Source organism: Pocillopora verrucosa, chromosome 11 (assembly GCF_036669915.1).
Source record: "Pocillopora verrucosa isolate sample1 chromosome 11, ASM3666991v2, whole genome shotgun sequence".
In the NCBI taxonomy this organism is placed as follows: Eukaryota; Metazoa; Cnidaria; class Anthozoa; order Scleractinia; family Pocilloporidae; genus Pocillopora; species Pocillopora verrucosa.
This window is the reverse complement of record NC_089322.1, coordinates 10256149-10327362: the sequence shown is the minus strand read 5'-3', so window position 1 is coordinate 10327362 and position 71214 is coordinate 10256149. Positions and strand designations below refer to the sequence as shown.

Sequence of the window (71214 nt, the reverse complement as noted above, 5' to 3'; positions counted from 1 at the left end):
AAGTTAATTTGCTATCTAACTAACTTCGCGATGAACAGATTAAACAGGCGACAAAAGAGATGCTACACGTTCTCTGAATTTTAACGCCTCGACTGTAAAGAAAAACAGTGCTGCAATATCTTTACATGGACGTGCCTTTCCTTTCAAAATACACCGAGACTACCGCAGCTAAATGGTAGCATCCTGCTATTGCATACCGTGGCGACGTCAGTATGCAACGAGCTTCCTTCTCACGTCTTCCCAGTTTTACGATGATAAATAGCACCATAATTAGTTCAATGTAAACGGCTCGTTTCGCTTTCTTCCCATTCGAAGCATTTCATGGAATGACAATCGTAAAATTACACGTTGTTCAGTTGAACATAAATCTCTAGTGACCCTCTCCTTTCAAGCACATATCATACAATAAATTGTTTATTTGGCGAAAAATATGTTTCATAATCTCGTCAAACGAGTTGAAGACAGACAAAATGCAACTCAAACGACCATTGGCCACAACGGCAAGACGTGAATATGAAAGCGATCTTCGCAGTTATGAACACTACTGAAGCAGTAGCGAAAAGAAGGCCTGAAAATAATTCAGGCCTGTACGGGATAAACCCATGACCTCTGCGATACCGATGCAGTGCTCTACCAAGTGAGCTAACAAGCCAACTGGGAGTTGGTCGCTGTGTTGGTTCCAAATAAACCCGTGAAGTGGTGAATAAACGGCTGTAAATATATGGAATTCGTATCCCGTACAGGCCTGAATTTTTTTTCAAGCCTTCTTTTCGTTACTGCTTAAGTAGCGTTCATAACTGCGAAGATCGCTTTCATATTCACGTCTTTATCCGCAGTTCAAATATATGAATTTCATATATTCGCAGCCGTTTACAGCGACAAGAGTTGAATTAAATGGAAGGAGTTGCCATATCAGCCTTGTAAACACAGTAAAAATGAGTAGACGATAGTTGAATAAGGAAAAAAAATGTTTACGTGACAGCTTACATTATTCTATGCTTTCTTTCAAAGCCCTTTATCAATCACGCAAAATGTTTGAGATTCGACTTACCGTCAGAGGAGTTCTCTGTATCTGTAGAGTTTATTGTAGTGTTCATCGTAATTCTCAAGAGTGTACTTCTTGATGTCAGCAACAAGAAAATATGCTTCCTTTCTCCCACACCTAGAACTGACGAAAAGTCGAATCTGCTGTTTAACACTTTACGCATTTGGAACACGATAGCACACATTGCTTAAATTGCTTACGTATTGGTAAAGTTAATCTAATTAGCGAGCCTTTTAATCAAATTAATATATCCAGAAGTTAGGATGATAAGGATATATTACGACAGAGCGGAAATATAGGTTTTCACAAGAAAGATATTCACTTGTGTATGATACCCGAAATATTAGCCACATACTGTGTATATGGAAGCCTACAACTCAGTTCGTAAATGATGCTGTAAGCTGATAGAACATACCAAAATTTCTAGGTATGCCTTGCGACGAGGGAATTGTCCGTAAAGAAGGCTCAATTATAAAATGTTAGGTATATTACGAGTAATAACACGGTTGCTTTCATATAGAGTGCAGAGCAAAACTCACCTTACGTCGACTGTTGAGTAGTTGTCGTCTCTTTTGACGAAATGGTGAAATATTGGCACCCTATGGGGTCTTCCACGGTTTGTTTACCCAAATTACAATGTACCGTGTTGAGAAAAAGTCGAAAGAACGGACTTATTGCATTCTTCATCAAAGAAAACAGCCGTCTTTTTCCAAACCACCAATGGTTTAAAACAGTTTTGACACGATATTTACTTTTAATAAACATCCAAGTCAAACTTTGTTTTGTTATGTTAATAATCAGCTGTAACTCATTAATACGAGAATTCTGTTTGGGCATCAATAACAATGAGTGACACCGTAATTTGCAATATTGGACCATACTGAGAAACACGGCATCTGGAAACACTCCTGCTTCTTTGATGGAATGTGATGTTTAGCTGTTGTATCGTTTGTAATATAAGAAATATAATATAAGAAATATAATAATAATATAATATAAGAAAATTCGAGAACGCAGGAAGAAAATTCGAGAACATAGAAAGAAAGTTTCAAATTTCCTGACCGCCACTTGACTTTCAATAACAAAAGATGCTTCCTGCTGATTACCAGAATTATCATTCAACTATCGCGCTGTTACTATTTTTTGTTTCTAATCTTCCTTACTCTGTTAAATTTCTTTATTAGCTTTTAGTGGATTAACAAGTCTTCAGCTTCCAATGAGTTTTAGTTATAAAAGCTACTAGAATATATTTCAAAAATAATCAGTGATTCTTTTTGGTTGAGTGCACATTTCACCTTAAATGTGGCCCATTAATCACCTTACTGAAATTATTCTTGAAGCTGATCAATTTTAAATATGAAAAAGGAACCAAAAGCCTTCGGTGTGATAATGAGTTTAAGCCTTTCTTTCCTGAAATTAACCATAACTATAAATATTTGCAGTAAATAAGCATAACATGCATCTCTTTTTTTTTTTTTCTTTTTCACTTTGAAGATAAAAACTTTCCAGAATGTAATGGATGGAAACTCCATTTAAAATACTTAATCTTACTCTGTTAGATATTGAGAGTTTTGCGAAGAAATGAAGAGAACTTTGCTCATACAGTTGCTGGTTATGTTAAATGAAGAAGTAAATAAGTAAGTGAAATAGGTCGGAAAGGAAGCGAGCGTGAGTGGGTAAATTGCAAGTTGTACGTATCGAAGAAAGTGTGGCAGATAAGTGACAGCAAATTTCCGAGTCTTATTAATTTATGAAGGCATCACATATTCTTGTTCCTAAAAGTATTTCAAGAACTTTTGGATACGGCCACAAGAATGAGCAAAGGATGATGAAATAAAATAAATTAGCCAATGAGCTTTAAATGTTCCTATGGCTCCCGTTTCTTATTAGATCGTAAACAATCGAAGCGATGCATAGTTTGAGAATTTTGACAAGCCTCGAGTTTTTCTTTAAAATTTCCGGGGTGCCCTTCATACAATGGGTTGTAAACGGTATAGAATGATTAAATTTACGTCATCAAGGTTAAAATTGATTGAAAGAACTCAAGTAATTACAATCCTGAAGATTTTTCTAATTTTCATCTTGTATTGCTCCGAAAGCTCCCTAAAACAGTAAACAATGAACATCCAAAACGGCCGTTTGGAATCGATTTTAATTTAAAAATGCGAATTAAAGTTAATCAGCCCCAACGAAAATAAACAAAAAAACCAACAAAATAAGAAACAAATAAATAAGTAAAAGTAGTAAATGGTCTTATAATGAATGTTTCAACTCAACTTGCTCTTCTAGTGTACGAATTGAAACATTACTGCCGATCATAGGAATGACGTCAACAATCTCAAAAACCACATTCAGGTGGTTCATTGAGATCCTTTCAACCAAGTTATGGTGGGCGTTAAGGTAATAGTTTCCATAATAGCTGTTGTTTTCTTTAGTAAAAGGCTTATTAAAAAAAAAAAAGAGAGAGAGAGAGAGAGAGAAAAAGACAAAAGAAAAGAAAAACTTATACAGAGTAACAAGAATGACTATGTGACACGCTAGTTTAAAGCTAACGTGACACATGCTGAACACAAAGGGGAAAACCAAATATATTACGACTCCAGGTTCCATCGAACTCTTATGATTGACAGCAGGACAAATCCCAATGTTATCATCCATAATTTGATCGAGCACAAGATATCAATTCATAATGGCCTCTTAGAATCGGATGAACACTATATACTTTTGAACTGTTCATCCGCATTGGGTCTTAAATCGAAGACAAGTCTGTTTAAAAACAAGAACTGAAATTATAAGTTCGAATCGCAGTTTAAACCGCACCCATCCAGGGATAAAGATGTTTATTAATCTAGGTTCTCTTTGTGTGTGACGCATAATTTGGCTCTAAAACATTAAGTCTGTTTTCATATCTAACCAGTTCATCGCTGCATGACTTAAAAAAAGGGGAAAAAAACAGCTTTGGCCATTGAAACTCAACTCACCTAAAAATTCCGAAGATAAACTCGCCCTGCCACCGAAACTTAAAGAGACCAACGAATAACCTCGTGGAATGACTGCTATCCTCAGAATCTATAAATGTTTCTTGTCCTAATGTGTGTGGTAGTGTCTCCGTAAATAAAGAATAAGCTTATTTAAACGATTTCAGAGACGGAAGCTTTTAAAAGGAGTTCTACGCCGGATTAGCGACCCAACGATTAATGGTCTAAAAGTGATGGCTGATTCATATATGAAATGGAAAATAAAATTTGATATATTTACATCAGTCTTATTGAGTAAATAAAAGTAATAACTAAAAAATGCTAATTTTGAATTTTTTTCAATTCATCATACTGGATGCTGCAAGCGTATTAACAAGCTCACTACCATATACACTGAAAGGAATCATGCCCTAAAGTTTCTTCTTTCACCCCATACGCAAGTGATTCTCTGGAGTTAGAGGTAAACATTTGTAGGTTGTTTGCTTATGACCTGTTTTCTGAAACTGAATCCTTAATTCGCACGCTGCTATCTTAAAAAAATTTTTAAAAAAATGACGTTGAAATTTTATTTTTTCATGGAAATTATAATGTGTATTATGATCGGTCAACCAGCTAAAAAAGTTGTCAAGGGCATTTTTCATTTTGTATTTACTTTTTTTATTATTTTACCACATTCTGTACCGTGTATTTTGACGGATGGTCGCGGGATAATTCATCAAGTCAATTCTCTGTCAATTTTTCGAAAAAAAAAAAAGAAGATATTTAGCCGTTTGCAAATATTACAACCCCCAGAAAGACAGCCTGTTTCCCGTATTTACCTTTTCGACCGCAAAATACCACCTGGTGAACCCGAACTTAAATATTAATGATCCAATTCCCAAGTCCCTGTTCCAGCTTCCTAGTGTATAGACCCCATATCACCAGGATCTCCGCATCTTTTGGCATGAGCTTATCAATAACATCTATATTTACACCATTTCCACCTCGCTTGAGTTGCCTCAGTGGCTATGCAAATAAGTATAAATTTCAGTTCGCAAGTCCGTCACGATAGGTCTTAGACGACGGATATAAACCGCTAAAGGAAACAATGAAAAACGCATCTTTCGATAAGTAGAAGCTTAAAAACTATACGCCTAAGAAATATAATCCCATGACGTGACATTTCCTATGGATCGCAATATTCATAAAACAACACCGTAACGGTTTTTCTTTATTCGACAATTACGCAGTTGAAATATCTCACTGAGTAAAAGTGAAACTTAAGCAAATGAATATAAAGTTCGACTATTCGCAAGCAAAGCAAAATGTAGAATTTTTAAACGATTCGTTCGACTACCTGCATTGATAAGCTGTCTTACAATAAAATAAAGCTAAGCTGCACAATACCCTGCCACTCATTTACATGTCATTGAATAAGAAAAAACTATATTGTGTTATGCCTCGATCTTCAAAGCCTCATGACACATGTAAATGAGGTGGACCAAAGTGGCAGGGTATTCTACAGTTGCTCCAAAATTAAACAGCTGTTCTAGTTCAATTTACACTCTGGTCACGGTGCGTTTTACCTTCGACAATTTGCCGCCATAGTTCTTAATTTAACAAACGTTAACATGGAAATTATGTAAAATATTCTCCATTCAACCCCGAAGTTCTTATCACTTTTATTTTTGTACTTGTCGTTGAATTTTTTTGGTGTCAGTGGGAGTGGGTAGAGGGGATGTTGATGACTAAACTAAGATTGAAGCATCTATCTTATCTCAGACAGACCAAAATGTTTAAAAATTACGCATACGCTCTAATCCAATTTAACGTACAGCGGCAGAAGAAGAAACACCCCCCTCCCTTCCAAGATCTTCACACCAGCATAAACATATTCATAGAAGTTGGCGGAGGCGTCAAAACTTATACGTTGAATCGTGCATAAATTTTAACTAATGGTTCAAAGCTGCGGGTACTGTAATTTATAAAGAAGGCCGTAACCAAGTAAGAAAACAGACCATTGACAATATTTTTGATGGACCCTGGGGTTTTGAACATCTGGGACTGAAATTCTCGGGCGCAGGTAAAAGATTACAAATGTTGATGTGAAAAATAAAATAACCAGAGGAAGATCCAAATTAACAAGGATCACCAAAAAAAGCAACAACAACAAAACAAAGCAATAACAAAAACAGACCACCGAAGAGAAATAAGGCGGCGCCTCCTATGAAAAGAGGTCATCATCTGGTCAAATTCGAAAGCGTCTCAGTAAACCGCCTCACCTCCGGTACCTGCGGACCTCAGAACTTGTTAACCCCACACTTTTTTTAAAAGGTAAATATATAAATAAAATTTTAGAAAAACCTTAACACTGTTAAAAATTTCGTTTTCGGGTATAAAGAAGGTTATGTTAATTGAGAAATATGTCTTTTTTTTTTTTGTCCATGGCCTCTCACTAGAATAGACTTTAATTGAGGCAACATTCACCGAATACATTCAAGGGTATGTAATGTCCTAAGAAACATTCAGCGGTCACTTGTTACACCGAATGTAACTAGTTTGAACCATAACTTGAAAGCTCTTACGGTTTGAGTACCGCAATATCTGTAGAGTGCCTCAACTCCAAGGGTCTCGGCAAATCTTTAGGCTGGAACTCGCGGCCTTTAATTCCATTTGATTTTACATGACCTTCGAATGAGGAACAGAGCGTAAGTTAACAATTTCGATGTTATATGGGCTTCTAGAACGAATTTACAGCATTTTTTTTCCAGTGGGTTCGTTAGTTTGGCGTTACTCGTAGACGTACCTTGGAAAGGATTATTTAGAGGGCAGAGCAGATGAACTAAAACCGAGCAAAAATAGCCCTAAATCAGCCTAAAAATTCACAATATGCAAATGAACCACCATTTATGTATCTTTCGGGGACAACTGAGTGAGGACGTGTTGATTTTGACTAGGAAAAAAAATTTTATCGAAGTTTGGAAAAAGTAACGAAGCGGAAACTGACCTCTGTCGATTCTTTAAATAAAGTTAGACGGTGAGTTCACCCACACCGCAATGGCGAAAATTTGTATGAACATAAGGAACTCTCAAAGAGGCGATATCAAATGTATGTTTAGTAATGTCAAGCGATTCCAAAAATTTATTTGGTTTTTTTTAGTGGACAAATTCTCCGAGCTTGTGCATTCTATAATATCGCTCGGTTGTCGACAACTTAGAAATTCTACATTTCTGATCACACTGCCCGGCCGGACTCGGTCTCAAGTGGACTAAATGCCCGGCAGTTAGAATTATTTACCAAAATGCCATTGAAAGTGTCCATCAAACTTCCCAAGAGTATCAGATGTTTGTTTAGAAATGTAAAGCGATTCCAAAAATTAATTTGCTTTTTTAGTGGATACATTATCCGAGCTTGTGCATAATGCAATATCGCTTGGTTGTCGACACTGAAATTCTATGCTTCTGATCAGACTGCCGGGCACGGTCTCTCAAATGGACTAAGTGCTCGGCAGTCAGAAATTTTCGCGCAATTTCCGCCGAAAGGTTCTTTCAACATATTTAAGATAATCAAATGTTTGTTAAGAAATGTCAAACGATACAAACATTTATTTGGTTTTTTAGCCGACAAATTCTCTGAGCTTGTGCATACTATAATATTGCTCGCTTGTCGACAACTTGGAAATTCTACGCTCCTAATAAGACTGCCGGGCACGGTCTCAAATGGACTAAATGCCCGGCAGTCATAAATTTTCATCAAAATGCCACTGAAAGGTTCTTCAAACTTCCCAAGAGTGTCAGGTGTTTGATTAGAAATGTCAAGCAATGTTAACATTGCGTTGGTTTTTCAGTGATCAAGCTTAAACCGCATGAACCTGCTCTAAAGCTTGGGAGGTCAGGCTGGTTTCGTAGAATATGTTGTCTTCGTGACAACTGTGGCGTGACAGCAAGGGTCAGTCACCTCAAATAAACTTGTTAATAATACAGTATTCGATGTTTGTTTAGGTTTCCCAAGTGATTCTAAAATTATTTGGTGGACAATTTTTCCAGCTGAGCGAATCACAAAATCGCTCGATTTGTCGACTCTTGAACAGAGTGCCGGGCACGATCGCAAATAGACTGAATACCCGGAATCGCTTGACATTTCTTAACAAACATCTGATAATACGAAGAAGTTTTGGTGGAAGTTGCGTGAAAATGTTTGACTGCCGGGCATTTAGTCTATTGGAGACCGTGCCCGGCTGCCAGGCATTTAGTCACAGGGTAATTATTTTAGTAAAAACGCAAACAGTTGATAACTCTACCATCTAAATTTTATTTGGTTTGACAACCACAGGAAGACTAGAGCAACTTCACTTCCAAAAAACTATGTACACTCTATCTTGAGTAGCCGAAATAAGGGCTGAGATTGTATGGGCTAGCGACGAAAGAATGGCTGCCAAGATCGCACTGAACAAAGCTGTTTTTTTTTTTTCTTTAGGTGTGCCGTCGAATTTTCTCGCATGCTTGCAAAAAAATTTAGGCAAATATCCAGCTCTTCAGTTGTCATTTCTTTAATGGGTAATCTGAATTTGTTACCACTAGGACTGTAGGCGTTGCCTCTTGTTGACAAATTTAATTAATGACAAGAATCGTGATTGACATTAATTCCATAGATTGATTTAAAGCCGTTAGATTATTATGTTTTAAGTCAGTTTTTCACCGGAATCGAAGTGAGAAAGAAGTTATTTTGTTATCAATTTTTCTGTTTCTAAATCCGCTTACCTGGAGAATCTGCTAACCAGTAAAGTGAGACTGTTGTAACGACCCGCCACAGAAGTAAGTTTACACTGAAGGTTTTTTAATTTAGTCAGTTTTCGCTTCGTTACTTTTTCCAAACTTCGATAAAAATTTTTTTTTTTAGCTTTAGACTTGATTTGCGTTTGTTCTGAGTGCGAATTATAAATGTGTTTCTTTTAGATCGAATAATTATTAAAGCTTGTCTTGATATTATAGGTCATTTGTATGGGCGGCCGTCACCACCAAATCGCCCCATGTAAGGAAATCCAGATTCCGGAATCAAGGAAATTTTGCTCGTGGAATCCGGAATACTAAGCTTTGGAATCCAGAATCCAGCTTTTGGAATCCAGGATTCTGCTAAAAAGGGAATCCAGAATCCATTTGCTGAAAATCCATTTCAAATCGTATTAGCGGCTTTCACCCGCATCCATGCAACCACTGTAGAGTGCAGTTCAAGTCGTTGCTGTGAGACATAACCGCAGAAGAGAGATTTCGCCATTCTGGCTGGCTATTCTCTTAAAAGACGTTCAATTAGAAGTAGATGGAGGCAATTTTTTACGAAAGAAGGTGCAATTTCAGTGGCTGAACTGGACAAGTGACCCTCTTACGTATACTCCCGGCGATGTCTGTGATCGGAACTCACCCAACTGCATTCTAACCCGAGTTTTGGGATTCACTGCCAAGGGTTCAAGCATCACTCTAACGTCTGAGGAGGACAACAGGCTCTCCAGGCTTGCTAATGGTGACCTTTACGACGAAGATGTTGGAGATGATGAGGATCAAAATCCGGCGGATGAGAAAGCAGCTGGGGAGAGTGAAAGGGAAGTGTCGCTTCCAAGATTAGGAGTGAGCTTATCAGGGCGATGGACCACACGTTTCCAATTATGATAAACTTTGAACAAGGTTATATATGGATATTTATGGAAGCCAGGAAAGGTCTATTTACAGGTCGAATGTTCGGCATTTAAACGTGAACCGTTTTCTTTGACATGTTTGATATTTGGCATTTGGAATAACAAACTTAAGATTTCATAAGGCATCATATCTCGGTGCGACTAAGATAAGATATCACCAGATTTTAAGGTCAAACAACATTTTCTAGAAAAGAAAATAGCGGCGGCCCACCTGAAACTTTATAGAATCATTGCTCTGAAGGATTCATCGCCGACGTAATGCGATATGACTTGGCTAACCTTTTAAAAAAAAAGGAAATTTAGAAAAGAGAATATTATTCTTCAAACATTACCGTGTAAATGAGGATCTTTCGCGATTTTTCAAAAGTTTAAGTATAGCTGAATTGGTGCGCATTCTCGTCGAACATCATCGCCAATTACATTTGGGAAAACAAGCTTTTCTGTCCGTGATTTACTCGGGGTGTTATTAAAATTATATTCCGGTTTAAATTTTTGGCTCAATACATGGTTTAAAAAGTAATTTGAGATGATAGGGAAATATTTTCGAGCTTTTTTCTTAGCAGTTCTAAGTCAGTTTTATATTTAAAAAATTGGCCAATTTTTAGTCCAACTGTTATTTACAAGTTAAAAATGCTAAGCAGTGATTTGAACTATTAGTTCTTTGTTACTGTTAAATCACTTGAAGAACCTCGAGGAACCTGTATGAAAGAAATGCGGCCTCGCCTCTTCAGAGTTGCTGAAAAGATGTGGAATGAATGGACATTGGATTTAAAAGACGGACAGTCTCAACAGGTATTCCTACAACAAAAATTTATCCCTTAATTTGCTATTATACATTTGTCATAAATATCAAATGTTGTTGAGGAAATATGAATAGACAAACATGCATTCACAAACATGTCCTTCAATAGCGAAATCCGCCATCGAAGTCATTCCTAGAAAACGAAATGCGAAAATTAGGGGCAAACCAGAAACTAAAATCTAGAATCTTTTGTGTTTTGGAATCCGGAATCTGCAGCGGTAGAATCTGGAATCCAGCATCTGGAATCCGGAATCCGCAGCGTGGAATCCAGAATCTAATACTGTCCTGGATTACCTTACATGAGGCGAACCAAAAATACAAGGATGTCAAAAAGATCAGCAAATACACAGCTGGTCTAAGGATCGGCTGCAGGACAGCAAAGCTAATAAAGAAATGGCATGGCCAAATTATAGACGGTTTAGTTTTCCTTCATGAAACAGAACACCCTAAACATGAATAGTTTAGCCAAATGATAAACGGTCTAGTAGCCCGTGTTGAGTTGGAACATGAAATTGTGAAAAGGACTAGCTCAATTGCGAATAGCCTAGCACTCATTTGCAATACAATACACAAACGGTGTAGCGTTACGTCAAATGGCTCAGGGTAATGTCGAGTGGCACAGCGTAGGCACAAACGGTGTAGCGTTGCGTGAAATGGCCCAGCGTAATGTCGAATGGTACAGCGTACATACAAGCAGTGTAGCGTTGCGTGAAATGGCTCGGCGTAATGCCGATTGGTACAGCGTACACACAAATGGTGTAGCGTTGCGTGAAACGGCATAGCGTAATGTAGAATGGTACAGCTTACACACGAATAGTGTAGCATTACGAATAGCTTTGCTGAACATCAGACGTTCTAACTGAACATTAAATTGCTTAGCATTATAAGAAATATTTCGATGGTGTGGCAAATTTTCGAGCTTGCTTGTGGCGTGATCTGAATGCTATCTCGCCGAAACCACCAAAAATACAAACCACAAATGGTTCAGCGATCTGCTGGGGGGCATGACGTCATCGAATGTGAAGACTGGCGCGAAACCATTACATAGTGTAGTCGCTGTGTGGAAGAGTCTTCACTTCGCCTTGCCGTAAAGCAGAGCCAACTTGGTAAGTTTCTCCTCTTTTTTTCCCTGCCGATATTGCATTTATTCGTTGTCGTTCGTGATAGCGTTAATTAAAATAGCAACGAGACTGGATTCTACCACGGTTTACCGGCCTCCCGGTTTACCACAGTTTGCACGTGTTGGTGAGCCTAAATGTTTATAGTATGCAAACTACATATCAGAAGAAAGCTTAATAACTGCAGATTACGATAAAAACATAATTTGAGCGACTTTCTTTCACGGAAGTGTCAAGAGCCGGTAAGGCGTTAAACGACCGAAGGTTCTTCTATTGAATTCATCGGGTATCAGATGCTGGATCATGAGCAAAATGGCTGCACAGTCTCATTCACGAGGCATCAATCAACAAAAGTGTGTCAGGCTTTTTCGATATTCTGATTAGTTGTGTCCATATCGGCATCCTTAGTTGGAGTAGCTAAAAATATGCGAGTCGTATTGCGTAAATGGACGCCACGGGACAAATTTTTCAAATATCAAAATTTCCCGACACAGCTTCGTTTGTCATCATTCCTAGGATGTTTTGGCGAAATTTGACGAAAATCGGTCAAATCTATATACCCTATAAATTCGCTCAAAATAGCGGTATTCCTCCTAAAGTCAAATGCCAGATTTCAGCTTATAAAGGTTTGCAAACAACTCGCGCCTCGCCAGAAGATTATCTGGCCCCAGGAAACCGCAAACCAATAGGACAACGGGACCTCCTGGCGTCAATGACTATGGATTAAGATTTCCCGATAAAAGTAACCCATTGCAGACTTTTTTTTTCTTTTTTTTATCTCGATTGCTCAGTGGAGCGTTGAAGAGGACAACACAATGATAAGCAAAGTGGTCAACGGCAAAGGAAAAACCCGCTGCAAAAATTTAAAAAACTGCAAAGCTGAGGAGCAAGACAAATAATCAACATACAGCTTTCAAAATTACGATTCGAGGCGATTTTTAATGTTTTTGTATCAAGACTAGTACTTGTATATAGAAAAGGAAACTTCGCTTTAAACATTATGTATGGTAAATTTTGGTTACATCGGACCTCTTTGTTCGAAATCTGGGCGCCAGCGTGAAGCTCCGTTAGTACTAATCGTTTTCACAAAAGAATTGTGTTCTTTGCTTGACAGAGTGCTACCCTTTCTTTTCTTTGGGCCTGCCTTTTTTTCCTTTTTTTTCTCCCAAGGACTTTCTTCCGCTGTTGATTTTTTCCATGCGCAAAGATTTTTCCATAAACAAAGAGCTTCCACGTGTGAATTTTGTAAAGTGTGCGATGTAAACAAAATATGGAAGTAACATGAAGATCGAGCCTCAACATGAGCGGTTGCCGCGAAAATTCCCCCAGGGAACTCACCCAGGTCCCAGATAATGACACCTTCCTGATTTAATAACTTTTATTTGAAAATACGTTTTTCTAAATAACTGTGCTTTTAAAGATATCAGATATTTTTTCCATGGAAACATTTGATTGAATGTTTGAATTCAGTTTTGTCAAATGAAATAAAAATCGATTTTTTAGGTCTCTGAAGGTAGGAAGTAACCTTAAACTCACGATTCACAGCAAATTAAACATTCATTTGTCGTTTCACGGATAGTAATTTTACAAAATCACGCTTCACGACCACTTTGAAAATCACAATTCACGACAAAAAAGTTAGCAGTTTCATATTTCACGGGGAGAACAAGAGCCGATCACGAGTCACGAAAATGCCCTTTACCGCATTCACAAAACCATTTGAAATACACATTCTTAAAACGATTGAAAAAGCGAGTAAGAGCTTGAATTGTAAAAGACACAAACTTTGCGGTAGCTTACGGGAGCAGCTTGTTTTCTAACCTCTCTGTCTTGAACAGGATCTGAACTTGTCCGGGTATGAATAGGTCAGGGTTTGAAACTCTTCGTTGCACCCCTATACCCCTCACCCTGGACACTTGTCTACATGGCTGTGTCCGACACCGCTGCATCAATAGGCTCTCGGCCAAGACCCCTAAAAATTGTGTTCATTTCAGCCCTTCCCTTAATGGAACGTAAAAATGTCTCTGCACGGATGAGATCTCTGGGGTTGAGTTGTTATGCTTTTTAGACCGTAGACCTTATTTACATTATTTTAAACAAAAATGAAAACTTGTACCATACTGGTAACTCTGTTTGGCGTGCATGAACATTAAATCAATCTTAAAGGCTTTCGAGTTTTCTCGTTCTCAGAGGAACCGTCCTGTCTGGCTTATCAATCAATTTTCCTGCGCTATTGCGTGTTTTTCTTTTTCTACACCTGTATGCAAAAGTGTCCTTTGCCCGTTAGCGGAGCGACTTTTCTCTTTCATTTGCGGAAGCTTTACCCGCGCCGATGCATTTCATTTTCACTTGATAGTATGAATTCCGTACGATCAACTTCTCATAAAATTCAGAAATGTACTCTGTTTTTTTCGGGTCCTGCAAGGAAGGCATTAACAGAGGCATTTTCTCTAATAATTTTTTTGCCACTTACAGAGGGTCCACCCTTACGCGAGCAGGCGGCAGAACCGCGTAAGCAGTTCCTCCCAGAGAGCACAGAGAGTCCCAGAAAATAGTAATATATTCTCACAAGGGCTACCCACAAACAAAGCCTCAAGGATGTTATAAGATATGGGAAAGGCCAGCCCGAGGCGGAAGTGAGTAGGTAGCTACCTGGAGCGTAGGCGCTATCATGGCTGCGGGAAGGAGGGAGGGGCGCACTTAGCTAAACCTCCTCAAACGCCGTGGAAAGGACTTTTGAGGTTATAAAGGACTGACCGCACCGGAATAAGATTATATAGCCAAAAAACGTGTAAAAGATTGCATAACCATTCTCATGCTAAAATCCCAGGGGTTTGGAGTCACGTAACATGCTGAAATTCACCATTGTTCGAAGGGATCCCTGGTGAGAATAGAGGTAACTGATGATTACACATTTTCTTCTACATACGGAGGCCCTTTTGCATGACCTGGATAGTTTGCAATTGACCCAATACCGAAAGAGATGTGTTGGCCATGGTTTGGAAAGATAAATTGAATCTCTCGTAAATTTCCACCAACGAGGCCAAGAAACTAAAAGTCTTGCGATTTATCACTTAGCTCTCTCAAAATAAGTAGTAGGCACGGATGCGTTTCTCAAAACCCGGAAGACATATCGGTTCCGAGAGCGATTATTTTAATTCATTTTCTTTCAAGTGGCGCTGTAGATTTTAGTCCTGTGTAAACAAGCCCATCTTCTCAATCAAGTAAGTATGGTACTTTTAAGTTTTCACAAACACCAAAAATTGACTACATGAGAAAAGAAATAGCTTTACGTAACTAGTAAGTTATCAGGACTTCTGGAACACTGGTCCCAGGGCCTACAAGCCAGGTATTCTGAGCTTGTTAACTTGAACTCTCCTTTCAGCCGGAAAAAGAACAAAGCAACAGCATCCTATGTTTAACATTTTGAGGAGGTTTTAAAAAGTCTTGAAGCAGTATTGATAAATATTCCTCACCCCTTTTTGTCATTTAGTAGGACTGACTTTGTGCATTCGATTGTTCACAGTATTTGTTGTCATCTCCAAGTTATCGGAATATCAACTTCCTCACGAGCTAATTCACGTAAACATTCACATCTTTCTACGGTGGCTGTAGTTTCATAGGTTAATTGGAGTACTGTTGAGAGAAAATAATGCATTTTTAATTCGGTGCACTACTGTCACTAGTCCTTCCACTAAGTGTAACCACAAACATTACAAATATCTTTAAAATCATACCTAAGTTCATTTGCATGCAGTATTGACCTTCTTTCTGTAGGAAAAATGACTACTCAACTCCATTAGGATGACTTTTTTGATCTGTTAGAGGATGAAAACAGGACATTAATTAAAAGCAATGTTTACAACTTAATGCAATTACAACTTATTAAAACAACACTACAATTTTTAACAGAAAAAACCATTACCAGAACTTTTTTTTGCCTCGCTGGGCGTGATAAGCTCACCCATCGCTAGAAATCAAGGACATTTCGAGCCCGCTAGCAATTATCAGCGGTAAATCGTATTACACTCCGGAACAATAGAATATCAAGAGAATTCAATATGGCGGCGATCACGGCTCGATCTGCAAAGAAGCGTGTTCTGTACCATGGCTTATACAATTTGAGCACCGCAGACCTTCTATTTGATGAAAAGAAAAGAAAAGAAGACCTGCAAATAAATCTTTGGGATTTTTCGAGGCAGAGCGATGACATGATGTCAGAATTTTGATTTGCTTTAATTAAATTTTCGCGCCAAGACTACTGAATTTGCATTCAACGCCTGGCATATTTTTATTCCGAAAAGGACCTGAGGACTAATTTACTTCCCTGCAAGAATATAAACAATTATGGCCGACGATTTGAAGATCAGCGTTGCTCGTGCTTAACTATTTCAGTCATAGTTTTCAACGTGGCGTCTCGTCACTTAACATGGAAAATATGGGATATTTTGGCGCGTTGGGAAGTTTTTTTGATGGGAGGAAATGGCAATTTTACAGGATATTTGGACGCTTCGAACTCTGTAGCAGTCAATTCGATCGAGAGCAGTTGACTTTATTGATGCTTTTTCCTGTAATAGGTGAGTGTTTGGGATGGAGAACGACGGATTTTGAAGAACTGTATGGCGACCTAGGTCAATGAACAATGACAAAAGAACTGGCTCGGGAAGTAAGTGGTTTTTATTTATCGAGTCCCTGTGAGGTTTGATGAATAGCAGAATCAGTACTAAATATGTCTATCCCACTGCGCGGGATGCGAGCCCATATGGAAACGTGTCGGGTTTGTGTTTTGCTGGTGACGTTTTTGCGACTATTTCTGGGTAAAATATTGAGCCTTCTGCGAATACTTAATTTTTTCCTTTGGAATAATTTGTTTGTAGGGTGAAACAAGGCCTGCAGAAACATCCGACGATGATCTGCCGCTAGCATTTGGAGAGAGGAGGTAAGTAGAAGTGGTCACCCCACTCGCATGGTGGTTATCGTTCCCACGCTTTTAGAAAGTACTAAAAGTTGTTTTCGGTATTTCACGTAGTTAGAAATTCCTTTTGTACGCACTGTTAGCTTTAATTACGTTTAAGATATCAGTGACTTTATACTTTATATTAATATCATATATGGGGCATTAACATGGGGCATTGTGCTAAGGCTGAAGGTGGCTTTTTACACCAGTATAATCAATATTTCAGAGAGGAAGAACGAGTTAACCCCAGCAGAACTGCCAGATCAGCCTCCTGGTGGCACTGAGCAGAATTCACTGGAACTGCCAGAACAGCCTCCTCTTGGTACTGAACAGGCTTCAATAAGTCTTGGCGAAGCAGCTGCCAATAAAGAGTGAGTTTCTTAGCCATGTTAAAATTACCCGTGGAGGTTGATTATTTAGGAGGCGCTGAAGAGTTTCTCAAGTGCGTCTAAGGGAATGAAACGCCAATCCTGTATCGTTTTCTATGGACTAACCGTGTGTACATCCATTATACACTGCTGCTGCCGTCATACACTAATTTACAGTTTATTGTAACATCATGAACATTGCATGAAAACTTCTACCATCCCGCTAAAAGCCCCCCTCAAATAGTTGTTCCTTGCTATCTGCCTAGGGAACCTGTCCCGTACGAGGAGCATATGAGAAATGCATCAGAGGAAACATTAAAAGCTATGTAAGTACAAATTGATAGAGTTATCCTTGGTACATTCTGCTTGATTGTCTTTTCCGTACCCTACAGTGTAGTTGGTGTTAGTGTGTATGAACGTTTGCTGTGATATCGTTTTAAGGGAAGGAACGTGGAAATTAGGCGTCCGTCCAATGATATAATGTGCTAAGCACAACCTTTTATGTGCAGAGATGCGTTAGTTGATTTTACTACTTTGACTTTGGCTCTCAACTATTCGTGTAAGAAGCTAAATACAATCGGGCCGACTGCTCGTTAGTTGACCGGTTTAACGCATGTGTCACCGCATACTTTTGGGAATTATTTAAATTTCACGGGCGTTACGCCTCTTTGATCATTTCAAATTTATTTCAGGGCTACTTGTGACGAGCCTGTTACACAACTCTTAGGGGAGTTCAGGCGAAGGTTACAGCGAGGGCGAATGCTTGACCTTCAAAACGACTCTGAACTGTGTGAGGGAAAGACCACGGAGATATTTGTCTCTCGTTACCGCCTCTTCGATGATGCAATGGAAAAGATATCGAGGGATGATCCGCCAGCGATTGATTTCAGTGTACCTTTAGAGGTGATCTTCACCGGCGAGGGCTCTCAAGATTATGGTGGAAATTTTTGGGCATGGTGATGCGCGAAATACGTGACAAGCTCTTCAAGGAAGAAGGAGAAGGCTACGTTTTTTTTTTGAGAAAAAAGAAGCATTGGACAGGAAACAGTATTATGGAGCTGGCCTCTTTTTTGGTAAATATGCAAAGCCTATTTAGACACCTACGTAATTTTCACTTGGGCACACAAGAATTTAAATTTACCTTTTTATTGCAGGTTTCAGTTTGTTGCAAGGTGGTCCTTTGCTTACTTTCCTTGCTGAAGACCAGCTTCAGCGAATCTTCACAAAAGATGATTTGACTAATCTGGGGGAAGCGGAAACCCAATTTCGGGTAGGACTCGAGAGATTCAGACTCGTTTAGGTAAGCTTTCAAGGTGACCGGTTGTAACTGACGGTCTTCACCCTTTACTTAGGCAAGAAAACCAAATTCAATTATGACTACAGTCTCTAACAATTTTACATAGATTCCATGAATCTTGCTTTTCTATTAATCTGTTAGCTCCTTCATGGGAAACCGAGTCTTTCATTCCTCTTCAGAAAGACAACAGTGCTGCCTATGACATACCCCCAAACTGGTGAAACTGCTGGACCCTATTTTTTCCGACGAAGCGACTAATCGAAGACAGCGGGAAGAAAAAACATACAGACTCTTCCTGAATTACTTGAAAGAGGTGTAAGGTAACTGTCGTTTCTTTTGTCTGGTCTAAGAAACATCATCGCTAGCTAGACAAATGTAACTTTGCTTTTCGCCAATCGAAATTTCCACAGAGCGCGTAAAAAAGAATCGGGATTTAGAGCTTTATGACAGCACTGCTATTATTGTGTTTTTCTCTTTTTAGCTGGAAGAAGGTTAGATGGCAATATATCTCTCCATTGTATTTTAAAGTTCGTCACTGGATACGAGAACGAGCCTGTTCTGAGTTTCCAAATGAAGCCCATTATTTGTTTTGATACGAATATGCCATCTTGCCTTCCTATGGGCAACACTTGTATTAGCAGGCTGACTTTGCCGATAGGTGAGAATGTATCAATGACCAAGGAAGAAGTGTTCTCTTTCTTTGACTACGCATTCGCAAATGATTACTTTGGCCGTCTCCAATTAAAACTACTGATTTCTGATTGACTCTCTTTGACAAGGTGTTTTTTTATTTATAAGTTGAATTTAGTTTACAGTAGCACTGTAGAGGCGAAAATTCTGAAATGGGCCTGAGATGAACGAAATGAAAATACATTGAAAAGAGCAAAGTTTATGTGTTAATGATGCCAAATACTCATCCAACTCGATACAAAAGAAAAGCGAGGGACGTTTATTGCGCAATTTTTAAAGCCGTTACGTTTTAACCTATTATACTGTTTAAAAGTCCCAATTGATACATTTCCCATGGATCTTCGCCTTGGACTTCTGACATGCTTGCCTCAAAAATCGTATACGAATCAGCATCTAACGGACACCGTGTTAGGGGGACAACAACCTCATTCTGTAGTGCATCATCTGTGCTGTCATGAAAGTAAGCCGTAGGATCCACACTGTATCCCTCCAAGTCCCTCTGAAATATAGTTGAAAGGAGATTTAAATACCGCAAAACACTGGTTATGACTGCCTTAAATTAACTTTGCAAGCAAGGAATCTTGGCATCGTTTCGATCATCATCTGTATTTAAATTGAAGGGGTGGTTAATTAAAACTCAATTTTTAGTGCAGGCCACTTGAGATTGTTCACCTGTGTGGCTTTAATGCCTGGGGAACTGTGTCTGTCATATGCATTATTGCGTTTACCTGAATAAGGCTTTGAAAGTAATCTGATGCCACAATACCACTTTCTTCTGCAATTTCTTGCATCCCTAGTATGAACAGTAGTAAAGGACTTTTGTTTCCTGCAGTACGTATTTTGCGATTATTCCAGGATAGCACAAATTTTGAAAGGACCTCGTTGATTATTGAGAGATAAGTGAAGTGAAGGCAAAATAGATGCTCTTCGTTGTCAAGATCGAGCTGACCGCATGCTTCGAGAGAAAGGAAAAGGTCGTAAAATGAGGACAGGACTAACTTGTACACATCACGCCAGAGTCTTTCTATACGCGAGTTGTGCTCACTTCGTCCGGTGATGTAACTCCCTCTTCTGGGCCCTCTCGCTATATGGCTCAACATGTAGTGTGCCACGTCTCTGTTTTCAACTCCCATGTCGCCCCTGACTCGTGATGGCAATCCCCATTCAGGACACCGCACCCTCAAAGAGACGCAAGACTGTGTCAGACGTGTCATTCGTATCGCACCTAAGGTAAACGACGGAGCGACTGTAACCGTCAATACAGTCGTGAACCACGAATCGCCATCTACGAAGAGAAGGAATAGAGTGGCAAACCGAAAGTATATGTTGATAACTTGTGAAGGGGAGAGGGGGGGGGAGGTTGCTCCTAAAACAAATGGTGCAAAGTTATTGACACCTGAATTATAACAACAAATATGTCATCAAAATAGTGAGATAGGTGACAGCTACCGTATCAGTTTGTGATTCCCGTCCATATGCCAGAGGGCCAGTGGGGAAAGTACGTTATACACGTGTCTACGGATGGCATTCATAGACCTTAGCCTCCTACCAATGTGATCGACTCTCTTTATGGCACTCCTTAGTCTCCACCTCTGCACACGTGCACCTTGGGAAACAAGGTAACCCTCGATTGTTTGCAACCTGTCAACAAAAATAAGAGTTTTAATTTCAAGCACCCTGTGACACAGTAGTGAAGCCAATGCCACTTGTCGGTGCTTTCTTGAATTCTCTGTTTAAAGGATACAAAGTGTGTTTCTGATATGCAAACGTTTGTGTTAACACTGCGGCGGGGCTTAAAAGCTCTTGCCTGTAAGTTGATTACGTTTTGAATGGAAGTTTTCTTTGCTTAGCCCTAAAGGCAAGAAGAGAAACGTCACAAGTCACGCAACTATAGTCAATGTATCTAGTTTGTACCGAACTCAGTCTGTAGCAATAATAATAATAATAATAATAATGATAATCGCAAAAATTAATAGTTGAGGTAAAGAATGTAAAAATAAATAAAAATATAAATAAATACGTCTACTGAAACAAACGACGAAACAGCCAGGTGTCCTGTCAATTGTCTGAATTATGCAATAGTTTTTATACAGCAAGTTGCGACCGTAACAGATCGAACGGTAAAACTCGACCTAGATTTGGACAATTACGTACAACTACGCGCATTACGGTGTCCGCATTAGCCTTCCTTAATACGTGATGACTACGAAATGGGAAAGAGCGCAGGGAAGATAGGTATGTATGCGCGCTAAACCAACTCAGTAAAAAATATTACTGTGGCAAACACTATTTTTAGAACGCGAAAAAAAACCTTTAACTGATTCCGATCCAGACATGTAATTTACCTTTGATCGACAAAATAAAAATAGATCTTACTTTTACTATCACTGCACTCAGGAAAAATTACTAAACAAAGCAATATAATGTACACTTCTTTAAAATAATAAATATAAACAGTCTTCTCTCAGCTTACTCTTATCGTCCGGCACACCAATTAAAGCATTCCGATATCACTTTGATTGAAAAATGTCAAAACAGATCAAGGATATCAGTTTTCGTACCATGGCGTCCAGGGCACACACAAAATTCAACTTCTCATGTACTCCTCCAGTGTTCAAAGAGCCGTTGAAGTTGAACCCTCGTTGAAAAGTAAGCGTGAGTCAGAGAAAGAAAAGAGAGCTCGACAGTCGACATTTAATGCACGTCATAACACTACTTAATACTATACACATATTCAGGCCCACCAACACGTGCAAACTGTGGTAAACCGGGAGGCTGGCAAACCGTGGTGGAATTCAGTCTTGTTGCTATTTTAATTGACGCTTTCATGAACGACAACGAATAAATACAATATCGGCGGGGAAAAAAGAGAAGAGACTTACCGAATTGGCTCTGCTTTACGGCAAAGCTAAGTGAAGACTATTCAATACAGCGACTACGCCATGTGATGGTTTCGCGGCAGTCTTCACATTCGATGACGTCATGCCCCCAGCAGATCGCTGTTCCGGTTTCTGTTTTTGGTGGTTTCGGCGAGATAGCCTTGGCGGCCGTCACCACCAAAAATACAAGGATGTCATATAGATCAGCAATTCAAAGATGGCTTAAGGATCAGCTGCAGGATAGCATAGCTAATAAGGGAATGGCATGGCCTTCACGTCACGCTACAAGCAAGCTCGACGATTCGCCACAACATCGAAAGATTTCAAGTAATACTAAGCAATTTAATGTTCAGATAGAGCGTCTCATGTTCTGCAAAGCTATTCGACCTAACGCTACACTATTTGTGTTTATGCTGTACCATTCTACATTACGCTAAGCCATTTCACGCAACGCTACATCATTTTTGTGTACACTGTACCATGCGACATTACGCTAAGCCACTTGACGCAACGCTACACTGTTTGCATGTACGCTGTACCATTCGACATTACGCTGAGCCAATTTCACGCAGCGCTGCACCACATGTGTGTACGCTGTACCATTCTACATTAAGCTGAGCCATTTCACGCAACGCTACACCGTTTGTGCGTGCGCTGTGCTACTCGACGTTAATCTGAGCCATTTGACGCAACGCTACACCGTTTGAGTACTGTATTGCACATGAGTGCTAAGCTATTCTTAATTGATTTACTCCATTTCACAATTATATGTTCCAACTCGACATGGGCAACTAGACCGTTTATCATTTGGCTAAATTATCCATTTTTACGGTGTTCTGTTTCACGAGGGAAGACTAAACCGTCTATAATTTGGCCATGCCATTCCTTTATTAGCTATTCTATCCTGCAGCTGATCCTTACACCGTTTTTGTATTTGCTGATCTATTTGACATCCTTGTATTTTTGGTGGTGACGGCCGCCCATAGTTTTCATTAGTTAGTGGTTGGATGATTTTAAATTTTATGTCAATGTTTGACAATAATATTAACAGAAAAATATTCAGTTTTTTGTTGTGGGCTTTCAACTGAAACAAAGGCATCATTTCACTTTTACGTTTTAGAATGTACTTATGAACTGTGACTGTATCTTGTCAAGGTCACATTTTGTTTCCCTTTGAACTGGAAAGCATACTACTTGTTTATACGGAATCTGCTTGCTCATAAAAGATGGAAGCTGGAACCTTAAGTGGAATCTTTTTAGGAGATCACAGTTAAATCTTATCCAAAAAATATGCTAATTGTATGAAATTATTGGATATTTACTTATTATTTAGCTGAACTTTAGAAATACAGTCGAACATTCTTATTACCACAATTTTCTTTAAAGCAATTAGGAATTTCTCCTGTGGAAAGATACCTACTATTTCTAATACGAAGATCCCTTTACTTTTTGATGTAGGGATCACTGTAAATGCCTGTGTGCGATATTTTTATAAGTACACATTCCTTGTTATTTGTGCAATAGCAATTGTTTGTTGCCCCTCCAGCTCAAGTTTAGTTGTAGCAAACCTGGAAAATACCCTCTGAATTGGCAAAAACGATGCTGTCCCCTCCTGGAAGGAATTTATTTTTGTAGATTTAATTGGGTTTGCAAAATAAGATTCCTTATGGGCTAAAAAACCATCTTAAACAAGAAAAGTAGTGCGTGACATGTTCCTCTCCTAGCTTGAATGAATGTGTAAAATAATACTGAACGATGCCTGGAGATAAAAAACGCGTCTTGAAGGACTTTTTCATTCTTTGCTGGCCAAAATGCTAGTATCCTCTTGTTTGTATTTTGGACCCATACGTAGGTAACCATATTTTAAACGAGCCAAATTTATATATAGTTTCTGTGAGTTAACTTGCTTCAATTCGCCCCTCAAAGTACAACACTCTGTAGACGGCGGTCAGTAATTTCAAATCAACGGTATCAAAAGAAACAAGCTTGTAACATGGCGAAACATTAATCTCCGATTTATTCAACAAGTTTATTCCACGTAGTGGCACATTTGTTGCAATATAAGAAAATTCATAGATCGTAAGCCAGTCGGAAGGTGAAACATCAGGTGAACGAAATTTAAAATCTCCTTTAAACTGGTTTTGTAGTTTCATGTCCTTTGGGAATCTTAGTATGAATTTTCTCATGATTTGGAGTTCGACAGATCTCTTGTTTGTTGTTATACTGCCTAGTATTCCACTAAATCGTTCAAAGCTAAAACACCAAAAGCTAGTAACTGGTCCGTGGTCGAGAATAACCTCTTTCAAATGGTTGTGCATGTGCATATTTGGGGTAATGGCATTTTTTCCATATAGAGTCTCCACTGACTTGCAAAATTGAAGAATCAATCCATCGACAATGTCAAGTTCTGTTTTTGTAGTAGCAGACTTGCAAAAAATATCTACATACAAACACAAATGTCTGCCCGCACCGGAAATGTTCCTCTGGTAGAATACTTTGAAGGCAGAAATTAGAATAAGTGAGTGTCCAGTTCTTCCACTGCTCTGCTGCATATGAACCACAATTCCTCGTTATCCTCATCGGTAATCGTCCAATGTCACTAGGAACCTCAAATGATTTTATTCTTTCCTCGATTTCGTTCAGTTGGCTGGGCGAAAAAAGTTTTGAGTATGTCCATAGTTTGAACATTCTTTTGACAGTTCCGAGAAAGAGTTTGTGCATAGGATCAACCGTGCAAAATCTAATAACATCAAGGTAATCGAGTCGCAGTAAAATGCTATATTAGGTGATTCCACTTTGTTGCCCCAGCAAATTTCGTCGCGCTTTTGTTTTGCACTGAGTAATGGCTATTCGACGATGTTCTTCATTTGTGCGAGGTTTCCATAAGCTTCTTTTGAATTCAGAGTAATCTCTTTTTCCCCAAAACCACCTAAAAACTTCAACGTGCCAAGTTGAGCTGAATGCCCCTTGAATCCACAGATCTTTCTCGTCGTAGGAACGTCAGTATATACACACAAAACGGCATCACGAAACATTAGAGCAAATCTACTAAGGCTAGCTTTGATCTTGACCCCTTTCCACAAGGCTTTCAACTCATCCACAGCTGGCTCAAGAAATTTATTTCAATCTTTGGGTTCTCTCCTCAATGAAGGAACAACGCCTACAAAAACGATATTCTCCCATTTGAACCGTTCAGACCTAGGTAGATTTAAAATTGCCAAGTAAAACACTCCGACGGAATAATCCTTACAGTGTTCATCGGCTGGAAAAAGTGAAAGGTCAATATAAACCCATAATTTCGTGGTTTACTCAAGAAAGGGGAATCACTGACGTTCTGGAATTCTTTCCATAGATTTCCATCAAAAAAAAAGCTAAGGTATTTGATTCCACTTTTCGTTTTCTCCACACTTCGCAATTTATGGGAAAGTCTTTTCTCAAGACCAACTTCTCCAGCTCGTCTATGATGCTGTTGCTGCAGTAGTACTTGGTGGGGTAGAAGCAAGTTTTTCCATTATGAAGAGTAACCTTTGTCACGAGTGGCATTACAAGTTAGTTTTCTTCCTCTGGAGTAATGAGTGTCGCCACATTTTTTTGCCACCTGTCGATTGTTTATCATCGAAATTCAGGAGTCGTACTTATACAGTTTTGTACACTTTGGACAAACCACAATCTTATTGAAATCATCTCTATCAACATTTAAGAATTGCCTCAAAAGGTAAAAGGATCCAGAAAGGCTCATCATTAATTTCTCAAAAGCCTCATCGGAAATTTCTAAGCCAAGAACCCCTGGCCACGAGACAAAGAAATTGAGCAACCAAGCGAGACCATTATCGCTCTAGGGCCCATTTGTTCGAAGGCCGACTAGCGCTAACTCAGGAGTAAATTGTAATCCAGGTTTCTTTATTCCTTTGTTCAAAAACCTTTTAGAGACAATTTTCCCTATTCTCGTTAGAACATCCAGTGATTAAATTGCAAGCAAAAAGATTTGAACTGCATTTTCTTTTAAAGCTTTCAGACCTGAAATCAAATTTCAGACTAACTCTGGGTTATCTATAACAACCCAGGCCAGGTGGCAAGTCGCCTACCAGATTAGCAGAAAATAAACGAACCAAAAAATTAATGAATTTTGGCGGCCTTGAGCTTCCGGAAGACAAAATTTGCTATTCCTGGCCTATGCAAGTGTTGGCTAATTTGTCATGCATTTCCTATTGACAGTTCAGATTACAATAAGACTATCTTTAGTGTGTCAATTAATGATGTCAAAACAGCGGGACTTATTTAATTCTCACCATAAAGTTAAATTAAATGTATATTGATTAAACACCCTCTTTTGTGCAAAAAAAAGAGACTACTCAAAGGATGCTGAAAAATTTGCATTATTAAAGTTCAACGTATGTTCAAGTAAAGATTCATGAAAGATAATTGTTAGCTTTTGGACTTTTCGGTTTACAACGAAAGACGCCTAAAGCTTAAGTCAACCTTTAAGGATGCTTTAGGTTTTGCCTAAAGGCACCGAATAAGAGCATTCATTTGTTGAAAGTAAATATCGTGTCAAAACTGTCTTAAAACACTAGTCAGGGCCGTAGCCAGACTTCAGAACAAGACGAGGTAAGTTTCGGGCGCCGAAGGCGCGAGTCACTAGGGGGGTCTGGGGTCATGCTCCCCCAGAAAATTTTGAAACCTAGAGGCTCAGAAATGCTCTTTCAAGCATTTCCCGTGGCATTTTTCTTCAGAAAAATCAATCTTGGAACCAAAATCAAGACGAGGCAATTGTATTGAGTATTATACAGAGTGAATATCTTTCTCATGTAAACTTATATATCCGCTCTGTTGTATATCCTTATCACCCAAACTTCGATATATATTTATTTCATTAAAAGGCTCGCTAATTAGATTAACTTTATGAATACGTAAGCAATTTAAGCAATTTTGTGCTGTCGTGTTCCAGATGCGCAATGTGTATGAAGATTCGACTTGTTTGTCAGTTCTAGGTCTGGGAGAAAGGAAACATATTTTCTTGTCGCTGATTCCAAGAAGTGCACTCTTGAACATCATTACAATGAACTCTACTGTTACAGTGAACTCCTCTGACGGTAAGTCGAATCTCAAATATTTTGCGGAATTGAAAAAGGGCTTTAAAAGAGAGCAGAAAATTATCTAGGTTGTTATGTGAACAGTTTTATTTTTCGTTATTCAGCTATCGTCTGCTCAGTTTTACTGTTTTTACAAGACTGACATAGCTGCTCTTTCCGTTTAGTTCAACTCTTGTCGTTCAAATCTTGTCTGTCTTTAACGTGTTTGACGAGATTATGAAGCATATTTTTGGCAAAATGAACAATTTATTGTATGGTTTATACTAGAAAGGAGGGGTTCATCGGAGACATTCAAGGGTATGTTATGTCCTAAGGAACACTGTTGGCATGCGGTCACCTGTTACTCCGAGTGTAACTAGTTTGAACCACAACTTGAAAGCTCTTACGGTTTGGGTACGGCAATAGCGCCTCAACTCCAAGGGTCTCGGCAAATCTTTAGGCTGGAACTCACGGCCTTTAATTCCATTTCATTTTAAAAGACCTTCGAATGAGGATCAGAGCGTAAATTAAAAATTTCGGGGATATACGGGCTTCTAAAGCGAATTTACAGCATATGAAATGATGAATAATCAACAGGCGCGTTGCGTTGTAGAATCATTGTTTGGCAGTGACAAAATGCCCGGCACGGTCTGAAATAGACTAAAAGAATAAATTTTCACGCAATCTCCGCAGAAAGGTTCTGTCAAAAATTTTTTAAGAATATCAAATGTTTGCAAAGGAATGTCAAGCGATTCCAGAAATTTATTTGGTTTTTTTAGTGATCAAATTCTCCGAGGTTGAGCAGACTTTAATATCGCTCGGTTGTCGACAACTTAGAAATTCTACGCTTCTGATCAGACTGCCGGGCACGGTCTCAAATGGACCAAATGCCCGGCAGCCAGAAATGCCTCTGAAAGGCGGGTTCCTTCAAACTTCTTGAGAGTATCAGATGTTTGTTAAGAAATGTAAAGCGATTTTTTTTTTAGTGGATAAATTATCCGAGTTTGTGCATACTACAATATCGCTCGATTGTCGCCACTTTGAAATTCTACGCTTCTGATCAGACGGCCGGGCACGGTCTCAAATGGACTAAATGCCCGGCAGTCAGAAATTTGAATCAAAATGCCACTGAAAGGTTTCTTCAAACCTCTAAAGAGTATCAGATGTTTACCTAGAAATGTCAAGCGATGCTAAAAATTGAGTTGATTTTTCAGTGATGAACATGTGATAAAACTTAGGAGGTCAGCCTAGTTTCGTAGAATACGTTGTCTTCGTGACAACTGTGGCGTGACAGCAAGGGTCAGTACGTTAGAACACCTTCAGGTTCCGTAAAAACTGGCGGGAAACAGTACAAAAAAACCTCAACTAAACCTATTGATAATACAGTATTCGATGTTTGTTTAGATTTCCCAAGTGATTCTAAAATTATTTAGTGGACAAACTTTTCGAGCTGATCGAACCACAAAATTGCTCGATTTGTCGACTCTTGAAGACTTGCCGGGGGTGTCCTAAAGGATATGGACCCCCCCTCCGCTAGCGGATTTGGACCCCACTCCGCGGATTTGGACCCCCCAACAAAACTGAGTGAAAGCATATATCCTTAACGTTCTTTAACAAATAGAGAAGCCTTGACTGTGCTCTGTTCTGTTGTAAAGCACGCAGGAAGCGGTTAAAGCACGAAAGAAGTGTAGGGAGAAACACTCGACTACGTCTGGTGTTTCTCCCCACTTCTTGAGTGTGGCTCTGCATTGTTTGCAGACCGCCAGGCTCTAAACATCTTTGTAAATGTTATGGGGTTATTTCGGATCCCTCGACAGTTAATAATCGTTAAAATTAGAAAAAAGATTGAGTTCAATGTAATAGTCTCCGCTTTTGTTAAGACGTAGACATAAATGTTGATTTGCATTGAAAATAAGCTGAGAGTTCCAATAGTTCAGAGTAGAAACATTTTTACCTATCATAGTTTACGAACGACTTGTAGTAAAAGTAGTTACTACGTTCTTGTTCAGAAGCTGTTTAGACTGACTTATTTTTGTGACTGGACGCAACAGTCTCCTCTATTGTTATGACGTTTCGTCTGATTCGCATCGGAAGAAGCAAAGATTTATTGTAACAGTCTCAATGGTTCTAATGCAGTAGTTTGCTCGCATCGAATTCTTGCGTATACTGTTTGACACGCTATAATGAATGCAGCAGAATTGGAACAAAATGGCTTTTCCTTTTTTACCTGTATTGAGGAATGCTGTGTTGTGATTGAAAAGAACATAGACAGAAAGCCTGCAAAAAGAGAATTAGTTACCAAATATGATAAAAACGATGCTTAAAAAGAGGTCCAAAATCTGCGAAGGGGGTCCATATCCGCTTGCGGAGTGGGAAGGGGGAGTGTCCAAATTCGCGGGGGTCCAAATCCGCTGTGACACCGGGTACGGTCCAAATGCACTAAATACCCAGAATCGCTTGACATTTCTTAACAAACATCTGATACTCTTTAAAAGTTTGATAGAATCTTTCGATGGAGGTTGCGTGAAAATTTTTGACGGCCGGGCATTTAGTCTATTCGAGACCGTGCCCAGCATTTAGTCACAGCGTAATTGTTTTACAGTTGATAACTTTACCAACTCTATTTTATTTGGTTTGAAAAACCACCGGCAGAAAAAAGCAACTTCACTTCCAAAAATAAAAATAGTAGGATTGGCGACTTCGCGAACACGCATTCCGGTAAATGAATCAAAGCTCTGCGTATTCTAGCCTCGATAAAAAAAGTCGACATTCTCAAAGTTTGCAAAGCTTTACACACTCTATCTGGAGTAGCCGAAATTAGGGCCGAAATTGTTTGGAATACCGACGAAAGAATGGCTGCCAAGATCGCATTGAACGAGGCTGTTTTTTTTTTTCTTTAGATTTGCCGTCGAAGTTTCTCGCATGCTTGCAAAAAGAAAAAATAAAGAGCAAAAATTCAGCTCTTCAGTCATCATTTCATCATTTCTTTAATGAGTGATTTGAATTTGTTTATACTGGGACTATTTAGCTACTCTGCAAGGTCAGAAAGATAATTAACTTTTGCTTACCGCAAATGTTATCATTAAATCAACACAAATCATGTAGCGCATTTAGCAAATAAAACTGCTAAATTTTCCGAAATAGATGGCTCTTTTTTTGAAAGTGGGAGTTTTGTTTTTTTTCAAGTGGAAACCAGAAACAAGGTCCCTCACTGGGGTATTGTTCGTCAACATGGCCTTTGCAGATATTTTAGTGACCTTAATTGTGATGCCCGATTCCATGTCATATGTCTTCACAGAGGGAAAATGGATTTCTGGAGACGTAGGCCTTGTCACATGTGCTGGTGTGAGGTACCTTAACTTCATCACACTGGCGGCGTCAATCGCTAGTCTATTGTTGATGTCAGTGGGTCGTTACTTAGGAGTTACTTTCCCTCTCGACCGTTTCCCAAATTTTCGCCAAGGGAAAATCCAGTCTGTGGGAATTTGGTTTAGTGCAACGATCACTTCGATCCCCGTCGCTCTAACATGGAAAAATTTTAAGTATTTTCCAAACGACACATATTACGTTTGCGCGCCCATATTTCAGGCACCCGGGAAAGAATACAAGAGGATCCTTTTTACATTACTTGTTCCTTCTTATGTACATGATTCCACTGCTTGTGATATCCACGCTATATACCTGGTTTGTCTTCGGCTGCGCCGCAGAGGTATTCCAGGACTAGTTACTCTAAAAACAAAACACCGAAACGAGGTAACCAAACGAAAGGTCGTACGCATGCTTGTAATAATCACCGCTGTATTTGCCATCTGTTGGCTTCCATCACAAGTCTATATTGTCCGTATGGCATACTTGGATCATTTCCTGATGTTCATAATGCTCAACTTCCATATTATGTGCAGTATTTGTCTAATTGGTTGGGACATGCCAACAGTGCCACAACAGTGCCATAAATCCATGGTTGTACCTGACCTTAAGCGAAACATTGCGCAAAGACTTTTGTGAGGCTGTGAAGAGAGATAAACATTCAAATTCTCGTTACTTTAGATTTACAAGATATCAGACGTCAACCAAACATGCTAAAGGCACTAATGTGTACAATGACGTACTACTGCAAGATGTGCGCATGGATCGCAAGGAAATAAATTGTGTGCTCAATGAGAAAGAAAAACAGATTTGCAGTGAGACAAACGTCTGAAAAAAGGTCAACACCACGGTGTACACTATTGTGTTGCGGATGCACACGAAATGTTGTTAAGAAGCGTAAGCGTCGCTTAAGGTGATAGCTGTGGTGTTAACCATATATTTTAAAAGATAACATCGATACATCGTAGCAAAAGAGTTCCGTTTTTTGAACCAAAAATGTTCGTATAGTCTAACATGACTGGACAAAACTGGAGCGAGAAAACTAGTCATTGCATTTGCTGTAAGCAAATACAATGACTAGTAATACTACATCACAAATCATTGTATTTGCTTACAGCAGCAGAGTAAACCCATGGGTAAATAGTAGACGGTGAATTAACCAACCAGGGGGCATGCTTTACGTTGGTTGTGTTGTAAAAGGTCACCTTTTATCGACACTTCGTTGCTTTCCTATTTTAATTTATAAAAGCTAAACTGAATTAGATTATACTGGTCATCTTCTACTTGCTCGGGACCACCCACCCTGTTTTGAATTGAATGTAGTCCTAAGATAGGAGATTGAACAAGAAGCATACCTAATCTTCTTCGTTCTCTTCTTGGGATGTCTATAAGTAGAAAGATAAGAAACGAGTAAAAGGGATTCAAAATCTTGTATTTTTGAAGTCCTGGCAAAACATTCTCGTTGCTCAGTTTTATCAAGGTCTTTAGAGATGATGCGCTGGAACTGAACAACGAGAGGAGGAAAACTTCCTTTAAGTCGCATAATTCTATCCAGCATTGCTCTCAGAGGAACATGATGTGGAGTAGCAGATGTTTTTTTTTTTTTAGTGCAAAAAGGGTATGTTTAATTTGCATATCGCCATGTGTTCTGTTGTTCGTTTTTACCTCAACCAACTCAGACTTGAATTGAACAGTTTTCAGGCCCTATTATAGTGCTAAATTTTACTTATCCATCCTTGATTTATCATTTATAATTTTGTGTCCTTTTTTTTCTTTTTCGTAAGACTTCTATGTCAATGCAAGATTTTCCGTTCATCAATTTTTGGGTTACTGAGGCTGACGTGAACAAAATGTGCGAAAGCAGTTTGATTTTTGATATTGACGTAGGAAAATAATAAATCATCTTAATGAGGAAAAAAGGTAAATAAAAACGCTTTCCAAGTTACCTTAGTAAACAATTTGTCTATGTTACAGCTGAGAACAAAATAGTTTGACTGAGACTGAAAATTTTCAAACTGAAAAGGAAACTGGTTCCTGATGACCAATTTTCAAAATTAAAACTGATTCTGTTTAAGGAAAGATCAATCTGCCATTTGCCTTGCGTTGATTTTTGGTGAGTAGTAAGGGTTTAGAGAGAGTCGATCTTAAAAACGACTTTCATACTAGCTAAAAATGACCAATTTTTGTATACTTTCTAGACTCTTCCTGGTGCAAAAGAATAATTCCTCTACCTCGTAGATGTCCTTTATTTTAGGTGCAAATTGTAGATCCATCTTTAATCTTCAATCGCGCGTTGATTTAAAAGCTAGCACTTGTAAAACTCAGAAAGTGAGTTTTATGAAGCCTAGTAGGCCAATTTTGGCTTCTCTTATTTAGGGTTCTATAAAAAAAAACCGAAGTTAAGTTCAAATTTGCCGCTTTATCGGTTATGAATAATAAATGTGTCCACGCACTCTGCCCGATGAAACATAGACAAAAAGTACAAGTCTTGGCAGTTTTTGGGGTTACCGTTGTGTGTTTTTTTCTTTCTTTCCTATTTATTCCTTGAGCAATCGCAATCTCTTTGATAAAATTATTCCTTCTTACAAAGAATTGTAAACAGATTTAAGGCTCGCAGGATTATCTGGATATTCTGGTGCTAGCCAATGTCATGTATTCCTCCTCTCTCCCTCCAGTCCTCTCACACTACCTTAACTACCCTTGTTCATGTTACACCAGTCAAAATAATATGATCACGCATTGTTGTCTTTAAAATCCAAGGATCTACTGTTAGTCTCCCTTCTTGCTTCCGAACATTTCGTTACAAAAAGTCAGAATTCGGTTTTTCTTCAAGAGAGCACCCTCTTGGTGATAAATATCCATCCTCTCCAATACTCAGTCGATAATATATCAATATTAGGAAGAAGAAGAAGAAAAGAGTAAGGAAATCAGGTTAAAAAAAGAAAAAAAGCAAAAACATATTCTGACAGTATCACATGCCGAATATTTCATAGCCACTGCGAGGGTAAACACTTGAAGGTATGTTCTATATCTAGTGAGCGGAACTGACCTCGAGCTAGACTGTCATCTTTCCAGAAGGTAATTATCTGCAACATCAAAGGTCAAGCTGAGACACACGTTAAGTGCAGAAGAAAACAGCCGTAGAGAAAAGAATAAAAAAAACTGAAATTCTAAATGCCAATACATACAAACATAGAAGGCAGTACTAAGGTGATTCGGCAGATTAACTCGATCGTAAAAATGAAGGATAAGTGTATCGAAAAAAAAATCTAAACAAGTACGATGTAGTTTTCTAAGACTCTAATTTCTAGAAGAAATTTCCTGTTACTACTTTTACATAGAGGCTTATAATTAACAAGATTATTCAATAATTCTTAAGAAAGATTTCCCTCTAAAGAGTGGTAATTACATTTTAGTGAAATATTGAAAGGAGCGTCCAGTCTGCCTTTCAGTGTCGTGACATTATTTTTGAGAAGCGGTATTTTCTGCATATTGGTTGATGCTAGTATAGTTAGCTCAAAAGAAGATTATTTTTCAACTTTTTAAGCCGAAGACAGCCCTAAAATTTGCATTGAAATTGCAAGGAATGCCAATTTTTCAGATTATTATAGGCAGATAGTAAGGATAATCAGAATTCCTCACAAAGCTGTCTCGGTAATGATACATTTTGGTTGATTCTGTGAATTGAAAAGGCAAATTCGTCATGTTATTGTAGTTTTATAGTGATCGTTTGAAGATATCCTGACCAATAGGGAACTCACCATTTTTGTGGCAGCAATGGCTTGCCATCATTCACGGGCATCGGGGAATCTATACAAAAGAGAAGAGAATACCCAACAAGTAAGAAATTATCTAGCCACGAGAACAATTAAGATGTTTTCCAACTTTTAAATTGTTTTATTCCGTTTTTATGGCTTGGGTGAAATATGAGGCGGTAACAAAATGGATGAAATACAAGGTGATATGATAGAGGGCCCGTTGTGAATTCAGCTAAATTTCAATTTCTAGAAAAACCAGAGACGGATACTAGCTTCAGATGTTTGCCTTTTTTCATTTGGCTGAAACAATTCACCAAACCGTTGGGCCAATCCAGTCCTATACAACTCTAAAAACTCCTTTTTAAAAGAGAAGTGCTCTGAAAATTTACAAAGAATCCATCCAATTGATCGCCTCTTTAGATGACGTCGTTATAATTCCGTTTCTGCGATGGATATGATGAAATTTGAAACAGGATATCAATGTCCACGCTTTATAAGAGCCCATGATCTCTTGAACTGCTTTTTAAGTGTTTGTTTCTTGATAGAAGTCTTAAAGATAAAAGTCGGTTCCATCGCCGGTGTATTAAATGCAAGATGTTAACTCAACAGTAGAATAAAAAACTGGTTTCAACGGTTCTCCGTTGATATTAGTAATGACTTACCCTATGCCATAACTACTTATGGTAATGAGTTATGACAAAGAAAGAGATCCTGACATCCAATTCCGCTGAAAGAAAGTGAGTAAACCTGATGAACATGTTGATTAATCAACGCTGGGAGGATATGACGGAAGGGGATGCAGGTGTCAGTTGCACTGCCTAAACTTCTCTGAGGGCGTGGGTCCATATATCCAGGGGATATTCCGCTTATCTTACTCGACGGTATGTAGGAGGGTATTCAATTAACACTTAACACATAGGAAAATGGCTATGCCTCTATACTATCTTTTTCCCATGCAAGCACGTATTTATGGACCGGAATAAATAAGTCTAACCTGTACATTTCGCTCCCACGGGTGGCTATTGTCAGAGATGACTTGAAAATCCGGGTAGATGTCATAATTAAATTCAAGATCAATCAAGCAAAATATATAGTCACTTTCTCTTTTATCTTTAAAAGAGTATATTTTGATGACATAAGCTTTAAAATGGCATAGAACAGTGACCAACTATTGCTTTAGTTTCTAGAGGGGCAATAAATCCTGACTTAAATGGAGCCAGTCAAATCTTACCTACTTGATAATAGCTGCAGTAATTTTTGGGAGATAATTTTTCGACAGCCAGGCGAGAACTTTCTCTAGACCTGATCCTTCGTCCCCTCAGGGTCACTGTCATTGTTATTTTTGTTTTCTCTTTTTTTTATTTAAGATTTTAATTGTGATTCAGTCTCTTTTACTCTTGACTTTCACCAAAGGACACTCTTTGGAGACAATTTTCATCCACGTATTCTTAGCTAATGTTCACGTGATGCACCTGTGCTTTGTACCCATGATAAATTGGTTGCAAGTTAATTATGCCGTTGCTATTTTGATAACACAAAGCCGAACTTCATTCTGGATGGAGCTCCCTGCTAAAGTAAGTATGAATACCGACTTAACACTTATCCTGTTTTAAGTGGAATTTTGAACGAAATTCGGAGATTGAAAAAGAACCATACATTATCCAATTCGTTCTCTTTTCGGGATGTCTAAACGGGTGGAAAGATGTAAAACAAAGAACGAACGGAAGTGATATAAATTTCAATGTGTTTTTGGTAAATAGCCTTTGCAAGCAATCAAGGAAAAAGCGGGCTTAAGCCAAAAAAAAAAAAAAACCGCTAAGTTCAGTCAAGGTGAAAGTGATGCGCTGGACAATAAGAAGTTTTACCAAACTTCCTATCTTTGGTCACGTACAGGATTTCTATTTGGTTTTGCTCGCAGGGGAACACACGATATTAAGCAGCAGATGTTTTTGAGTGTAAAAAGCATTGTTTAATGTACTGATCGCCGTGTTCACTTTTTCGTCGCCACCTCAATTAGCTCTGACTTGAATTAAACTGATGTCAGATCTTATTACGCTGCAAAAGTTTTAATATCCATTTTCTATTTATTATTTGTATTTTTTTGCCCCTTAGTTAGATTTCGGTAAGATTCAAATGCCAGTCTGGGGTTTTCCTTTCATTGATTTATGGCTTTCTGAGGCTGACGTCTTCCAAATGTTTGAAAGCAGTTTAATTTTGATATTGGCGCAGGAAAATAATGAATCAACTTAATGAGGAAAAAGAAAACGTTTGGATTTCCCTATGAAAATCAGGTAATGAAAACGCTTTCCAAGTCACTTAAGTGAACAATGAATGAAACGAGGGACTGAGCGAGAAAACTGTAAAGAAAAGACACAAATCTTGGCAGTTTTCTTTTGCCTTTAATCTAAACAAAAGGCGTAGCCTATCGGAACATAGGACATTTTGTAGGTCAAGTACACTGAGTGTCATATTCTGTATGCGATCTTTAAGGTTTTTTTTTACCGTGAATCATTGTTTTCAAAATTTAATTTTTCTCTGCTACGAGACTAATTATGTGAGGGATGGTGAATTCAATCACTACTGGGAAGACTTTGTAAATAAGCGGACATTTTAGATTGAAAGTCATTGACAGGTCTTCATTTTATTAGTTTGCTTCATGTTCGCGATTAGTTTCAATCAAAGTCTATGACATTGCCTGGTAACGGTGAACTATGTTTATCTCGGTTTATTTTACAATAATTGTTTTCAAAAGTCACTTACCACAACCGAAAACAGTTCTTCCGAGGAGTATATCCTCAGTTGGACGATAGATTGCACGATTAAATTGCTTGATTTCCATTTCTCAACTTTGTTATTTCCGTTGAATTTTGGTACGTGTCTTCACAAATACACCAAATACTTTTTCAAGCGTTAAATGCGGTGAGTCAAAATAGCATCTTGGCTTCAAAAAACATCAAAATAACAGTCATCTTTCAGCTTACAATGAGAATAATGTGTTGGACGAAGCCTTAATTAGTTGGGGAACGTTTTGTAGAGACTTCATATATCTCACCATTAACCTCACCTCACCAAGACCCCTCTTGGGGTAGCAAATGGTACTTTGTGTAACAGTGAATTTCATGAACGTTGTGTTTGTTCAGTTGTTTGTAACCGAACGTGTCTTCGGCATTGGTTACCTCCGTATTGTCGAGTATTTGTTATATATATACATATATATATTTTTTTATTCATATTACGTTTTCTTCACGGAAGTTATCTTTCAATATTCTCGATTTAAATTGAAACCGAGAGGCGCAAAGGAAATTTGTCTCAAACATTCACCTGAGTAATAAAAAAACAAAACAAAACAAAGTAAAACAAAGACAAAAAACAGAAAAGAAAATGTGCGTTTCCATTTTCCAACTTCTACGTAAGTAAACTGAAATTAGCTAAAAAGTCATAACCTTTATTTGTAAGTTATATTATTATGGTAATACATGCGTTTCAAATGAATTTTTGACTAATTTTTGACATACTGCTTGTCAAGATTTTCACTAAGACAAAATCAGTGATTCAAATGAATTTTATCTATTCACGGTATTGACAGGTTACAATACGTTTTGAAAAAGGATATACATTTATAACAAAAAAGTGTATGAGGTTGTAAAGCCTTGTGCATCTTTTTTAATACAAGTGTATCCTACTTAGTTATTTGTTTAAGATTTTAAGCATTTTATAATTTTTTAACCTATACATACTTGAAGAAGGCCGCAGGCTGTAACGTGGACCTTTTTGTTTTTGTTTTTTTGTTTTTTTTATTAAAAAAGGTGTTGACAGAATTGTATAGACAAATGAGAAGCACAGTAGCTGGCGTCAAAATTTCCAAACTTTTGTTTTACCATCACATAGTAAAATATAAAATATACGTGCATCGTCCATAATCTTGTATATATATATATATATATATATATATATATATATAACATTTAGACTGCAAAGTTTTTGAAAACGGAAGTTTATAAATTCCCGGTATAAATTTTTATTTAGGGTTGTTTGACTTCCCTCGCACAAGAAGTATGACATCACGAAAGCTGTGAATCGGTTTATTGCTTTATATTTTAAAACAATAAAACTCCATCTACGAGATTTAGAGCTATCAAAATCTCAAACAAACAAAAAAAAGGACAGCCTATAAAAAATTTTCTTATTTTCAGCCAGACTCACGAAAGATGTAACAGGAAGAAAAGAAAAATAGCTAGCGATTGCAGAAAATAAAAAAAAAAAACTCTTCTTATTTAAAGATACTATTATTCTTTTTCCATTCTGTCAGTCCTCGGCCCAAAATGCTTTTTTATCATGTTTTTAACTTGTTTATCATTATAATTATTTACGTCCATTTTCTAGACCTTTATGGACCTTTGGAGTCCTGTTATCGTCGTTGGTTATTTAATCTAAGAAAAATCTCTACATAAAGGTGGTCTAGACATTGTTTTTGACTACTAAAGAATTTACAAGTGAGCGTGTGTTAATTTACGCCAAACAGCAGGTAGTAAAAGTGAAATTTCTTGCGTTCGGAAACTCAGGTTCAAACGATGAAAAAAAATACAAAAAAAGATCTATATTGCTCAAGGTCAGGGTTAAGATTTTCCAATTGTTTTTCTTTTACAATATCATTAAAAAAATTGGAAGAAAGATGGGCGTAAAATCAAACTACATTTTTCTTGTATGTCCTTGACGTAATATGCTCTACTTCAATCCAAAACTCCATTAGTTAAATAAAGATTGAAAAAAAAAGAAAGAAAAAAAATTACTTTTTAGGTTTAAAGCATTTAGCCACAATATAATGGCGACAGTTTGACGGTCATGAAACCATTTTAATGCAGATGTCATGAGTTCATTACAACAGTGGTTGAAGCTTGATTAAACTTTAAACGAGTAGTCGCGCAAGATATTGAAATAACTTGATGTCGGTATCGATCATAATCTGACTTCAACATTGCCTTTATAAATGAGAGCGGTCGCTAAAACGGGAACACAAAATTGCTAACTACGTTTAGGTTCAGGCGTGAGATGAGTTCGGCATTATAAGGAGTAGCACGCCAGAATTGGTGGGTAACATTTTTTCCGGTTAGAAATTTCTGTCATGACAAGGAGTCAATGCAGAACATATGTTAACTCAATCGAACATGCAAAGTTATTGGATTCCTGTTCATTTCTCACCAAAGAAATATTTACATTGTTTTTTTTTACTAGCCTCTATATTTGGGCTTATATGAAAAGCTGGTTTATCAAATACCACCGACGTGTTTTTCAGTTGAAATGATCTTTGGAACAGCTCTTGACATAGGAGAGAAATTATTTTAACATGAAATAGGCTTAGTACGTGTATTTTAACTGCAACTTTCCTCGCAATCGCTGAGCTGCTAAGTAGAACTTGTTGGCTACATATGTTTATATAGTGCATATATCTCTATTTGCACAATCAATATTTACTCCCTGTTACAACCTCGAATGAAATATATCTTCATTACGGTCCCACAACAACCCTTTACATGAAGGAGAAAATGACAAGAAAATAATGAAGGAAATATTTTGCTCTTATTAAGACACACACTCAAAGTCAGGTTAGAAGTATTTTTCAGAGACTTCATTTGACACGTTTACGGCCCCCGTTTTATTAAGTAGTATCTCCTTCTTTCGTCGACAAGTTGCCATCAGCGGTGATCAGGCTTTGTCAGTGAGTTTTGTATCTGAGTAAAATATGCATAATTTGACTTGTTGGATGAATAAGACATTGGATGAATTACTGAAGTCATAGACTAATACTTCTACACATTAGGGGTCAGACAGTATGTCGTCTTCTTTTATCAGTAAGAAATCAATTAGTTCCAACTTTAAAAGAGACTTAAAGAACTTATAGTCATGAACAGTCAATTTGTTCACAGGAGCCGGCTTATTCAAAACGCGTATAGGTTAATCAGTATGTGTCAAGTAACATGACGATTATTATGTGCTAACATTTGATTTTTTCCTCAGTTTTGCCCTTCTTGAGATAAATTAAACGCCCACAGAACTAAAAGGTCGACATAGTTTTTCCTCGGGAAAGTCTGAGAAGATCCAAACGTATTATGATTCTGATCGTTTTTTGAACAAATGGCCCATGTCGGGTAACTTTGAAAGGTTGTAAAGCGAATCATAAGCTATCAACGGCCGTCCCTCATAGCATGGGAAACCTAAAAAAAAAAATTACTCACTGATGGTAGTAAAATACAAAATAGTAAAAAACCAGTAGGAACAAAATATGGTAAAAATGAGGACAACTGAAAGCACTGAAAAAAACCAAAACAAAAAATTTAGGCAACATTCAAGATGTGAGATCCGTGAATCCACACCTTTATGCAAATGTCTCTTGCCTGTTTTCAGTGTTCATGAATATTTCATTTTCAATTTGTTTGATAGAAATGAGGGATTATTTTGACTAAAAGTGGATGCTTTACTCTGAGTTACTGCAAGGTTTCATTTTGGTTTGATGATAATGGCCAAACAGTCGATTGTTTTGACTAACGATTGATAACTATCGGAGTTAACAGTCACAACTGCGTAAAGACTGTTCTCTCTACCCATATGATATTTCTTTTTATAACCTGTTTTAAACACGTCTGATCCTGTTCCCCTACTGCTATCATGCGGCATTTATAAGAACATGTATTCTTATCGAAAACAAAATATGAGGTTTTCATAAATTTTCCAATGGTTTTATCCCAAAACAGGCTTCAGTAGCCCATAGCTTGATTAAGAGATGAAAACCCATAGTCCTACTTTGCTACGCTAAATTTTCCCTTAATCTGAATGTGCTTTTGAAATACCCCCGGCCTGGTGAGTGACGTGCAAAATGCATTATTTGAGTTGAATTTCAAATCAGTTTTACCAGCTCTTGGAATGGGGCGCAATGGATTTGAAAACAAAACTAAGCGTAGCTAGTCGTCACATTTGCTGTATAACTGATGGTACTTCAGTAATTGATTGTAGAGGCTTCATTTAGGCCTGAAAATGGTGCAAAAATGCTTCATGTGTCGGTCTCTAACATTTTCCCTCGATATTTTAGAGAGCAAAAATAACATCTACTGAGATGACATTTCCACATTCAATAATGAAGTCAGTCTCAAAAACACTTTGCCTAAATATAAAACTTCAATGCTGCCTTGTTCGTGCACCTAGTCACCTTCACTGGAGTTGCATTCTTAAACGTTGGTGATTTTGATGAATGCCACACAGTCCATGCAGCTTTTCTTACATATCAGATCTAAGAGACTCCTTGAGTCACACAAGGCGTCGTTGTTTTTCTTTATAATGGTCCGTCTTGAATGATCCTGCGTTAATTTGGATCTTTCTGATGTTATTTTCTTGTTCACTTTAAGTAGCCTTTCATTAGTACTGTAAATCTAAGGCTTCCAATTTATCACCGTCTATCCAGAGGTTAAACCAACTCAGTGTTTGTTTTCTTATTTGTTTGTCTTTGCAGTATGATGTATGAATCACAGCACCTGTAGTCTTTGCCAAACGTCATGAATTCTTACATAATTCTGTGCATAACTCGTGATATTACGACAAAATGAAAAGGTAGAGTGATTCGCCTGGTTTCTTCCATTGACAGGAACAGGTATGTGCCACTGTCGAAGGTATGGATGGTTTTTAACCATCTTGGTCTGTCTTAGATAAGGTCTAAAAACCCACGATGATATATCCTCTCGGTTATGCACTCGACTGGTTGTCGTGTCCCACGTTTCAGTAAACGATCGCGCGCAGGTTAAGATATGATATTTCTCATTAAATTGTGAGCAGTTGTTAATCATACTACAACCACACTACATCGTTTAATTATGTCAATGAGAGAAAAGGCCTTCATTGATTCCTCTTTAAAAGCTTTTTTCTAGCAAATAGAATGTTTATTGTTTAGTTTTACGACGCGCATCCTTGTAGATAATCAACATATTGGGAAAAATTTATCGGAGTAGATTCGTGAATCGAGAATTTCTCTATTTGACAAGTCTTTAGTATTTTGTTTGCTTTGGAACATTAAAAACAAGAGTTTGTCGTATTTTACCGTTGTAGAACAGTTGTCAAAGAACTTGATCGTGTAAATATGTCGTTTTTTCTACGAGCTGTCATCATTTATTTACACTAAAATAGCAAAATTAAATTTTCTTCTAATTCTTTTGCAGTCAAATTTCCGAAGTGTCCCTCAGCACAAACTTATAGGAAAATGGCTCATCTACGATTTATTTAAGAGTGCACCAAAGAGCTGAAAGCAATTAGATAAGGTAAGAAGGACATATAAAACAAAGGTGACAAAAACAATGTTTTTTTTTTTTGTTTTTTTTTTTAGTTTTCACACCCTTAGAATTAAAATTTGAATATTAGCTGGTGGCAGAGGGAAAAAAAAAGGAAATAAAAAAAAGAAAAAAAAACGTCGAGCTGATGATTTTGGAAATGACTTTAATTTTCGTGATGAACTTTCTGACATTTTTCCATTTTTTATCGCATTATTAAAGGTTTTAATCTCTTGGTTAACGTTAGAATTTCCTGAAGTATCAAATGAGTTTATTATTAAAAGTTATTAAAAGAGAGGTTCGCTTTTCTATCATTTGATTTTAAAATACTTTTTATCCTCCTTTAAATTCTAAATGAGAAAATATCAGTTGCTGTTGAAGATTTACGTGTCAATGTGATAACTGACCCTACATGTAATTAAGTCCCAGGTGCAAAAATATTTGGCCTTAAATGCGATAAACTGAAATAACATCACGTGACAAGTGAAAACTTTGACCAATGGGGTTGACTGTTAGCCGGAGAGCAGACAGGAAGTTTAGCTGTTGGGCGTAAACATTGACAAATTTGAACCATTAGTCGCAGAAAATGTTACTTGTAATTTTTTTTTTCTTTTTTTAATCTTCATGTATCATTTTGGGTTAACCGTTAACACCCTCACCCCATTAAGACGTTCTTTGGATGGCTGTAATAGGAAAAAACATTACCCTGCAACATACCCATTAATTGAAAGTGCAGATTTTTTTCTTTAATTGTAAAATTCTCAGTTTTCTAATCTACATGTGTCTTCGTTGATTCCATGTCTCTCCGTTGGAATTTGTTTTTCCTTTTTCATTTTTACTTATTTCGGAGAAATATGCTTAATCTTATTAAAAATTTTTTATTAACTTTCATTTTCCATTTCGAGTCGAAAAATTCAGCGCAATGGTACACAGTGGTATGCTTTGGCTCTTCAAACGAAGATAATTCCTCTCTTAGGAGACGTAAAAGCGAAAGGTTCATCAGCCTGCAGTGCACGCGTAATTTTGGCGAGCGAGTGCTCAGTGTTTACTAAGCGAAATTATGACCATCATCTTTGATTTTTATGGAAGCGATAGGCTGAGGAGGGAACGAAATTGGCACTAAGGGGGTGAGTGACACCCCACCCTATCCCCCACCGTCAACTCTGACTCCAAATCAAACATGGCCGGTTGAGCTTCTAAACGTTATCTCGCCTTAATAAGACACCTGCACTACAGGCTAAGGGTTCATTGACCCATGAACTTATTATCAGAGTTAGTTAACGTCAAGTTTCAATTAGTCTCGTGATTTATATCCTCCATTAGTCACGTCGGTGTTATCATCCGCTGATCACGTATGTGACATTGGGTCTATTCAACGACGTTACAGATTTCGTGAAAGATTACGTGCTTCATGTCGTTACTAGTGTGAAAGTTTAAAACGCAGTTTTGGTGTACGTAATTACGTCATGAAAGAGGGAGGTCGCAGTTATTGAGCCGGGGGTCTCTCCTGAAAATTAGTGCAAACATATAAATGAATGTTTATTTAGCCTAAATGCACACCGTTTCCAAGTTCCTCCCATGTGGCGGCTAAGTCCACAAACCTTAAGTAAAGCTTCTTCGACTTCTGCACAGTTTCTTTTCTACATGTAATCTAAATGACGTTTTTCGGCTTTGAGCCATATACTTACAGCATCCAAAATGCCAAGATGACCCTCCAGGTAGGCCCCTAATTCTTCCAAAAGATCAGCTACGTGGCCATCATTGAATGTAAGTTAAAATGAAATTTTGTAAGCCTTAACACTGAAATAGCTCGAAAAGTTACAACAAAAATACCGTTCTACTGAATCACTGCAATGAGGCTTTCTTACCTATCGCAATTGCTCTTGATCTGACATTTTCCTAAATTGAAGAGTCTAGCGCGTACGTTCTTTGAAGACGCAAATGGTTTGAACTCGAGGTGTGAACTACGAGATCTGGACACGACTTCATTTACTTATTCATTCGATAGTGAATTTTCAAATGGCCGCGGCCTAGTACGTTTCCGTGAATAACTTGGGTAGAGCAAGTGGGAAAGTTAAGACCTTTTCCAAGAGTCTGAGACAGGGAATTCGAAAGCTGTTGAACTGGTGAAAGGTTCAAACTTTGAGAAAGGTCCTTCTGTTATTCAACACTTATGCAAGCAAAGAATTTTGATATTTTTTCGCAAAAAGTACCGGATTAACTAATTCAAACTGGGAGAAACTTGACTGAGTTGATCGGTTTGTGTGGGAGGCTCTTCTATTCAACACTTATGCCGGTAAAAAAATGTTTATATTTATGGGCTAAAAATACTGGCTGAAGTTATTCTTTACTGGGAGAAACACTTACATGTTGGTCATGACTTCAAACACATGTGGTGGCTTCTTAAGGAGCCGTTTTGTTTTAGCTCCGAAAAGAGCTGTTTTTTTATTGAGTACTTCGATTTTTCTTCAATTACTTTCTGTTGTGGCTACTTCTGATCCTGCAAAATAAAATAATGAAATTCAGTCGGGCCAACAAATTAAAAGTATCATAGTTCTCAATATGTACAATTATTGCACAGAATTATTTTTTAATGCTGTGCAATGCTTTGAAATGTCCTGTAAGATATTTATTGCCTGACATTGCCTTTATCCGTCTTCGTGATTGTTGATGTATGTGGCTATGCTACCTTGGTCATCCTCCAACTTTTTAACGTATGATCTTTTGTTTCGGTACAGGTTGCATACTCTTGCAAAAACTTTCTATTTTCTTTCTCCATGACCTGTACTGTGTGCTTGGAGTTCCTGCCACCCTTTTCTGTACCACGATGAAACCCGTGACTACCCATTGTTTTTGTTTTTTTTTTTTCGACGGGCTGGCAATTTACTTTAAAAATACAGCCACATTTTTCAAGAAACTGGGGTACATGGTACACAAGAGCTACAAAAAATAATAAAAGAACGATAATGATTATCATTATTCTTAAAGTTATTAATATCATTGTAATCCAGTTTTTTAAGATTGGTTTACAAGATTATTGACCTACCATGTATGTAGGGAGTTATGTCCTCGTCATCGCCCATTTTCGTGCCCTCTCTTGAAATTACTGAGGAGGTAGATATTGTTCCTCTCTTATTTGCGCTTCTAGAGCTGAAAATAGCTCAGAAAAACCCTGGAATTGAAAGTAACCTTTTCAGTTTTTTCTACTCTTCTTTAGTTACAAAATGATATTTTCACTTTTAGCAAATTAGAAGTATACTATCTGTTCAAAACCTATTTTTGCACATTGTAAGATATCAAAAACTACAATACCTTCCACAGCTTTTTCACATCTTGTAGGTGGCCATCCCCTGATTTTGGAAGCCATCAAAGATTGCCTTCAGCTCCAAATTTTCCAGTATGTTGTGCAGATCTTTACCTAAGCCAAACTTTCCATTATATTGTGCAGATCTTTACCTAAGCCAAATTTTCCATTATGTTGTGCAGATCTTTACCTAAGCCAATTTTCCATTATGTTGTGCAGATCTTTACCTGAGCCAAATTTTCCAGTATGTTGTGCAGATATTTACCTAAGCCAATTTTCCATTATGTTGTGCAAATCTTTACCTAAGCCAATTTTCCATTATGTTGTGCAGATCTTTACCTGAGCCAAATTTTCCAGTATGTTGTGCAGATATTTACCTAAGCCAAAATTTAAAATGCACATTAGATTCATATTTGCTCCTGCAACTTCTAGTTGCTTGCAAGCAAATCTGATTCTCTGAGGAATCTGCAGTCAAAGAGAAAGTTTCAGCATTGTATAAATAGGTATCAATTAGATGTCGGTTTGTGTAAACACAAAAAAATTGTGGAAGGAGATTATTCAGTTTTTCTTGCTTACGAAGCTCGAAATTCAAATATACTCGGATTGAACAGTCGAGTCGAATGGGAGAAATTGACGAGCGTGTGCGACTATTTCCACTTGCCATTGTTTTTTTAACTCCTTTCGTTGAATTGAAACACGGAAAGAGAATGATACCCGTAAAACTACACGAATTAACGAAGCGCGAGGCTTGGGACGTTATTACCAGGTTTAAATCACACGCTAGAGGAAGGAGAATATGAACCTTTTTGTGCACATCAGGAACAAAATCTCATTCACGCAGCGCGAAATTTAAATACACGCACATTAAACAATCGAGCAAATGACGATAGTCTTCTGCATGATTCAACGGCGTGGTAGGCTTCGGACGTTAATACCAGGTTACACATGCTCTCATTACCTTTGCATCGCACAGTGAGCCTCTAATTGAATATATCTTTCGCCAGTTTTAAGCAATATAAAGGAAAAAACGGTGACATCTCTTTACTTCAGATACGAAAGCTACAGTCGCCCCACCATCCACCCCACCGTGACTATTTGCATCCTAAAAAATCTACCAGAATCACCCCCACGGGGAGGATTTGTCTTATCATCAGTTTTGCCGATGGTTTAAATCTGCCGCTAGTATAATTATCGGAAATTTTGAAAAATCCCGCGTGTATTTTTAAGCTGTTTCCGCCAATGTTCTAAAGTAGCCACACACGGTCATTGTTAATCGTTAAACAAAGCCTGCTTAACTTTAAGCTGATCCGCTTTTCTTGATACGCATCACTTATCCGGTTGATATTTCAGTGATACTATAAGGATAAATTCTCTTTTGGTCACTCATGGGAGTTAAGCATTGTAGATTACAATTCTCTAAATTGTTAAAACCAATCAAGCTTCTAAAGGTATGTGGTGATATAAAGCGGGCAGACCTATGAGCTAAATTGTCATCTTTCCAGAAGGTAATTATTTGAATCATCAAAAGTCGAGCTGAAACGCGCGTTAAACACTGAAGAACTAATAATGGTAAGAGCTGAATAAAGGCTGATATTCTAATCGTCAATGGCACCAACTTAAGGCAATACTTCAGTGCTCCAGCAGATTAAATTGTAAAAATGAAGGATAAATTTGTCGAACAAACGCCTAAAGAAGTGCAATGTCGTTTACCGGGACTCCAAGTCCTCGCAGAAATTTCCTGTTACTATATTTACCAAAAGGCTGTTGATATACAAGACTATTCAGGAATACTTCAGAAAAATTCCCCACCTCATGAGAGATAATTACATTTTGTCGAATTACCTTTCATCGAAATGGGATAGAGCGTCAAGTTTGTCTTTCAGTCTCTTCATATTCATGCAATATCCTTTCTGAGAAGCATTATTTTCTGTAAATTGGTTGATGTCATTCGAAAGATCAATTTCCAACCATTTAAGCCGAATAAAGCCTTCAAAATAGGACTGAAATTACAAGGAACGTTAATTCCACAGATTATCCTGCAAATAAAAGGATAATTCGAATTAATAGCAACAAAGGGAACAGCTACAGGAAATATAACTTTATTTACGTGTGCATGAAATATATAATGCACGGAATGATGGAAATTTGTTTGGAAAAACACTCGCGGGCAATAAAATAAAGTTTAATTAACTGGCGGGTTGTTACATTCAACAGAGGATATTTGATGAAATCTTTGTTTCGGGTTAATACGTACGGATACTACTGGGTTACGTACACAAGATACTGGAAGACTTGAGAAAAAAAATAATCAAGTTGTGTGGTTGCCTTTTCAAAAAGAGTTGCTAGAATGGGGTCGCACATATTTGTGATTTTAGGGGTAAGAAAATTCCGGTGAGAACATGTAGGGATTTCAAGATTTAAAAATTTGCGTTGAAAGAGTTGTTACGTACCGTGTTACCAAGTGACTAAGATGAGGGTTGTACTTGGCCTCCAAATAGGCTATTATGGAATAGGGGCTCTGAGAGACCAGCGGTGCAAACCCTAAAAAATTGACTCATTTCCCCCTTTGAGTGCTTATTTCGCTTGCTCTGATTTCAAATCCAAATTAATTAATGGCACACCTAAATTTTTTGTAGCCATTCGATACTTTAGGGGAAAGTATGTTCTGAAAATCAGAGTCCATATGGCTTATCAAGGAGGTCACTTCTACCGAATAAATTCGAGGCCGTTTTTAAGGTATGGTGCGATAATAGCATAGCATAAATCCTCCCTTCCTGTCGGTCAAAATCTGTCGAACTTTACGTTTGCTTTGGTCTTCTTCATCAGGCGCCGAGTATGAACGCCTCTTCAACTGCTGTGAATTCATCAATGTCTGCAAACGGTAAGAGACAAAGCACAGGTCCAACTCAAACACCTGCCCTTTAGTTTTTCAATTAAAAGGAGGGCGTCGCCCGCCTTCAAGCCAGTCTTGCCATTTCAAACCCTGAAACCCGTGTAGTGTTACGTCAAAGCTCGTAGCCTAAGGATTGGCCTAATTAGAGTGTGTTACTGACACCAGTAGATTCAACACTCAGGTATGAAGAGGGTTGGTTCTGAACAAATAGATCATTTGGGTTGTTTGCAGTCATAGGACGTTATTAGAGACATTTAGCACCAGGGTTTTCGCATTAACGGCAAACCTGAAATGGAACTTTCAGGTTAGGCGTTTGGTGTTCGACGTTTATGGCTCCTACTGCTTTAGCTACACCTCTCCAACCTCAAGCAAATTTACGTAGAAAAAAAGTGAATTATGAGAAGTTCCAGAAAATGGCGGCTGCTGCAAGGTTAGTTTTTCTAAGCTGATGCGTTTTCAGGATTTTTTGGAGTTCTCAAACGATCATTTATCTGCAAAAAAGAAATAAATTTTTTATTTTCCATTTCTAAGGTATGATTTTGAGGACATCCTTACTGTAGCTCTGGCCTTTGACATTAGTTCTTCAGATGATTTGTGCGATGAAGTATTCTATCCATCTTTTCTCGACATCCTCTCCCTTTGACTTCTACTTGTTTATCATCAGTAGAAAAAGCTTTGCTGAGTATTTTAGCTACTTCGTCCCACTCTTGGGGCTTTTCAGGGAAATACTTTGCCACCTCCTATGCAAGGGCTAGCTCGTGCTTCATTTCTGGCTATTGGAATAGAGCCATGATACCCTGGAATTATAACATTTCAAGCTTTCTCAGATACCATCTACTGCTGCTTGAATGATAAACCTTAAAGGAGAGAAAATCCTGAGTTATGAGTTCGCAGAAGGCCACTAGCAACCGAAAACTTCGAAAAAAACATGAAATTGAAGAGGCCGCCATATTGAATTTCCAGAAAACAGCAGTGTTTGATTTTCAAATGGCAACAAAAAGTCCTATTTTCACTCATTCGCTATAAGATATATCCAAACTTGTTCTAAAAAGACTGGTTTACAAAACTTTCTGATTTGTACGTGGCATAAAAACAAATTCAGGATAAAAAACGTTCAGGTAAATCACTTACGTAAAAACCTACCTCTCGGCGTTGAGAACTCCGAACGTGACCACAGAGCTTGATCACGTGACCTCCACCGCCGTTTGCCGTTCGAGGTTTCCGCTGAAAACCCTGGTGCTTAATGTCACTATTGACACAGGATGTCTTGCACGAACAGCCTACGCCTTGCCTCAAACGTTGCTGAAAGTGGTTGAGTTCTGGTCGCAAGGGGCCGAGAGTATGCTTTGTGTTTTTGTTTTGTTTTGGCCAAATCCATTCAGTCTACACTTCACATTCAAACGCCTAGGTTCACAAGCAGCCAAGATCAAGCTGTCAAGTTCAGCATAACACACTTGATTCCCCCAGTGCCTTTCTCAACTATCCATTTGTTTTGTCTGTGTCCATGACGTCCTAACGCTGATTTTATCGTGTTTTAGCTTCCACAGTGCAGGCTCCATTCTCGTACCCATCAAGTATTAAACTCACCTTCGCCATCTTATACACTGCAATCATTTCAGTGGCCTTGGTTGGAAACATTTTGGTGATCTATATACTATACAAGAGGCCAGAAACCAGAAGATTAACAAGCTTCATGTACGTCAACCTCGCTGTGGCCGACCTGCTCGTAACAGTTGTTGTCATGCCTCAGTCGATGGAACTAATCATTTTGGACAATCTGTGGATCGATGGAACATTTGGTGAATTCTTTGCCAAGCTCATCATGTTTGTTTTTTACGTGGCGGTCACAGCGTCCGTCTTCTCTCTAACAGCCGTGGCTTTTGACTTCTTCTTCGGGATTGTCTTTCCCATGCAAAAGTTCCCTCGCTTTAGGAACAAAAAGATCTTGGTTCCCACAATTTGGATCATCTCAATGTGTCTAATGGCCCCATGGCTGGTCATAATCAAAGTTAAGAACTCCAGGATAGAATTTAAGTTTAGTCAGTTTGGCGAGACTCAAGCGGCCTTAAGAGGTGTGTTCCTTTACCTCGTAGTCACCATCTACTTACTGCCTGTAGTTACCATTTGTGTCCTCTATGGGTATGTTTGTTACACGCTACAGAAGCATAAACTACCGGGGGTTGAAATCAAAAATCGCGCAAGAAATCGCACCAACGCTACCAAGCGCAAGGCGATAAACATGTCAATCGCTGTCGTTGTTGCTTTTGCTCTCTGCTGGCTTCCAGCGCACGCGCATCATATGATTCTAGCCATAGACTTCAAACTGAGTCTATCCCTGCCATATTATTTCATGCTGTTATCCTATTGGCTTGGACATGCAAACAGCGTTGTCAACCCCTGGCTCCTGATATACTTTAGGAAGAAATTTAGAGCCGAGTTTCGGAGAATGATATCTTACCCATTAATGAGAATCTCATTCTTGAGTAAAACAAATGGGAGCGTAGGGAGTGAGGCCAAACAGCCAATACTGGATCAAACTGTCCAGTCTACTGTTGTATACCAGTTTACAAGTGCTGTGTAGAGATAATTTTGCAGTAAACAGTATTCATTCTAATCATTGCATAAACACAGTTAAAAGGAATCTTAACTTATTATTTTGTTTAGCATCATTTATCACTATGGCTTTTACCATGATTGTTGTCATTATACCTATGATAACGTATTTTAAGACATCCGTCAGCTAGAAACCAAACCAAACCACGAACCTGAAGCACTGAAGGATTATTGTTGTAACTATTACCATTAGTTATTATTGCAGCATTGAGATTTTAATTTTTTTCATCATCATTATCCTTACTAACATTATGATTTATTTATTTATTTCAAAAGTAGATGTGTTTTGCTAAATTCCAAATGCAACGAAGTAGTTCCTTTTTTTTGGGGCAGCTTTTGGAAGACGAAATCTGAAAAATACCACTCCCTTCTGAGTCCACGTCCTTCCAAGTATCAACAATTGTATATAATGTTCTTACTACAGCTGAAGTCCATGAAATAATACACGAACAAAATGACCACTAGTGGCATTGCGATAGTAGTGTTCACCAGTACAATTGTACAAAGACTGTCGAGGAAAAAGCGTAAGAAGAAAAAGCGTAGCAGGAAAGGTCGTTGTTCAAAATCTATCACCAAATTTGTTCCGTGAATTTGTTTAGATACAAGGTGAAAAAGATCGACAAAAAGTGACAACATTACGGTACCTTCCAAACCACTTTCAAAAACTAGAATACCAGAGACAAACAAGTTGCAGATATTAAAAACCTTCAAGTTCGTTTCAGATTATAGAAATAGTGCAAGTTACGGATGCAATTCCCGAAAGAAAAAAAGGTTTCTTTCCAATACATTTTCAGTAACTGGAGTAAGAACAACTAAATCTAAATTGATCTCATTCTGCCATGTCTCCAAAGTAACCATATATGACCTTACCAATTTAATAATACTTTTTGTGGTTGCTTTCACCAAATATAATAATTCGTGTACTCTTCCCTGGTTGAATAAGATTAATAAATAAGGAAACCCAAGGAGGAAATAGCAGCCATTTATTTTCGTTCAGTTTCTGTTTCGCTTGAGTCATGTTGCTTTTGCCTTAAAACCATCGCTTTCTTGAAAATCCTCACAATTTAAAAGGTGAAGAGAGTGTGAAAGTTCCCTTGATTGGCTGCAAGTCACCAAGCGCTGTCTACCACTCTTTCTCCGGGAGGCGTTGTGTGACAACCAAAATCAAGGATATGGAAGAGTAATAACTGTCTTGAATAAGTTCTCGCCACGCAACGTTACGTACCGCTTATCCCATGGGAGAAATATGGAAAGATAGGAAGCATAGCACAGAAACGCCAGTAATGTTGGGGTACTCTTTCATGTCCTTATCGAGACGAATGGGATTTACTCGCTTGTTTTCGGTTATCCTTTGATAACAGCGATTGGTCTCAGTTTAATGGCCTTCTGACTAATTCCCGCATCATGGCCTAAATTAGGGTATAAAGATAAAACATCGCCAAAAAAACAAATAACCAAACAATCAGACAAACAAAAACTACAAAACAAAAACAAAAACTACAAAACAAAAACAAAAACGATACAAAATTAACAAAAAAATAATTAAAAGACGAATTTAAAAAGTGCTGTTGTGATGAGACACGCATCCTTTCAAGCTTAGTATATTGACAGAGATGGGTGTTTGCACAATCCTGATGTCAACCTGGATCGAGTAAACGACATCATCAGTTTCGTGATCAGAATATTTCGTGATTTTTTTCAAATTTAACTTTCTCCGGAACTAATGCAAACATTTCACAGGGGAATTCTCTATTCTCAAGTTCAAAGAGGTGAAAACTTGATCACGGAGGCACTTCAGTGTTTGATGTTGAAGATAGGTGAACTGATTGCAGAGAGGAAAAACGTGATTTGCTTTGAGGGAAAAAGAAACTGACTCTAACGACTCTTAGTTATCTCAGCCAGATAGGACACCTTGAATGCAGAAGAACGAGTTCGTGTCTAAGGTAGGGAATCCTGAATCGTCAACGAGCTGTCGTCTTTAGGTTAGAATCTAATTGTCTCGGGACTTCTTGGAGTTAAAATGTATCTTGAGGGATTGTTTTCTTTTTAAACCGTTGACAACACAACACAATTCTGCAACAGTGGCTCAAAAAGCAAGTAACATCGAACAACAAGAGACGCTTATACTTACAAGTGTTAACGACATCAGTGACGTTTTTATAAGACTCAGGAGCCTGTTAAAAAGGTGAACAAAAATGCACGCAATTAACGCACATTTTCTTTTTTTTAAGATTTCAACAGCTTTTGATGCAATGCCATGGAAGCTACAGCATGAAAATGAATTTAAAAAAAAAGGCGGCCATTTACTGATTCGTTACCTCTTCCATAACCAGTTTTGGGGAAGCCACTCTTATTGAGATTCCTTTGGATTTAAGACTATCGAGAACTTCTTGATAGTCAATATTTCGGCTGAAGAGAATGGAAAGGAAAATTAAAACTGCATGAGTGGAACTATGTTTATGACTAGGTCAAGATGGACCAGCTGATGACTTTATTCTTAGTACTACTAACACACACCGTGACTTTGATCTTGATAATGCTCTTCCCTGAAGAAAAATGGATAGATAGATAATATATATATAAATATACATTTCAAAACACTTTCTGGGAAAATGGGAAAGAAAAAATCATAACAAACAAACATATTTGCCTACACGTTTCAAACCTTATCCAACCCAAGGTTTGAAACCAGGAAATGCTGTGGTCATTTTGCATTTTTTTTGTCATCATGCTTTCAAATCAAGAAAAAATATTGCATATAATATATGAACTTACCGCTCCATGACACGTGGTACCAAACGTCTGGTTCATTCCCTTTTCCGTTCCTGTCAAAACGTAACTGAAAACGACACAAAACATGGAACAATTTGGGTCTCCATGTCTGCCCAGGATAACCAATAGTTTCGTCCCTCGTGAAAAAGTGTTTTTCATAAGGTTATATGTATAGGGATCGAAAACACCAACAATAATACCAAACACCTACAATAATAACAATACCTTTGAACGTTACTTCCCCGAGAATACTTTTTAACTTACCAACACCTATACCTACACCTACACTACCTACACCTACACTTTACCTTACCTACACGTGCCCATGGTTCCTCCAATCAGTACAGGTTGACCAGTCAACTGATAAAATAATGGACAAGACGATGAGTACATGTAACTCAGCAAGAGCAAAGAAAATTTTCATTGATTTGAGTCGTGAAACAAACCGCTGCCTGTTGAGCCGCTTGCGCACTTGAGCCAAGGAAGAAGCGAATAAATGAAGCCGAAGACAAAAGAAGGTAAAAGTAAAACAAGAAAGGTGCTTGCCCCCAAAAGGAAGTATGGTGCTCTGCGGGTTCCAATCATCGAGCGATTGAAGGGAAACGGAGGGAAGGGAGAATGAACGTGACGAAGAATGCGATTAAAACTGGGAAAGAAATAGTCCAACACGAAAAGTGTTGGACCAGTAAAATAACCTCGGAGCGAACGACTGTAAGCACTCAAACAACGATTTCTAACTTAAAAAAGTAAAATAAAATAAACCTTAAACCTTGCGATCGAAAGGAGTAGTAAACAGTGAATAGCCGACCTGATAATCCACTGGGATAAGCGGATGATGAGGAGGAAATGCACGGGTTGATCCTTTCCTGTGTACTAAGAGAGTCTTCTGTACACCGTCCAATATCTAATCTACTAGCTAAGGTAAGTAATTAAGTAATTTCAAAAGTTAAAATAATTGTGTGTTTATATATATATATATATATATATGTATGTATAGGGAGTCTGCAAGTCGATTTTCGCGTGGAACAGTGCTCAATACGTTGAAGCAGAGCGGAATAAATATTTTAAGAGGAAAAAAGGACACAACTACATTTTCCCGACAAGCCTGTTTCGTGGATCTATATATATATATATATATATATATAATCCAAAGAACTGAAGATATTGTTGTAATAACAATAAAGAATACATGTTCCTCGATCTTTGCAATGTTGTGTGACACGTCATAGATCACTTGCATGTCTAAGTCGTCTGGGGTACTCTCGAAAATTTTTCCGAAAGCTTGTCTTGTCAAAAATGTCATCGTTGAACGGTTCACCCAAGCGTAATTCGCTGCTGCAGCCATGCCTTTGAGGTAATCTTGACCTTCTTGTGAGTTAACTCTGGCACAAGCAAGCTGTAAAGGAACCAATTATATGGTTGTCAACACTTGTGTTTAAAACGTACTATTTCTCCACGTGCCTTTACAGGGCCGTTCGTTCAGCTGACCATTGATCGCAATGTGAAAATCGACTCAACAGATACCAATAACGGAAAAAAGAGACAAAGTCAATTAATATTACACCTATCACGGCGAAACTTCCCCAAAACCATCCAACTATAATTGCACTGGGAGCAATTGCTCATGTAATGACGTATAGAGATATCATTTCTGTAGATGTGGTAAATTAATCAAGGCTCGTTATCCCTACTCTACTAAATTAGATGCCTGGATAAAAATACTTGTTGGAGAAACTGCAAACAAAGCTTAAGGGAAATTCTACTTTAGCAAGTTCCATTTAAGAGATGTCATTACAAGTTTCTTTGTCAATGTAGACGGCCATGACAAGTGCAATTGTCGTGGAATACTTGACAAAATACAAACTTAATGCACAAACTTAAATGCACTACACTGTTAGCAAACCTGTCTGTCGTTGACTTCAATCTTGTCCCTTTTCATGGCTTTCTCCATTTCTACCAGTGCATCTGTAAAACGAAGAAATCAAGAATGCATGACTCGGACAGCGATCACCCGAAAAATAATCAAGTCTTGCTTTCTGTGGAGACATAAGTTAAGTCGATAATACATTCATTTATCTATCGTAAAGAGAGGAACGGTATATAAACCATTTACCAGTGGCCACTTGATGTCCAAGTCCTCTACTGCCACTGTGGATCATCACGCAAACCTTTTAAACATAAATTATATAATTATTGACAAGATCATTAGCAACCAAACTAACCCTAAACTAAAGAGTTCTAAGTGAGACCCAGTTGAAGCTGTTCGAGTTGGTAGTCGTGGTAGTTGGTAACTAAACGAGTAACAATTGATAAACACAAGAACTGAGAGATAATTATTATGAGGTTTGAAATGTAACGAGAGAGACTAAGAAAAGATCTTTGCTACAAGCTCAAGAGAAATATCAAGCAGCTTTCCTAAAAGATCTTCAATTGCTCACATGCCTCACTCCTTGCAAGTCAGAGATCCCATGAGTGACCAAGACTTAATTTCTACTTACAATATCAATACAATATCAACCAGAAAAGAATAAAGAAAAATATCAATTTGCGGATAATTAGTTGATCCAATACATAATTCTCTGAACTAACATCATAACAATTGTATGGTTGACAGTATGGAGAATTACAAATTTGATCTGGGAGTTAAAGGGTTAAGACGTAAGTGCCCTTTTTTCTACCTGTCCAAGATGATCAACTCCCATCTTCTTTGCAGCATAATTGTCGTAAATTTCATCCACAACCTGGATTTCCGCATAGTGATTTCCCGCTCCAAGAGTGCCAAGCTAATCAGTGGAGAAGATAAGCCATAACAGTTATCCTTCGTCAGCTTTAGGGTTTCTAATGCTGACAAAGGGTTAACGTTCGAAACGTCAGCTTTAGGAACTCTTAACGGTGGCTAATTTACACATCAATTCAGTTCATAAATCATCTTATCCTGCTATACCCCCTAACGATACAGCACCGCAAATTCCCTAAAAACCTACCATTTTACTTAACTCAAAGCCTACTTAGAGCTTGAAGTAATCTGTACGTTTGAGAACAATTTTGGTCGAAAGGCGAAAGTGATTTGGACGCCACTGGCTACTAACACTGTACAGTCATGGATGGAAACTCGTGCCACTTTCTCGCAAGATTAGACCAGGGCGTGGAATTACGCCTAATACAGGCGCCAATGTGACTAAATTTTTCACTTTGGCGACCAAATCCTGAAAGTTAGTCGCCAAATTGGCGACTAGAACGTTTTATCATAACCTTACCAAGAGATATAGTGAATTAAAAAGATTTGCAAAGATAAATCTGCGGCAAACTTCCTCGTTAAGTTTGTTTCCAAAACGTAGCACATACATCTCGATCGATAACTAGACGCCATCTTGGATTTAGATGAGCCTGAAGGTTGTCATCCATCCTAGTGTCCACTTTGTAGCACGTTAAAGATCTTTTCCCTAACTTAATTTTGGAGAGTCTATCTAGTACGCTGACAGCGTAAAGAAAGATTTTGTTTGTCTTTGAAAATGGCGACCAACTTTTTTTGAATTGGCTACCACTTTGAAGAATTTAGGAGCCAAGTGGCTATCAGAAAAAAAAGTTAATTTCACGCCCTGTGAGACGCAACTTGTTCTAAAATCAGTCGCGACATGGTACTATATGTAGCCTCCCTCCCTCCCTCCCCCTCCCTAGCTCTGTAGAGTTTGCTCAATTTCGTAATAAGATCCCACTGGTTCCTTGCCATATTTGACTTTGTTCTACTTGCTCGTTGCAATAGCGTTCCCTTTGATTACAGAGGACTTTCGATAAAAGAGCGCCTTCACAACAGGCTGCAAAGAATCAGTCATCAATTGCGCTACCCTCGTCGCGTAGTCAACGCTCGTATCAAACGCTCCTGCTTATTTTATTCAGTAAGAGCTACAAATGAAACTTCTGTGCTTCTGTATTTACCTGCGGCAAGCCTCGTTTCTTTGCTCGTGCACTAACTTTTCCAGGGTCAGCCTGCAGCATTCGTCCGTACTCTTCACAATGCTCCTTATCCTCAGCCCAAGCATAACCTGTAATGAGAAGACAAAATTACATATAACTAAGCAGCCTTCAGATGAACACCAGTGACACCTTAAATATGACCGTCACGATTTTCAACTTCCAATTTTGTTCACCTTAATACCAGGTAACGTAATTTTAAATTCTTTTAAAATACTTCTTTGAGATGGCACATGTACAATGTATATCTAAATTTCCCAGTGACTCTTTCTCTGTTGTCCACTTCTCACTTGCCTCTTTCCGATAAAAACTACCCATTAAGCACCCTTATTTAGAATTTCCTAACTTACCATCACCCAAATCAACTCGAAAATGAATTAAAAACATCCTCACACCTTCTATTAACTGCATGGCTTTCATAAGACACCCCCTTAAAAATACAACCTAAAAGAAAATTGAGGAAAATGGCCAACCTTCTCTTAAGGACCAATCCATCCCCATTGAGAGAGCTTCCTCGAGATCTCTGTTGGAGAAAATGATAAGAAATATTAAAATGATTACAGAAAAAAAGTAATGGACCCAATACAGTGTTAACATTTTAACTCCCATAAGTGACCAAGACAGAATTTCTCCTTACAATCTCAATTTACTATCAAGCAGACAAGTAATAAGGATAAAGAAAAATACCAAGTTGGGAATCACTGGTATCAGTTGATCCAATATCAAATTCTCCAAACTATCATCATAGGGATAGTATGACAGAAAGTAAGGAAAATTACCCATGAAATCTTGAGAGTGAAAGGGTTAAGCTTGTAACTGAAGTCAGAATAAACAGCTTTGACTGACAAGTTGTACAAGAGATGAAAAACTCAGCTTACTTTGCACCCATGGGAATAACACCTTTAGAGCCAACACCAACAGGAATATGATCAAAAAGTGACTGAAATGAGAAGAAAAAAAAAGAAACAAATAATTTTATTATGGAAATTAGAAATGTTAGCATAACTAACAAGAAACATGAAAACAAACAAACAAACAAACAACAAACAAAAAACCAAAACAAACCAAAACAAACTAAAACAAAAAATAAAACAGTTCTCTTAAATGTTTTGCTGGTTTGCAAATGTTCCAGATAACTGAAGTCCTCTGTGCTTAGTACGTGAAAGATACATTGTGTAAGTACATGTACATGTAGAAATGCACCCAGCCTGAGGCAATCTAAAGCAGGCAAAATTATGGCAGGTGAGTGCTCAGTATCCTCTAGGTGAAAATTATATCTTAGATACTTGTGGCAGAGGAGGAGTGGGGAGAGAAAGACATTTGTACCAAGGGGGTAAGTGACAGTCAAAAGGAAGAAGAGGAAATTTAACCATAATGTACTTTACCCTGTACCTGTGCTAATTGTTCTTTAACAGGTTTGACATCCTTCTCATCAAGGTTTGTCCTCAGTAATCGCACTCCACAGTTGATATCAAAACCAACACCACCTAACACAGATGATCTTTTGTATGAGTACTTCTCATGATTATAAACAATACGAACTTCTTTAAAATCAGATTTAGATGGGAGACTTCTTTTAAAGTAATCATACAATGAAAAAATACATTTCTAGGACAACAAGTTGTCAAAAACTTTGTGATCAGTGCCACAAGGACTTGAACAATTTTTAAATAATATGCATATAATATGGCCAATTGAAAGCCATGCAAAGAAATGGCTTGTGCGTGTCATCACCATCTTGCATGACAAATATAAAATATACGCATGGTAAATATAAAATGACCAATTCAGAAAAAACTCAAAGAATAGCATATAAGGTATTTCATTGCTACTTTGGTCTTGCTACACTAGCTTGTAATTTTGATCAATCATTAATAAATCTGTTCATCAATTCATTTATGAAGTAGACTTTTTTTTAACTTTACCAGGAGAAACAACTGCTTCCGGAAGAGACATGTCAAAGGCTGCCATATTCCCTACAAAAAGAGAAAAAAAAGAAATAAAAGAAATAAAAGAAATGGAGTCCTGCTCAAAGGTGAGTTTCCAAATTACTTCTTTTGCAAGAGACAAGCACCTCTTCACTTTTGGCATCTTAATTGTCTCATTAGAGTCACATAAATGCTATGACTTAGAATTCTGTTAATGATAGGAAAAATTACTCCATCTCAAGGAATTACAATTATAATTTTTAAATCAATTTTTAGCTACTTTGTCAGAGAATTGCAAAATCTCTTCCAGTCAAGGGTAATTACAGCAAATAAGAACAAAGATGAGACTATGAACTATGAACATGCAACCAACTTTAAGAATGAGAGAGCAAAAATGACTTAATTTTGATTGCTTTCAGTATTTCCTCTGAATGGTTAAAGCATACTGTTACTTTTCTAGAACAACCACTGAGCAATTAGCCTATATAAAAAAAATAGAATCCAATTTAAACCTGGGTTTTATTTTACAATCAATTGGACATTATATTTTATTTATTACAGATGTGTGAGTTGTAACTTACCAATAGCAAACCCATAGCCAGAATGAACATCTGGTAGTCCAACTGATCTCTGAGGGCCAAGTAAAAAATATGAGTAAACATTTCAGAATAGAAACGGAGATACATAGCCTTTTTTTATTACTGTTGTTTGGTGGTATTGCTTTGGCATGTTGTCAAAATTACAGATTTTTCCATTAAAAAAAAAAAAGATGATAAAAAAAGCTCTGCCTGAGGGTATATTGTCATTCATATAGTCCAATTGACGAGATGACAAGTTCTTTCAGAGATGAAAAATCCATCGAAAGACGAATGATATTGTTTCTGAAAGTACTTTTTTCAGGACTTCTTTCGCCTGGAAAAAATATGTGCATTTTCCCTGAGAAGGATATTAGGATACTGGTATTCGACTCATACAATTTCAGAATTTTCTAAAAGTATTGAGAAGGAAATAAAATTTTACCACAGAGAAAGTTCAACAAACCAAAGTTCTGAAATAATGGGATAACTGGATGTGACTGGATAACTGGATGCTCTATTTGGCACCACTTTAAGTGAAATCTTTGTGTAAAAATACTATGGAAACACAAACTGTATAACAAGAAACTCTTCTGTCATCTCCACTTTATACTTTCTCTGCTTCCCAAGAGTACAGGGTCAGTTTGTTAAAAGTTGAGTTTAGACAACTAACAGTCAGTGTGAAATCTGATTTCATATCTGAAAGCTTTCAAATAAAATTCAGTATGTACAATTCTTTTAGTCTGCAATTTGACGATTGGATGCTCTAAAGAAATTATAGCAAATTATTCTAAAAAGGCTTTTAAACAAAGGATTGAACACACCCTGATTAAAATTAATTTTAACTCTGGGTTAGCACTTATCATCCTTCCAACCGCTGGGTCCAGGGTTGAACAAGTTTCAATTACACTAAGTTATAATTTCAACAAGAAAAAGTTATGATCATTCTTACACCAACAATTCCAGGCAAAGCTGCAACATTTGCAATCTGCTTTACACCAGGAAGGAAACCACCAATACCTGGAGAGCAATTTAATTTAACTGTATAAAAGGAATAAGACAAATGCAGCAAATACAACAGTATTATATTCCAAATTTTCAGAGTACTGTACCTTGAGTTCCAGCCCAGTTCTTCAGCTCATCAAACATTAGCTTTTCCAGCAACTCATTTATATAGAAGATACCTTCAACCTTTAAAGAAAAAGAAAAAGAAAAGAATAGTTTGAACTTCGGAGTCGAATAGCTGCAATGCACAGCTCAAGTCTTGTATCTGAAAGAGTGTGTAAAAATTTGTCCATGGTACTAATTGACTAGAACATTCTTGCAACAATTTACAGAAAAACGCCACAGTCTGCAACTTGGGGAAATGGAGATGGATAATGGATACAATTTGGTCAACCCTGTATTAAGTCGTCACCAACGGGAATAAGGCGTTCAATACAGTGCGATTGCTTAAATACGGTGCCACCTAAGACAGGTTTGACTGTAGTTCGTGAATTGACTGAATGAAACAAAAAAAAAAAAGAGGAAACAGTCCTGACATAAAAGACGTGGAGGGGGGCAGGGGGCTAGGATTTGATCAAAACGTGGGTTGAAAAGGTGTGTAAGGGGAGAGGGGGGGGGGGGTGAACAAAATCTAGTTGAACCAATTTTCGTCGTGACAAAACTTATTTCAAATTACTTTGACGGATATGGTAGGTGTATGGGGATTTATTTTAGATGGACATGGCCTAATATAACCATCCTCACGTATTACATCGTTGGACGTGTATTTTGATGCGCACGCTACTCAGCTGGAGTTGGGCTACCGACCCGATGTTTGGCGCGCGTTCACTTACCTTCATGTTTGGGACAAAGCCTTTCTTAATAAGAAACGAGTTTTTGTTTAAGCGCTCGATGAAAGAGCACTCCTCTTTGAATGTACGGTGTTCTTTCGCCATGTTAGTCCTTTTATTCACGTTTCACAACGGTTTCAGCTGATTCAGCGAAAAGAGAAAAGATCTGTCGCAGTAAATCAGCGTATGACTCCTGTTTGAATCACGCGCAGTACGATTTCTTATCCAGTCTTTCTCTGGCAAGTAATCCATAATGGCGGACGACGTGAGAGTGTTTTTATTAACTCTCTAGGGATAAACCAGAACTGTTGCTGTTATTCAAAAGAGCGTTTACATTCATTTTCTCAGTTAAAGCTCTTTGCTCATTGCTCCATAATGGCAGAGAAGAATTCGAAAGGGAAGAAGCGGAAATGGGAACCAGTAGAATTGGACGATCCTTCGTTCTTTGCGGGCGAAATGGATGGATTTGTGTCCCTTGAAGTCATGGAAGATTATGATCTAAAAGAACTAACAGGAATTGGTACAAGTGGACCAGCTCGGAAGAAGAAAATAAAAGAGCGGCCGCCGCAGAAGGTGAATTACTTAAAGTGCTTTAAAACCTACCGCGTTGTTAAATTCAGAAAATAAGATTCAAGCACGTGGTGAAATTACTTTGTATTTGACCTAAGTTTGAGTATGTACATGTAACTGAGAAATTGGAAAAAATATATTTGTATGTCAATTTTTTTGTTTATTTATTTTTTATCATTACTCACCCTTAATTATTAAATGTAATAAATGGGAGAATTTTCAGCAAATCTTATGGATGAAGTCTCCTGTGCATCATCCAATCTTAGAAAATACATGTATGTCATAAATGTATGTTTGTGCTGTCTATACTGACACAAAATTGAGGGTTGTCCATTACATTCAAATTGGGTTGAATCATTTATTTATTGACCCACCAGAAGTTATATTAAAGTTAACATGGCCACCAGGTGGACAATCAGACAGGGTTTGATGCTACTCTGGTTTAAGGATTTAATGAATGTAACCAAAGAAGCTATAATTCATAGACCCAACATTTCAACACTCCTGTCTTTTGCCTTCATCAGAGGTGATCCAAATGCTGCAACAAGAGGTCCTTTTATACCATCACTACTTAGCTGCCTTTTTTTCTGATGAGGTGTAAATGGGCATCAGGTTGTAAACCTACCCACACAGAGAAATAATTCACTTTCGATTCTCACCACCCTATTTGCCATAAAAAGTCTGTAGCCAAAACTTTACTCAGGAGGGCTGACTGTCTACCATCTTCACTCAATTCGAAGGCTGAGGAGAGGAAATATGTTTCAAATGTTCAAAAGGCAAATGGCCATACAAAGACTCCTCTCCGTAACTACCAAAAACCAGTTACAACTAGTAGCACTCCTGATGAAAGGGAACCAGCAACTGGTTTTGCTGTTATTCCTTACATTCAGGGTGTTATGGAACCCATTAAGAGAATTTTGAATAGCCACAACATTAAAGTTGCTCAAAAACCTCCTCTGACTTTGGGGTATATTTTTGCTAAACCTAAGGATCCTGTCACAAAAGAACAACAAACTGATGCCATTTATTCTATTCCTTGCAATGACTGTGACAACGAATACACTGGAAGACCAAACATCAGCTTGGTACACATTTAAAAGAACATCAAAAAGCAGCTTTCTTTTGCAAAAAAGAAAATTCAGCTTTATTGGAGCACACATGCCTAACTAACCATACAACAGGGGGGATAATTCTAAAATTATCACTGCTAATCGGCGTTACCACCAGCGCCTTTGTTTGGAAGCCTGGCATATTAACTCCACCCGCACTCCTTTAATGATGATGGCAGCTTACTTCCTGACACCTATTTACACCTTGTCAGAAAAAAAGGTAGCTAATTAGGGATGGTATAACAGGACCTTTTGTTGCAGTGTTTAGATCACCCCTGATGAAGGCACTAGATAGGAGTGTCAAAATGTTGGGTCTATGAATTGTAACTTCTGCAGTTACATTCATTAAATCTTTAAACCAGAGTAGCATCAAACCATGTCCCACCAGAAGTTAATTGGCAGTTAAGTCATCTTGTGATACTGAGAATCTGAATGAACCATCCCATGTAAAGTGGAAATGTCCTACTAAAAGTCGAATTTCATGACACTTAATAAATACTCCTCAACCTGCTCCAAGGCAAGGTTGAAAATGTTGTTCAATCAACTCAATTCAACTCAAATGGAATTACTTGACTCCTGAGTAAGATTGGGTGTGTTTGACATCAGAAACAAAACAAACTAAAGATAACTGCTAGTCGTACCTTAAATGAAAAAAAAAACAAACAAACAAACAAGCAAAAAGAAACAACAGTAACACTCTCCACAAGAACTACTTGAAAATACATCAAGTCATCAAAATCATTTTGAGAGCAATTTGTCCTTAATTTTTCAAAGACAGCAGACTGCACTGGCCCAAGGGCTCATGCATTTTTTCAGTCTTTACACATACATGTACAATTATTTGTATTTAAGGATACAGGCTTTTTTTTGGTTTTCTCTAAAATTTTGGCTCACAGAAAAAAAAAAATATACAAAAAAGCTACACAGTATTCTCCTTTGATTTTATATTTTCAGGATAATCAGGAACAAACAGATACCACACCACTCACACAACTTGAAAAAAGCACAAAGAATGACCAACAGACAAAGGGAAAAAAGAAGAGGAAAAAGAAAAACAAGGCCCAAAGTAAAGCCCAGTCAGAAGAGCAAAACAGAGTAGAAATGTTCACTGACAATAGACTGGAGGAAGATCCTCCAGGTAAGAATTACTTTCTGGAATTATGGATGGAAAATGCACAAAACAAAGTACAATATTTTACCCCTATGATTGTACGTGAAATGTTCTATAAACAAGAGAATCAGACACATTTTGTGTAGATAATATTGTGTTGGCAAAGATATAATTTTCTATAAATTATGTAATTTTACCAATAAGTTGGTTATTATAATTATGATTGTTATTATTTATTAATAAAGTATTCATTGATTTAGATTATGTAACCTTCATTGACATATTTCATATTCAGCCAGGTACAAATAACTCATTGCATATATTGTGGTTCAATTTTATCCTTGGTTCAAATTCTAATTTCCTTTGTTTCAAACTCATTACCATACATTGCAATACCCAAAAAACAAAAAAAAAACAAAATAAAATTTGAGCCAAGGATAAAATTGAACCACAACACATACAACTGTAATAATATGATATTTCCCACCAACACTACAGTATGAGGTTGAGATGCAGTCATTTTTTATAGCTAAATTGTTCATTTTGAATAAAATAAACTTTAGAGCCCACAGCAGATATGAGTGCTTGGGAAGTCCTTGGTGTTCCCAAAGAAGTTCAGAGAGGACTCAGTGAACAAAGTTTTATTACACCAACCCCTATACAGACTCTTTCCCTTCCACCTGCAATATTCCACCACAGGGACATCATTGGTGCAGCAGAAACAGTGAGTTGAATCAGAGCAGTTGGATTGGTGGAAGTCTCTTTTACTATATCCATTGTTTGTTTACTTGGTTCCACAACTTTTTTAAATAATTATTTTTATTTTTTTGAGAGGGAGGGAGGGAGTGAAAAAAATCCTTTTTCAACATGTACATGTATTTACTATGATGTACACCTGGCTCATTTACGTGTAAGAAGACTTTCCCACACATTATGGCAAACAGTTTCTGTTACTTTAGAGCTGGTCTTTGACCTGAATTAATGTCTAAGTACTAAGAGAGTGTTTAATAATTACAAATATGACTTTTGTTAAAGCACTCTTGAGGAGGGCCGTTTAGCTGAAAGTATGTGTATGGTGTACCTCTTGAAAGAACTCAGACTGACAGACTGACAGATTGAAAGTTAAATTTTAATCTCATAAGAAATAATTTGATAGTTCTTCCCTCCTCCATAGTTGGTTGGCAGAATATTCTTTATGCAAAAATGTGCATTACAATAACATTGCTGTAAGTTTCTTAGTTCTCATATCATACATTGGATAATGCTCTGAAATTGTCTGTTGAAGTTATGATAAAATCACTTGAGAGAAGTTTTGATTTCACGAATGGCTGGTTTTTAAGGAGGATGTTATTTAAGTGTATTAATTTTAAAATATGTTTTTACAAGGGTTCAGGTAAAACACTGGCCTTTGGGATTCCAATTCTCACCCACATCCTTGGCCACAAGTCCAGTCAAGAAGCAGGAGAAACTACAGAAAATGCTACCAAAAATAATGCTACAAAAGCCACAGAAACTGGTACTGGAACATCCAAGCTCAAGAAACCACTTCTGGCATTGATAATGACACCAACCAGAGAATTGGCTATACAAATAAAAAATCATCTCAGACAGGCTGCAAAACATACATCTTTAGAGGTAAACTTTATGTACTTAAATTGACAATTTGGAAGTTACCTCCACAGTTAGATTCTGTTTTCCATTGTTAGAAACTCAATTATCACTAACTTTATTTTTATTGGCATAAGTCAATTTTGTCTCGATAGCCTTTATTTAATACTATTTTTCTCAGTAGAGCAGAAGGCAAACCTATCTCTTGTTTGGAAAGTGTTTTTTATATTTTCTTTTGGAAACATAAATTTGTAGCCTCAATAAGCTTAAGCAACTTAAATTGACAATGAGTCAGCGCTGACATAAACATAAACTGTACAGGGCGTGTAGTTTTTTTTCCTGGTGGCCACTTGGCTCTTAAATTTTTCAAAGTGGTAGCCAGTTCGAAAAAAGTTGGTCACCATTTTTAAAGACAAACAAAACCTATTTTTCTCCGCTGTCAGCGTTCTAGATAGACCCTCCAAAATTATGTTAGGAAAAAGATATTTTACGTGCCACAAAGTGGACACTGGGATGGATGATATACAACGTTCAAGCTCACCTGTTTTGGAAACAAACTTAACGAGGAAGTTTGCCGCGGATTTATCTTTACAAATCTTTTTAACTCATTCGCCAATTTGGCGACTAATTTTCAGGATTTGGTCACCAAAGAGAAAAATTTAATCGTATTGGCGCCTGTATTAGGCGCAATTTCACGCCTTGCTGTATTGTTTTGTGCTATCATATTCTGGGCTGAAATATTTATGTTATCTTCGCCCCTTCATCAGCAAAGTATATAAAAACCCTTTTGTTCAGAGAATTACAATCCTACCCCTGATGATGTACCATTTACCCCCTACCCTCCCCTCTCTTGCCACCCCTTCTAGTCCTGTTTCAACGTGTATCTTTTATCAGAGAAATACCCAGCAATCAAAGTCCCTCAAAATTATTTGAATCAATAAACAATTGAAACTGAAATTTATTTTTCCAAGATTGTTGCTGTGGTTGGAGGAATGGCACCTCAAAAACAACAGAGACTTTTAAACAAGTGTCCTGAGATAATAGTAGCCACCCCGGGAAGACTGTGGGATTTGATTTCCGATGTAAGTACCTCATGTATCATAAGTTGTACTGATTCACTTTCTTTTAGAGATCTGAAACAGTCGACACACACTTGTACATGTAGGTATGTTTCTCTTGAGATCGGTTGACCTGTGTAGTTTTCAGCATAAAGTTGGATTTCCAATGTCGCGTAAGTTTTTCCGTTCGTAAAACGCCGTAAAAATAATAAGCACAGCTGTAAGCATTTTCCACTGCTATGTAAACATCATTACCTGGCGTGTTTTTTTTCTTTCTTTTTTTTTCAATAACCAACAGTCAAATTGGAATGTAGCCTCTTTATATCAAATGGATGATTCTAGAGATATCTGCTCGCGGCGTTTAATTTCAGGGGGAAGAGCATGTCTGCCGTTTGGAGCACTTGAGATATCTTGTAATTGACGAGGCAGACAGAATGGTGGAGCAAGGCCACTTTCAAGAATTATCTTCAATATTGGAGCTCATTCATAGAAAGAGGTACATACCACATCTACATTTATATTAGCAATGGACTTCAATTTCCATTGAAACTTTAATTTTTTCAGGCTTCTCTTTCTGAAATGGTTTTCTTGACAGCCAACCTGTAAGCTGAGGTAAATGACTCTCTTTTATAAAATTTTAACTTTAGTGTTTCTTTTTCGCAGTGATAATGATGAAGATGAAGGAACTGCAAAGCGAAGACATCTACAGAAGTTTATATTCTCTGCAACTTTAACTCTTCCAAAGTCGTTTAAGAGGAAAGGAAAAGAAAAGAAGATCACAAGTGAAGAAGGCTTAGGTAAATCACGGCATATTTGACTCAGAGTAATAGAAGCTAGAGATAGTATCAACGTTTTTTATCAGCTATTACTTAAGGAATGAAATAATTTAAACTATCCATCATTTAAAACCCGAAAATTTGCGGCTTTATCAAGTGTGTCCAAGCTTTTATTGTGTTGTTTTGCTTTTGTCTTTGTTATCTAACATCACAAGAACCGTTACTTAAACATGATTGAGTTGATCGGCTTGTGTTCTTCCGTTAACAGCAATACTCTTTGCATTTTACATTTTTAGTGTCACTGATGGACAAAGTTGGGCTGCAGAAGAACAGTTGTAAAATTATCGATGTCACCAACAAGAGAGGAACCGTTAGAAACCCTGACAGAAGCAAAGATCTCATGTGCAATTGAAGAGAAGGTTTGTAAATAGTTGAGCTGAAAAGGAAGCGAAACACTTCAAGATCCAGGATACACTTTTTATTACTTTTTATTATTGTTTTGAGCCAAAATGCATCTACATGTACACCGCACTGTCTAAGAACATGATCCACGGAGCCACAGAGGTGTACCAAGTGAAATCGAAGGAGAACTACGAAACATACAGTTGTTGTAAATATCACCTCATTCAGATTTATTATGAATTTTCTTTCTAGGACCTATATCTCTACTATTTCCTTTCCGGTACCCAGGCTTGACTTTGGTTTTCTCCAACACCGTGGACTGTGTGAGGAGACTGGGCTCTTTGTTTAGGCTACGGGACTTTGACCCGTGGGTTCTTCACGCCAGCATGCAACAAAGGCAAATATTAAAGAATTAAGACAGGTCGGATGAAAACTGAGTTGAAACGGAAAATACAAAAAACAATGAAACAAACAAAACACACAAAAAGAAGAATAAAAACCAAGAACAAAAAAAACCCACGAAACAAAGAAAAAAAAATCAGACAAAACAGATCAAAGCAACACTTAGGAACCTAATTTTGTAGATAACGTGCTTTTTCCTGTTGCGTCTCTGCACGTTCTTATTCCTGCAAAACTTGCTTTGCGCAAAACACAGAGGCTGACACGTGTGTTATGCGGCCTTGGATCAGAATCCTGCTGATCTTATGACTATTTTTTTTTTCATCAAAACATTGAGTTTAGTTTACGACCTAGGACTGACCTATTAAACCAATCCTGATTGACAATGGATATTTTCCCTTTATATATAAGACTATAACTGGATCGCCTTGACTGATTAAAACCCGCCCCTCTCCCCCCTCAGAGAATATTTATAAGCTAGTTAGGACTTATTTTACACCAGCATAAAAATTTTGGCTTAAATTTTTTTCTTTGCCTCTTAGATTTAAGCAACAGTTCGAGTTGGCTTACTTTCTGGCTTACAGATGTGGCCGCGAGAGGTTTGGACACTACCAGCTGTTGAGCATGTAAATTTTGCCACTATCAAGTCCCGAAGGACCGCTGATGTATAGTACGTGCAAGTATGTGTGTACGGTTGGTTAGCTTTGTGTGCGGTGGTTAGCCTGTGCCGTTGGCAGGGGAACGGAAGCGATTGCTTTTTGGCGGCAGTATTACTTTCATTCTAGGCGAAACTATGCCTTCTTTCTCTAAATTTATTTTATGGTGTATCTTTACTTCTTTTTAAAACTTCATTTTCTACTGTTTTGTTTTGTTTCCAATTTGAGTTAATGTGTGAGGTTTAACTACCGAAATCAAAACATAATTAATTTCAGTTAATTATTTTTGATTTAGATAAAATTGACATGTTCTCCAAAATGCAGTTTATATGGAAGGATCAGTTTGGTATCGTTTATCGTTCCCAGTTGTATCTCGTTTAATAATGAACGGTTTGTGTAATGATGTAACCACAAGGTAAGTATTAACTTTAGTGAAACCATATAATGGGATACTGCGTTCATAAATTCTTTCTCTGTGTTCGTTTAACCTGCTTTACATTCACCGCAGTGGAACGGACAGCTAGAGCGAAGCAGGGACGGTCTGAGTGTCGTCTCTTGTTGGCCCAGAAGAAATGGGATAATACAAGAAAATTATGAAGACGCTTAAAGGAGGTGGGATGTGTATTATTATCCTCCAGCGTATCTCTTTAAACAGTCAAAAAACTCGAAAAGGTTATTTGGAAAATCCACCTCAGTTTTGATGTTCCATTCGTCGAAATTTCCTTTTTAGTTAGATAAATCTTTACGCCTTAACCTTAGTAGGCATATTATCCATGCATACTGTTTCTTTAGAATTTCTTAAGGTGTTCACATGGAGATTTAGTGTAACACTCAAGAGCTTCTTTAGTTGGTGATAATTTACTCTATTCTCGTGACTTTAAAGAGAACCTGCAGTTTTAAAGCAATACTGGTAAAAGGGCTAAAAAGATTCAACTAAAGATATATGGTCCGTCAAACCATACCTGTAAACCTTGTTAATTTGATTTTCCGCTTTCAAAACTGGCCTTCACGGCTAAGTGCGGAACTACCCGCGTTCGCCATCTTGTTAGGTACGCAAGGCATTTTGGTGGGGATGACGTGTAATGGTTGTTCCGTTCATTCGTAGTTGGGTTATCATACCTAATGCGTGCGTGTACGGGAGCTTTGTTAACAGGAGAATGATTGGATACCCATTTGATAACAAGGTTAGAGGTTAATTTTAAGTACCCAATATCTTGTGTTTTATCATTTATAAACTTTTTAAAAATATTTACTTGGGGGTGACAGTCGTTAGGAGAAGTTGAGGCTGGTCACTCTATGGATCACATGGTTAAGAAATTTGTCAT

At 37.7% G+C, this 71214-nt stretch overlaps 4 protein-coding genes, 1 long non-coding RNA gene and 3 pseudogenes across 11 annotated transcripts in view; 4 read left to right on the top strand and 4 right to left on the bottom strand.

Moving 5' to 3' along the window:
- Window positions 1–4224, bottom strand: part of LOC131768647 (tachykinin-like peptides receptor 86C) — an 8205-nt gene extending 3981 nt beyond the window's left edge. Inside the window, exons 1-2 of one of the 4 annotated variants that reach the window (XM_059084371.2) lie at window positions 4027–4224; window positions 1052–1168 (exon numbers count right to left, since the gene is read on the bottom strand). In XM_059084371.2, coding sequence (XP_058940354.2) covers window positions 1052–1097 — 46 coding nt within the window. In that variant the 5' untranslated portion in view covers window positions 1098–1168; window positions 4027–4224. Of the gene's footprint in view, window positions 1–1051; window positions 1236–1584; window positions 1793–4026 lie in introns of those variants that run through there. The other 3 variants (XM_059084370.2, XM_059084372.2, XM_059084369.2) reach the window with 3 other exon arrangements.
- Window positions 4225–15891: 11667 nt separating this feature from the next.
- On the top strand, window positions 15892–16809 carry LOC131768656 (uncharacterized). Its single transcript, XR_010719168.1, has 3 exons — window positions 15892–16189; window positions 16490–16551; window positions 16796–16809. It is a non-coding gene; the product is annotated as an uncharacterized lncRNA (long non-coding RNA).
- Window positions 16810–19591: 2782 nt separating this feature from the next.
- On the bottom strand, window positions 19592–21900 carry LOC131795899 (uncharacterized). The gene is made up of 3 exons (XM_066174540.1): window positions 21807–21900; window positions 20374–20565; window positions 19592–20209 (listed from the first exon to the last, which is right to left on the bottom strand). The coding sequence occupies exons 2-3, from the start codon at window positions 20454–20456 to the stop codon at window positions 20089–20091; spliced, it is 204 nt and encodes a 67-aa protein (XP_066030637.1). The 5' UTR covers window positions 20457–20565; window positions 21807–21900; the 3' UTR covers window positions 19592–20088.
- A 1392-nt stretch (window positions 21901–23292) lies between these two features.
- On the bottom strand, window positions 23293–26461 carry LOC136284148 (uncharacterized; annotated as a pseudogene).
- Window positions 26462–30019: 3558 nt separating this feature from the next.
- On the top strand, window positions 30020–31790 carry LOC131771041 (prolactin-releasing peptide receptor-like; annotated as a pseudogene).
- A 3594-nt stretch (window positions 31791–35384) lies between these two features.
- LOC131768650 (prolactin-releasing peptide receptor-like) lies at window positions 35385–51130 on the top strand. 4 transcript variants are annotated; one of them, XM_066174435.1, is made up of 6 exons: window positions 38948–39086; window positions 41501–41638; window positions 42201–42299; window positions 43999–44075; window positions 48439–48493; window positions 50044–51130. In XM_066174435.1, exons 5-6 carry the CDS (start codon window positions 48448–48450, stop codon window positions 51084–51086), a joined length of 1089 nt encoding a protein of 362 aa, XP_066030532.1. In that variant the 5' UTR covers window positions 38948–39086; window positions 41501–41638; window positions 42201–42299; window positions 43999–44075; window positions 48439–48447; the 3' UTR covers window positions 51087–51130. The 4 variants fall into 4 exon arrangements, with proteins under 4 accessions (XP_066030530.1, XP_066030531.1, XP_066030532.1 ...); XM_066174433.1 differs by lacking the exons at window positions 38948–39086; window positions 43999–44075 and adding an exon at window positions 35385–35573; XM_066174434.1 differs by lacking the exons at window positions 38948–39086; window positions 43999–44075 and adding an exon at window positions 36170–36290.
- A 954-nt stretch (window positions 51131–52084) lies between these two features.
- LOC131769205 (RNA-splicing ligase RtcB homolog) lies at window positions 52085–62389 on the bottom strand. Its single transcript, XM_066174413.1, has 20 exons — window positions 62204–62389; window positions 61478–61556; window positions 61318–61385; window positions 60372–60420; window positions 59788–59838; window positions 59255–59349; window positions 58741–58802; window positions 58336–58385; window positions 57827–57933; window positions 56569–56673; window positions 56004–56058; window positions 55794–55855; window positions 55080–55286; window positions 54699–54794; window positions 54204–54250; window positions 53894–53957; window positions 53636–53664; window positions 53437–53527; window positions 53250–53292; window positions 52085–52527 (listed from the first exon to the last, which is right to left on the bottom strand). Exons 1-20 carry the CDS (start codon window positions 62303–62305, stop codon window positions 52463–52465), a joined length of 1527 nt encoding a protein of 508 aa, XP_066030510.1. The 5' UTR covers window positions 62306–62389; the 3' UTR covers window positions 52085–52462.
- Window positions 62376–69283, top strand: LOC136284307 (ATP-dependent RNA helicase DDX24-like; annotated as a pseudogene).
- The last annotated feature ends 1931 nt before the right edge of the window (window positions 69284–71214 follow it).

What these genes read in the sequence shown, in the direction of transcription:
- LOC131795899 (XM_066174540.1), bottom strand. Translation starts at nt 20,456, where the DNA reads ATGAATGCCATCCGTAGACACGTGTATAACGTACTTTCCCCACTGGCC. An exon ending in GGGAATCACAAACTGATACG is followed by an intron (nt 20,210 to 20,373) that starts GTAGCTGTCACC and finishes TTCTCTTCGTAG; the next exon opens with ATGGCGATTCGTGGTTCACG.
- LOC131768650 (XM_066174433.1), top strand. Translation starts at nt 48,448, where the DNA reads ATGAACGCCTCTTCAACTGCTGTGAATTCATCAATGTCTGCAAACG. An exon ending in TTCATCAATGTCTGCAAACG is followed by an intron (nt 48,494 to 50,043) that starts GTAAGAGACAAA and finishes ATCGTGTTTTAG; the next exon opens with CTTCCACAGTGCAGGCTCCA.
- LOC131769205 (XM_066174413.1), bottom strand. Translation starts at nt 62,305, where the DNA reads ATGGCGAAAGAACACCGTACATTCAAAGAGGAGTGCTCTTTCATCGAG. An exon ending in TTAAAGAACAATTAGCACAG is followed by an intron (nt 58,803 to 59,254) that starts GTACAGGGTAAA and finishes TTCTCATTTCAG; the next exon opens with TCACTTTTTGATCATATTCC. An exon ending in CACTGATGTCGTTAACACTT is followed by an intron (nt 52,528 to 53,249) that starts GTAAGTATAAGC and finishes ACCCTAATTTAG; the next exon opens with GCCATGATGCGGGAATTAGT.